The sequence below is a fragment of the Tamandua tetradactyla genome, chromosome 4 (genome assembly GCF_023851605.1).
Source record: "Tamandua tetradactyla isolate mTamTet1 chromosome 4, mTamTet1.pri, whole genome shotgun sequence".
Lineage (NCBI taxonomy): Eukaryota > Metazoa > Chordata > Mammalia > Pilosa > Myrmecophagidae > Tamandua > Tamandua tetradactyla.
This window is the reverse complement of record NC_135330.1, coordinates 65,086,008-65,154,570: the sequence shown is the minus strand read 5'-3', so window position 1 is coordinate 65,154,570 and position 68,563 is coordinate 65,086,008. Positions and strand designations below refer to the sequence as shown.

General features: G+C 39.4%; 1 protein-coding gene, 1 non-coding gene and 1 pseudogene across 2 annotated transcripts; all 3 read right to left on the bottom strand.

Moving 5' to 3' along the window:
- Positions 1 to 27,106: 27,106 nt before the first annotated feature.
- On the bottom strand, positions 27,107 to 33,731 carry LOC143680983 (apolipoprotein R-like). The gene is made up of 4 exons (XM_077157647.1): positions 33,531 to 33,731; positions 29,495 to 29,659; positions 28,031 to 28,206; positions 27,107 to 27,521 (listed from the first exon to the last, which is right to left on the bottom strand). The coding sequence occupies exons 1-4, from the start codon at positions 33,652 to 33,654 to the stop codon at positions 27,348 to 27,350; spliced, it is 639 nt and encodes a 212-aa protein (XP_077013762.1). The 5' UTR covers positions 33,655 to 33,731; the 3' UTR covers positions 27,107 to 27,347.
- A 6,331-nt stretch (positions 33,732 to 40,062) lies between these two features.
- LOC143679025 (large ribosomal subunit protein uL18 pseudogene) lies at positions 40,063 to 40,993 on the bottom strand (annotated as a pseudogene).
- A 17,639-nt stretch (positions 40,994 to 58,632) lies between these two features.
- On the bottom strand, positions 58,633 to 58,739 carry LOC143681788 (U6 spliceosomal RNA). The gene has a single exon (XR_013174847.1). It is a non-coding gene; the product is annotated as a U6 spliceosomal RNA (small nuclear RNA).
- Between the last annotated feature and the right edge of the window lie 9,824 nt (positions 58,740 to 68,563).

Here is a 68,563-nt window from a genome sequence, read left to right as displayed (position 1 = left end):
CTTGATCTTTTGCACTAAGCCTTAACTCATGGAACTTTAAACATTCCTTCATGAAATGATTATCAAGTACTTACTGTGGCCAAAGCCCACAGATGACATGGCATGTGTAGTATAAGGCAGAAGGTAGTTCTGTCCTCCAAGGGTGGTGGTTATAGATACCCAATAGAATCTAAGTGCTATAAATGAATGCAATGAAAAATAATTGGATAGATAGAGGTTGGCAGGTGGAAAAGGAAATGAAGTTGAATGAAAACATAGAAGCACTGATTTCTTTATCTTACACAATGGAAACTCAAGAGAAAAGACTACGGTTGATAGATTATCAAGAAAGACATGACAGAAATTCTTCTCAGGAGGTTTGACCAGCCCCCAAAGAAGAGGTCTGTGATGCATATGGCAATTAAAATAAAACAAACATACAAATAATTAAGTCTTCTTGCTGCCCAGTCATGCTATAAAAAATTCACCATTAGAGAAACCTTACTTATGCAAACAGAATTATCAATTAGTATTTTAGCATCCTATTCTTTAATAAGGATGTAAAACAGGGAAGGTCCAAAAAAAAAAAGCCCTTACCCTATAATTAACACAAGATGCTGTATCTATGAAGAACGAACACATACAGAACAAAAATAAGCCATTGCATCAAGGATCAGTGGACGGTACACTGCAACAGAGAAATGATTTCAAAATTCTGAGAAAATGTGGATTTCTACTTCCAAGCAATCTATCAAGTGCGGGTAGAAAAACAAGATATTTTAAGACATACAAGGACTCAAAATTTTACTTCCCATGCGTCCTTTCTTAGGTAACTTCTGAAGGATCTGTTCCAGCAAAAATGAGGAAATAAACCAAGACAGAGGAAGATTTGGGCTCTAAGTGAAAAAGGGAACAGTCAAGGGAAGACCCAAAATTTGAAAGTTAAAAGAGTTCATTTCAAAAAGAACTAATGGACAGAGGATCGGGGAAGAAAATCTCCAGAACTGGTGGGGTGGGGGTGGGGTATGTGGAATTGCAGCAGCATCTGATGTATCTGAGTACTGGAAATTTTCATTGATAAACTATGACACATCTATTGGTGTATGTAGCAGGAATCAACAACAGGAACATAGAAAATGAACACACAAAAATTGAGATAAGTAATTAATGCCATAAAAATTTAAAAGCTGTTCTTGTAAGGAAATATGTCCATAGATTGCTACTTGGTTTACTAATGACCAGGATTTGTGGTCATAATAATATAAACATTGCCTATTAATTTAACCAAGGGTGGGACTCTAACTGTATTGGTAAGAAGAGTGTTGCCGTAAAGGACCTAAACTCTCTTCTATCTTAATAATAAGTCAACAGATAGTATTTAAAAATAAAAAATAAAAATGAGTAGAATAAGAATATTATTTCAAAATATGGAGCTAGAGACCATAAAAAAGAGCTAAAGGAATTAAAAGTAGCTATTCCTGGGAAATAAAACTAAGAAGTGGAATTGGGTGGGTTGGGGTATTGAGTTTTTTTATTGCAAGGTTTTTGGACTATTTGACTTTAATAATGTGCTTGTATGACTTTAATAAATTATTTTTAAAAATATAGTTGTATGAGTAATAGAGGTTTAAGTACATTATTTAAAGCCATAAAATAAGTAATCCTCAAGGAATAAAAAATGAAATGAGATTGACAGAGAAAGAGAGAGAAAAAGAGAGAGAGGAAATAATTTTTTAACAGGGAATCAAAATACACTGTTTAAAGTTTAAAAATGAAAAAAATAACAAGTATTGGAAAATATGCGGGAAAAATAGGAATACTGGTTCACTGTTGTTGGGAATATAAGATGGTGCAGCTTCTGTGGGAAAAATTTTAGTGATTCCTCAGAAAGTTAAAAATAGAAAAACCAAATGGCCTGGCAATCCCATTTCTAGGTATGTACCCAAAAGAATTGAAAACAAAGACTCGAACAGATATTTGCACACTGATGTTCATAGTGGCTTTATTAACAATTGCTGAAATGTGAAAGAAATGCAAGAGTCCATTAACAAATGAATGGATAAACAAAATATGGTGTATTTGTACAATCGAATAGTATTCAGCTGTAAAAAGGAATGGAATTCTGATACACACGATAATATAAACGAACCTTGTAGACATCATGTTGAGTGAAATGAGCTAGACACAAAAGGACAAATACTGTAGGTTATCACTGATATGAACTAATCAGTACAAGCAAATTCATTGAGTCAGAAACTAGAATACAGGTCTGACCAGGGGCTGAAGTAGGGACAGGGAATAATGCTTAATCGGTACAGGGTTTTGGTTTGTAGTCATGGTAGCACAACATTCTGAATGTAATTAACACCACTCAATTGCATATTTGAATGAGGTCAAAAAGGTAAATTTTAGGTTGTATGTAAGTTACTAGAATAAATTTTTTTTTAAACCCGTAGGTCTGTACAACACAGTGAACCCTAATGTAAACTATGGACTGTAGTAAACAGCATTATTATAATAATGTTTCATCAATTGTAACAAAAGTACTGCCCTAATGCAAAGTGTTAATTGTAGGGAAAACTGTGCACTTGATGAGGGTTCTATGGAAACTCTACACTTTCTGCATGATTTTTCCGTAACCTACAACTTCCCTAATAAAAAAAGTCACATGATATATTTTGCACATTTTCTTCAGAGTATTAAGCTAATAAGCAAAAAAACATTAAAACAGAGTAGGAGGCAGAAAGAAGGAAGAACTCTACTTTTGTTTTTTTATAAACTTCTTCGTAAGGTTTCAATTCTTCTTTTCATATGCTGTATTACTTTCATAGTTATACTTGTGTATCATTAATTTAAAATTAACAAATAAAAAAGATTCTGAAATAGTTCACACTAGTTTGAAAATGTCTCTGCACCACCCCCCACCAGGACCCTGGGGAGGAAACATGGAAAGACTGATAGATTTTTCTATTGTCTATTTACAACTCAATGACTAGATCTGGAGTGGATGACCTGTTGTTTATTTGAGCACATTTACGAACTATTTAATATAAATGCCCTGAGACTAGGGAGAGCAAGAGAACTAAAACGCTATCCTTAATAAATTGAAAGAAGAAATCACAGAAGACCTAAATAGATGGAAGGGCGTACCGTGTTCATGGATTGGAAGACTAAATATAGTTAAGATGTCAATCCTACCTAAATTGATTTACAGATTCAATGCAATACCAATCAAAATCCCAACAACATATTTTTCAGAAATAGAAAAACCAATAAGCAAATTTATCTGGAAGGGCAGGGTACCCCGAATTGCTAAAAACATCTTGAGGAAAAAAAACGAAGCTGGAGGTCTCGCGCTGCCTGACTTTAAGGCATATTATGAAGCCACAGTGGTCAAAACAGCATGGTATTGGCATAAAGATAGATATATCGACCAACGGAATCGAATAGAGTGCTCAGATATAGACCCTCTCATCTATGGACATTTGATCTTTGATAAGGCAGTCAAGCCAACTCACCTGGGACAGAACAGTCTCTTCAATAAATGGTGCCTAGAGAACTGGATATCCATATGCAAAAGAATGAAAGAAGACCCATCTCTCACACCCTATACAAAAGTTAACTCAAAATGGATCAAAGATCTAAACATTAGGTCTAAGACCATAAAACAGTTAGAGGAAAATGTTGGGAGATATCTTATGGATCTTACAACTGGAGGTGGTTTTATGGACCTTAAACCTAAAGCAAGAACACTGAAGAAGGAAATAAATAAATGGGAGCTTCTCAAAATTAAACACTTTTGTGCATCAGAGAACTTCATCAAGAAAGTAGAAAGACAGCCTACACAATGGGAGACAATATTTGGAAATGACATATCAGATAAGGATCTAGTATCCAGAATTTATAAAGAGATTATTCAACTCAACAACAAAAAGACAGCCAACCCAATTACAAAATGGGAAAAGGACTTAAACAGACACCTACCAGAAGAAGAAATACGGATGGCCAAGAGGCACATGAAGAGATGCTCAATGTCCCTGGCCATTAGAGAAATGCAAATCAAAACCACAATGAGATATCATCTCACACCCACCAGAATGGCCATTATCAACAAAACAGAAAATGACAAGTGCTGGAGAGGATGCGGAGAAAGAGGCACACTTATCCACTGTTGGTGGGAATGTCAAAGGGTGCAACCACTGTGGAAGGCAGTTTGGCGGTTCCTCAAAAAGCTGAATATAGAATTGCCATACGACCCAGCAATACCATTGCTAGGTATCTACTCAAAGGACTTAAGGGCAAAGACACAAACGGACATTTGCACACCAATGTTTATAGCAGCGTTATTTACAATTGCAAAGAGATGGAAACAGCCAAAATCTCCATCAACAGAAGAGTGGCTAAACAAACTGTGGTATATACATACGATGGAATATTATGCAGCTTTAAGACAAGATAAACTTGTGAACCATGTAATAACATGGATGGACCTAGAGAATATTATGCTGAGTGAATCCAGCCAAAAACTAAAGGACAAATACTGTATGGTCCCACTGTTGTGAACGGACATTCGAGAATAAACTTGAAATATGTCATTGGTAACAGAGTTCAGCAGGAGTTAGAAACAGGGTAAGACAATGGGTAATTGAAGCTGAAGGGATACAGATTGTGCAACAGGACTAGATACAAAAACTCAAAAATGGACAGCACAATAATACCTAATTGTAAAGTAATCATGTTAAAATACTGAATGAAGCTGCATCTGAGCTATAGGGTTTTTTTTTGTTTTTGTTTGCTTGTTGGTTTGTTTGTTGTTGTTGTTTTTTACTATTACTACTACTTTTATTTCTTTTCTTTATATTAACATTTTATATCTTTTTCTGTTGTGTTGCTAGTTCCTCTAAACTGATGCAAATGTACTAAGAAACAATGATCATGCATCTATGTGATGATGTTAAGAATTACTGAGTGCATATGTAGAATGGTATGATTTCTAAATGTTGTGTTAATTTCTTTTTTTTCTTTCCGTTAATAAAAAAAAAAAATAAATAAATAAATTGAAAGAACTTGGGTTTCTGGGGCAGTGGGGGCAAGAATTGATGAAGCAGAGATAGGAAGAAATGAGAGATAGGAAGAGAGAATGTGTTAGACCAGAAAAGGCTAGAAGCCGGCAAGTTCATGCAGGGAAAGTCGGCCAGAAGTTTTTCCTTGTGGCAGGGGGGAGGCAACAGCCTTTGAAGGTCATAGTCATGTACCATTTGCTGCATAAGACCTTGTGTAGCCAAACACCTACCCTCTGTTCATTCTAAAGTTGCTATGCAACTTTCTCATGTGACTGATAGTTTGAGGAAATCAGAGAAAAGAGTCCATGTTCTGCATGGTAAGTGTGCAGTGGGGACCTCGAGACGAGCCACAGCAGTGAGTGAGAAGGAGATTTCAGAGGAAGCAGAAAATCGGGAGTGGTGACTATCAGATGTGTAAGGTTTCTAAGAATTCCTAGTGACAGAGAGGGGACACGTGGGATGAACACTGAAGAGTTCTTCCCAGACCCCCTCAGTCCCTTTCGCCACTTCTGTGCACCTTCTGTAGGCTTCTGTGCACCTTTGGTGCCAAGGACTGCCCTCGGGCTGCTGAACAGCTCCTCCCACACTCAGCGTGAGCTGGACACGCATGGCACGCATGTCCTCCCAGCGTGGTCCTTCACCATTGACCGATACAGCAGAATGAAAACACAATTCCTTTGCCTTCAGCCTAATTTATCATCCAGCAGGCACCTAGGGGACAGGGCCAAGTCACCCTCTGTAGGACTGCCTGACCCCTCCCTTCTCTGCCCTGCTCACCCTACTCCCTCTCTCCTGGGAACACGTCCTTAGCAAATTACTTGCACATGAATTCTCTTCTCAGGGTCTACTTCTGGGAATCTGATCTAAAGCTATTTTTCTTTAAATATTAAAGAAAAAAAAAGATTAAAATGGATTAGAAGATTTGGGAGTACCCAAAAGGTGGCTACTTGGGTAATGCACAGAAAAGGCTGTCAGAGAGTTTATACCTTCTTATTATTGGGTGGGAAGGATGTCAAATGAAATCAAATACATCTTAAATATAATGTGGAAGGTGAGAAGTGACTCCAGAAAAATACTGATGGTCAAATAAGAAGAGGAAGAAGACATAGAAGAAGCTGTAGCATTTTACCTGAGCATTGAAGGATGAGTAGGGAGTGAAGCTATGGGGGAAAAGATGCTTCAGATAAAGATGACAACACGGGCACAAGTATATATTTTTGAGGACCACAAAAAACCCTGCAATACAGTAAAAGAGAAAAGAAAGTTAATCAGAGCAGCATTAGAAATGATTCATATAGTGCCCTAGTTTTTCATTACACAGGAGTAAAAGTGAAATAAGGACAACCTGATTTTGATAGGCGATTATTTATTTACTTATTTATTTCACTGAATCCAGGAAAGCAGAAGCTGAAGCTTAGCTATAAAGACATAAATCATCAAAAGTTCCACATTATCAGCGGCACTAAGAATATTAACACATTCTCCCAACTGGTATCTCTCCCAATGAATGGTAGTGTTTAAGGAACAGTAGAGCTGCAAAAGGGAGATGTGGACTTAATTCTCTATTTTGGGGATGTGAAACGGGATGAATAGATGTGCTGAGTCCTACCTGGTGTTCCTCTTCAAGTTTTATTCTTGTTCCAGTCTTTTCACCCCAATGGCAGCTTATACAACTCTAGGGCCATTTGCATTTCCTATGGGTTTGGGAGATGCTACATGAGGTGTTTGCCAGCCAGCACCTGTTCACAGCCTCCAGAAACTTCCCATAAGAGATTAAAAGATGTTTTTAGAGAGATTTCTCTCCAAACTGTGAAAGTATATGTGCTAGTTTGAAACTGTTATGTACCCCCAGAAAAGCCATGTTCTTCTAATCCAACCTTGTGTGGGAGACTTACTATGGGTGGGTGGGACCTTTTGATTAGGTTGTTTGCGATGGAGATGTGACCCCCCCAATTCAAGGTGGGTCTTGATCTTTTTACTGGAGTCCTCTGTGAAGAGAATAAAAGGCAGAAAACATACAGAGAGCTCAGAGCCAACACAGAGAGCAGAGAGATGAAATCAAGTGAAGGACACTTGGAAACAGAAAATGCTAAGCTAAAAGATGAAATTCAGAGTTTGTCCCAGAGAAACTAAGAGAGAACCCACAAATGCTTTGAGGGGGGAAATGCAAGAAGGGCCCAGAGGAGCTGAAAGAGCCATTTTTGGAAACCAATTCAGGAGAGAAGGGTCAGCATGTACTGCCTCGTGCTTTCCTGTGTGACAGAAAAACCCCGACACAATTGACCTTTCTTGAGTGAAGGTATCCTCTTGTTGATGCCTTAATTTGGACATTTTCATGGCCTTAGAGCTGTAAATTTGTAACCTAATAAATTCCCTTTTATTAGGTTAATAAACCAATTTCTGATATATTGCATTCCGGCAGCACTAGTCAACTGAAACAGTGTAAGATTCTTTCAGGATGAATCACTGATGACAGCAAATTGGATTATCAAGACCCTTCTGAGACCTGATTGATGAAATCGAAAATATATTTTGTGTTTCATCAAAGTGTTGCCTGAGATTCCAGACCAGCGCGGCTTTCAGACAGCAGGGAATACCTGCTGAGGCAGAGAAGGAACAGTGTTGCAGAGACAGCCAGAGGGCCTCTTCAGGGACAGCTGGAGGAACAGTTCTGATAACTGCTCCAAGATAGACCAAAAGCATAGCACTTACTGTAGAAAACATTGGGCCGGGGGCCAGGTCACAAAGATTTATGGAACCCTCCATCTAAGGCTTGGTCCTCCTTGTTATAAAATGAGACAATCAGAACATGCCTCAACCAGTTCACTACATCACTTCAAAGTTGACAGTTCCTGATTCCTCTAAGTGATTGAAATGACTCAGAAATGAATCCTGACAAAAGTCAGATCCCATTGACATTGATGGGACAGTGCTTTGAGGAGGCAACCATTTTTAGGGTATGATAGGACACCCTGAAGTGTGTACCACTCACTCACTCACACTAGGGCTCCTCTGGGTACCAGGATCTGTTCTCTGAACAAACACTTGGGAAACTGCCCACACTGTAGCCAGAGAGGCACTGGATGATGATGTTTTCATACTCAACATACCGATCCTTATCCACAGACAGCTCTACATTGGTGATTTATGGTTTCAGAAACAGAGCTACAATGGAAACATATTTTTGATCATCCTGTGATTCTCAGAATAAGATCTTATAACACTATAGAACATTGAGCGGTGAGGAATACTGATCATTAATTATATTTGTATGCTGAGGGTTGATTTTGCCTCCATTATTTTACAAAATTAACAATAAAAGAAGAATGCCATTGTATATACTATATGTCAAAGTACACACTAATGCAAACACTGTTATCTCCATTTTTTATGGAGAAAAATGAGATACAGGGATTTTATGTAACTTGTCTAAGGCTACATAGCATTTAGGTAGCATGATTATGATATAAACCTAGGTTTCATGATCCCAGCATCCGAGTTTGCAAAACTAGTGTATCTCAAAGACTTGCTCTTTACCTGAGCCTAAATATGTCATTTCAATCCTCCTTGCCTTACTATTCTCCTGTGTTAAATGGAGACTATAGTGGGAAACTAGATTCTTGAGTTGCTGGTAGCAGAGTGATAAAAACAGGTAGACCTGATATTTTTTGTCCCCTTTATTAGAGAAGTTGTGGGCTTACTGGACAATCATGTAAAAATAAAGGGTTCCCATGCTCTAGGACACCACCAATACATTGCATTGGTGTGGGATATTTGTTACAATTGATGATAACACATTTTTATAATTCTATTATTGACTAAAGTCCATGGTTTAACTCAGCATTCACTGTGCAGTGTGGTTCCATGGATTTTTTTAAACCTTTTTATTCTGTTACCATATGTACAATCTAACATTTCCCCCTTATAATCATTTTCTGTATATATTTCAGTGCTGTTAATTGCATTCACAATGCTGTGCTGCCATCACCATCATTCATTACCAAAACATTTCCATCATTCCAAAGAGGAATCCTGGACATTTTTGGCCTTAACTTCCCATTTCCTGTTCCTACAACATCTGTCCTTTTGTGTTTGGTTTATTTCATTCAACCTGGTGTCTTCAATTTTCATCCAGGTAGTCGCATGTATCAGGATTTAATTCTTTTTAATGGCTGAATAATATTTCATTGTATGTATATACCACATTTTTTTTTTATCCATTCATGGCTTGATGGACTCTTGGATTGCTTGCATCTTTTGACAATTTGTGAATAATGCCACTGTGAATATTGGTGTGCAGATATCTGTTCTAGTTCATGCTTTTAATTCTTTTGGGGTATATATCTAAAAATGGAATTGCCAGGTGTTTTGGTTTGCTAAATCTGCTGGACTATAATATACTAGAAAAGGATTGGCCTTTTTAAGGGGGATTTATTAGGTTACAAATTTACAGGCCATGATAATGTCCAAAGTTAAGGCATCAACAAGATGACACATGGATTCTGAAGAAAGGCTACAAGCATCTAGAACATCTCTGTCAGCTGGAAGGCACGAGGTTGGCATCTGCTGGTCCTTTCTCCTGGTTTGTTGCTTTCAGATTCTGAATCCAGGCTTTCTCTCTGTGTTCTTCAGGCCTTCTCTTAGTATCTCCAGGGCATTTGCATCTCTAGTGTCTGTGGGTCCTCTATTAGCTTCTCCAGGGAAAACTCTGGATTTCATCTCTTAGCTTCTCTTGGCTCTCTCCAGGTTCTAGGTCCTTCAGGTTCTGTGGATTTTTGCTTAGCATCTCCTGGAGAGTTTTTGTCTCCAAGTGTCTTTGTTTTCTATAAAATGTCTCCTTTTTACAGGAGTCCAACAAGCAGATTAAGACTCACCTTGAATGGGCAGGGTAACATTTCTGTGGAATCAACCGAATCAAAAGGTCCCACCCAACAACAGATCTGTCCACACAAGATTGTATTAAAAGAACATGGCTTTTCTAGGGTAGATAACAGTTTCAAGCAAGTCATATGGTAACTCTATACTTAACTTTCTGAGAAACTGCCAAACTGTCTTCCACAGGGGCTGCACCATTTTACATTGCCACCAGAAAAGAACGAATATTCCTATTTCTCCGCATCATCTCCAACATTTGTTATTTTCTGTTTTTTAAATAGTAGTCATTCTAATGAGTGTGAAATGGTATCTCACTGTGGTTTTGATTTGCATTTCCCTGATGGCTAATGATGTTAAGCATCTTTTCATGTAAAAGACATAATTAGCCTAATTGGAAAGAAGTATGTTTTAAGCATTTAGGAGCATCTATTTAAATAAAATAAACTGATTTGAAAATTAAAGATTATTCCTTGCTAAAGCAACCTCACAGGAATTTTTGTATATCAACACTTTGGTATTCTAGATGTAGTAATAGTCTATATTTGAATTAGAAAAATGCATTTAATATTTTAAAATTGTTTATTTTATTAATGCAAAATTCATTTTATCTCTCAAAAATGTTCTGAATTACCACTTTTAACTTTATTTTATTAATAGTTAATTGTGGAATTGTTCTCCCCACCTTGAAGTAAGTATTCCCTTTCTCTTATAACCACTGAACACACCACCCAGGACACAAGGTCACAGCTACAGGGTCAATACCCCAGAGAGCTGCAGTGCTGAGAAAATTATCTGAAGCTTGGAAGCATGATGCAGAGATTCAAAAATGCTATACTGGGGCTTAGCATTCTCAGACACCTTAAATCATGATGAAGAAAAGTTCACTAAATGATAGTTGAGATGGTGTCTGAACCAAAGAACTAATCCTTGGCAAGGTCCCAGCTGTGACACTAAAGGGAATAGGCAGGGAAAGTGACTGAAGACCTTGGCCACAGACTAGCCAAGGTCAAGCTGATAAAGCCCTCTTTATGGGATGGAACTTGATGTGAGATATCTCTGGGATTCTGTATCTATTTACAATTATCACCCTAAGACTTTCTAGGCGTTTGGATGGGGCACATGATGTGTTCCTTCCTGGATATATACATAATTCCTCTTTGAGTAAACAAGAGCAAAAGTCAAGGAACTGCAGTTCATGATAGGAGTTCCGCTCTCCTTAGCACAATGCATGTGGGTGGGCGGGAGTGGGGGGAGGCCCCGCAGGGATTAGAAGTTACAGCATGAGAGAAAGCCATGATTGAGAAGCATTGCTGTCCAGGGAAATGATATCTCTAACCAGGGGTATGAATTGTTGATAAAAGAATTAATTGAAAAAATTCTAGAAAGATAATTTTCCTTCCTTAATGGGAAAAAGATGTTTTTTGCCAGATTTTGTATTTATGCTTACAAGCTGTTAGTGTTTTGGGAGCCAAGTTTCAGATTCTCTAGCAAACAGGTGCTATTCTTAAACCACGTGTATTCAGGGCTGGATGTCCTTTTTCTTGACCTTGTAGCTCAACCACCCTCCCACTCAGAGCAGAATTCGGTTCTTCCCATGTTGGAACTGCTGGAGCCACTGATACTTCTAGAGTGACCACATCCTCTTTCAGATTTTAGCCTTGCTCAGATTGAATGCAGATATTTCATCTGAATATTTTGAGTCTGAAAATATTCAAGAATCCATACAGTCCAAACAACAATTATTCTAACAATACTTAAATGAACACTTCTTTTTCCTAACTCCTAGTTTTTCCGATGTACAAAGACACTAAATGATTGATTCTAGTCTGGAAACTATTCTAGTCTGTGTTTGCATCACAGAAAAGGCTTGCACTGAAAGATAAATGGTGGAGGATGATGAATTAAAAAGAAGGGAAGATGTATATTTGGCTTTCAGAATATCTGAGTGGTACTGGATTTTGAAGGTATAGCCTAGCATTATGTCTCTGAGCACTAAGAGAAAAGTTGTGGTAAGGCACATTTGGATAGATAACCCCAAGACTAAGTTTCTCTTAATAACTGTCTAGGACATTTCATCCAAATCATTTCCAAAATTTAGTCTCCTTAAATGGGACAACTGAAATGACCAACTGGGGAATTCAACCTGCCCACTAACTGTGGGTAGTGGTTCCTCGAAGATACAAATATATTTGTCCTGAGAAGAGACTAGGCTCTGGAGAATGTCCTAACGTGATCTTCACTATCCAGACTAATAACAGCCAAGATGTTTAGTTCTCAAAAATAAATAGGGAGAACTACCAGATATAACAGCGTAACCTTTTCTGTAATGTTGATGAAAGTACAATTAAACTTCAACTTCCTTGAGAGAAAGGAAAGCAAATGAACCCACAAGGGGTGGCTTCCTTTGGAAAGAGGAACCACAATAAAGAGAAGTACCTTAAATGATTTACCCAGAAGGCTTTATTAACCAGCTTTTAAATTTTAAGCACGCACTGTGTACCATAACTTTACATAAATTTTTGTAATTAATTCTCAGAAAACCCTGTGACATGGCTCTTATCTTCTTCATTTCATAGATTAGGAAACAGATTCAGGTAAATTAAGAAAACTGCCCTAAACCTTTTAGGTAATTAATGGCTAAACCAAATTCTGAACCCATGACTAATTCCAAAATCCTAGCTTTTTTCTCATACTGAAATAATTTCCACTTCTTGGCCAATTATGATATCCTGTGCAAATACTGAACCAGCCACTTGGAAGTGAATCCACACCACTGGTGGGCTTTTACCCAGTGGTGCCCACCCCACCCCCCACTCCCCAGATGTGACTGGTGCTGCAGTTAATGGCTTTTAACAGTGACCACCAGAGAATTGCTCTTGGCTAGTAGGAAGCCTCTCACTTTGATATACCTAAGACATTAGATCCCATTTCCTCAGGAACAACCAATGCCTGGTTGTCATTTGGAGCACAAAAGTTCAGACCCCTTACTTCAGGACTGGGCAACACTGTGGTACAATTTATCCTCTAGAGGCCACTATGGATCAGGCCAAGGCTACCCTTAACCTGAGGCCGCATCCTGGCTCAGCTCCTTTCCCTTTTCTATCCTGCGCCTCAATTCCTTAGCTTTTTGGTTTTTACTCCCTGGAAGGCATACCCTCAAAAATTCACAAGCACTTGAATCCCTTCTAGAAAAACTGAACAGAAGACAGTCTGTGCCAGAAGTGGACCTAGGAAGTAGACTCTTAGGACGGGATTCTGAAATTGAATCATCCATCAGCCAGCTGGCAATCAAGACCCCATCACTGGTGAGAGGTGGCGTTTCAATACACACCAGCTTGCTACATCAGCGCAGCTGTTAACATTTTCACCTGTTTAACTCAGATGGACTACAGATGGAAGGAAATACAGTAACTTGTGCAAGATCTCTGACACTTGGGATGTACAAGGAAAATAGCATTTATAAAGATTGTGAATTCATATGACTAAGTACTATCAGTAAAGGCTCAGCTCTTCTTAACTAAAAATGAAGGCTAGGGGCAATCAATCACAATTCAAACCCAAGTGTGAAAGCCAGAGCCTCCCCATCAGTATTTAAAGAAACTCAACTCTACTAACTAAAGGGCTGAACATGCTGAGGACCAGGCTTGGAACCTACTAATAAAAGAACAGATTTTCAAAAAAGGGAGAAATCTCAGCCCCAGAAAATCTACTCCAAAGTCAGTGTCCTTATAGAAGTGTGCTATCTTAAGACTTGGGATGAGGATATCTGGGTAGATGAACTAAGAACTATGAACTGAAGATTCCTCCAAATCCACAGAGGCTACTTCCTCTTGTTTGGAGATAGGCCCCCCTTGCTTAAAGACTATGTAGATGAAGCAGGTGCTTTGTAAGACCATAATTGTCCTCCACAGGATCTACTGTTAGCTCCCTCCATACATCAGACAAAATCTCAGCATAAACTGGCTGGGGAAACACTGGGCTCATTCAAAGAGGAGAATAGTTATTTGTAGGAGCTATAGCACCTAGGTAGCATGTGTCAGCAGGAGCTCGGTGAGTATATCTAGGGGTAGAACCTGAGATTCTGGGGTAGAACCTAGAGCTGGATAAGGGAGAGTTTGTCAGGATGGTGACCCTGGGAATGTTCTGAAAGTCAGTTCTTATATGCTGCTGGGAAGATTTTTGAAGCTTGGGGAGAATGGTGGCCAACATTAAATAAGGTACAGATGCCAGAATTGTCATGACAGATCATGTAGAAAAGGATAGAAGATTGAGCATAACCATGTTAGAATGATTTTTTCTTATCATGGTATGATCTTATAAAATCATCTGATTTTATAAAATCAGATGACCAGCCAGCTACTTACTTCACGAGGACCCTGAAGACGTATCATTTACCAGGGCAATAAGGAAAGAACCAGTGGCTGTTATCAATATCATCGAGAAGTTCATTTGTAGTGGATCCTCTGTAGGCAATATCTTTATGGCAGTAGATATCATTACCCAACTTGGCCACCTGAGTAGCAGTGGGAATGATAGGATCCCAGAATAGCAGGGCCAGAGCTTAGCACACAATCTTGAGAAGCAGAGAGCTGAAAATGCTGTGATGGACAGCAGGGTCAGGACTAGCAAAAGTGCCTAGGATGCAAATGTTAAATAGGCATTAAATCTTAGCGTTGAGGAAGTGCTGCCCCTAATACTTGCATGACCCTAAGAGTGAGTACCTCCTTAAGAGTGAGGCATGTATTTCTTGAAGATGATTGTATAATGATATAGCTTTCACAACATGACTGTGAAAACTTTCTGTCTGATGCTCCTTTTATCTATCTTATCAACAGATGAGTAAAACATATGGAATAAAAATGAATAATAGGGGGAACAAATGTTTAAAATCAATTTAGATTAAAATGCTAGGGATCAATGAAAAGGAAGGGTAAAGGGTATGGTATGCATTAATTTTTTTCTGCTTTCTTTTTATTTCTCTTTTTGAATAGGTGCAAATGTTCCAAGAAATGATCATAATGATGAATATGCAACTATGTGAAGATATTGTGAATTACTGATTACATATGTAGAATGGAATGATCAAAACTTAAGAATGTTTTTGTTTGTTCAGTGTCTTTTTGTATTTAAAAAAATTTTAATTAATTAAAAAAAAAGTGTGAGGTATGTAAGGTACCAAGGTTGGGATGACAGTCAGAGGGGAGAGATTTTGACCTATAGTGATTTATGAAGAGAGCTATATGGTGTTCCTAGGGACAAGGGTCAACCAATTTCAGTATTGCTTGATATATAATCAAAAGAGATCAAGATTGAATGAATAACTGAGGTCAGTCATCCCAAAGCAAAGCCATAATCTTTTGTCCAATTACAATTTTTCTCCCTTTGCAGCTTTCTCGCCAGTTCCTTATGAGGAAAGACCACACAATACCACAGCAAGTGTGTATGATCGTAATTCCCCAGTTCTTCCCCAAAGGACCTTCTGTAATTCACTGAATTATGCACTAGGATCATTTAAAACTTGTTGGATACCTGGGAACCCAAAAGATCATCATGATCCCAGTTAAAATAAAAGCTGTAGGGTCAATTAAAGAAGCTCTGGTTCAAATTCATCTCACAGTTGGTCCACTGGATCTATGGACCCATATGGTGGACTTTTCTTTGGTTTCCAGATTTATAGCAGTTGGCAGAACCCTCACCTGACCTATGGAATGAGAACTGATCAGCTAAAAGGAGCACTGATATAGGAAAATCCCATGAGGAAAAATACATCTAATATACTCTAATGCTGAAACACTGAATGCATTCCATCCAAGATCAAAGTAAAGATATCTACTGTCATCATTCCCATTCAATACTATAACTAGAAATGGTAGTCAGTGCAACAAGTCAAGAAAAAAAAATAGGCATGGAATTTGGAAAGGTAGCAACAAGCAACATAATATCTTTGTAGAAAATTCCAAAAAACTTATTAAACAATTACTGCTAATGATAAAAAAAAGAGAGAATCTAATAAGGCTGCATGGTCAATACACAAAAATCAATTGTATCTTTTATACTAATGATGACCAGCTGGAAATTGAAATTTAAAAACCACTACCACCTCAAGGGCATTACGCTGAGTGAAAAAAATCAATCCGAAAAGATCACATGCAATATTGTGAAATCAAAAGATCACATATATATGATTCCATTCCATTCTCAAAACGACAAAAATGAGAGAGATGGAGATTAGATTAGTGACGGCCATGGCTTTGGGATGATGGCAGAGCAAGGAGTGGGTTTAACTATAAAAGTGTAGCACAAGGGACATCTTTGTGATAATGGCATAGTTCTGTATTTTGATTACTGTGATGGTTACAAAAATCTACACTTGTTAAAATGACATACACATATCTTAAAGTCCATATTCTGACTTTGATTGGTCTACTATAGTTAACTAAGATGTAACCATTGGAGAAAACTAGGTAAAGAGTACGAGGGAACTTCTATACTATTTTTGCAACCTCCTGCAAATCTATAGTTATTTCAAACTAAAAAGTTAAAATAAAAAGGGCACAAGCTCTACATGATTCATAATAGTATGTTATATTGGGAAGATGTGGATTTTGGAATCAGGCAGTGCGCAAACCAGAAATTCAGTTTCTATGAAAATGAAAATAGATGTGCAAACATCTTCCCTCCAGGAAAGAAAAATCCACTATCATTTAAAACAGGATAAAGTACATGGAATGTATAGGAATAACTGAAATAAAATATGTGTAAGATATAGATGCTGAAAATGTTAAAACATTGATTAGTGACAAAAAGAAGAACTAAACAATAGAGTGGTATACCATAAACTTGGATTGAAAAATTCCATATTATTAAGATGACAGTTCTTTCTCAAATTGAGCTATAGATTTAATGCATCCGAACCCAAATTCCAGTAGATGATTTTGTAGAAATTGACAAGCTAATTCTCAAATGTGTGAATTGAGACCAAGGACCTAGAATAACCAAAATTTTGCAAAAAAAGCACAAAGTGCTTGAAAGAATCACACTTCCCAATTTCAGGAGTTAATATAAAGTTACAGTAATCAAGACATTGTATTGTTGGCCTAAGACTAGACATACAGATCAATGGCAAAAAAACAGAGTACAGAAATAAACCAGGGCATGTATAGTTGATTGATGTTCAACAAAGGTGCCAAGCTAACTCAGTTTAGAAAGAGTTGTCTTTTCAACAAATCCTGCCAGAACAATTGCCCATCCTTCTGCAGAAATATGAACCTTGTCTCTTATTTTGTACCATATGTGAAAATTAACTCAGATTGGATCAGAGACATAAATGTAAAAGCAGCCTTGAAGGAATCATTAGCCTAAGAGAGATACTATTTGTTTATTCCTCTATATTCCAAGGTTTAATTCTTTGCAAAAGCATAAATTCTGACTTATGTCTTACTATATCACTTCAGTTTTTATAGAGAGATGATATATTTCTCTTTTTGAAGAACTCTTCAGTTGAGGTTGACAGCATTGTGCTTTACGTCATTCACTGTTCCTTATAAAATAATCCCTGCAATTAATTTTTTTTGTATTTTCATAACAAAAAAATTACCCAGTAGAACCGACATGTTGCTTATTAAAAAATAATGTAAATATTTGATCCACTTAATTACCCATTTAGTTTGACTAAAAACTCCAATCACGATTACTATATAAGTTAAAAAAATTTAGTATAAATGTTATATTTCTTACTTGGTTTTGATTTCCATTATTATATCTTCAAACTTTAAAATATCATTATCAGAAAGTTGATGATTTACTAAAAATTATGACTATTGCTAGATCATAGGAAAATCATATTCCTTTCTGAACCTTCTAAGGTTTCCTCACTACAAAATAGCAGCTCAATCCATTACCTTCTGTCATACATTTTCTCATCTGAGAGTCTCTGGTTCACCAAATTCCTCATCCCTTAGTATCTCATTAAACTCAAAAAAGAAAATGGTTATATATTAATAGTTTGTTTCCCTGTAGCCAGAGAACAATATCTGGCAGAAGAAATTTTGTAATTTATTTTCTCCTTAATGATAACCTTTATCATTAAGTTATCATCTTTGCTCACATTATAATTATTCAACATACCTATGAGGAACACAAATATGAAGTGTTCATACTGGAACAGAAAACATTACACTTAAAACAAGGAGGCGAACAAAACTGCCTATAGCATCTAAGGATTGGCACAATCATTTCAAAAAAGAGGAAAATTATCTCAATGTTGTAAATAATGAAAAAAGAATGTTATGGTGGAAATAAGCTGAAGGATGGAAGGAGAAGCAGAGTTCAATAATAGAAGCATAATTTCACCTGAGCAGCAAAAATTCAAGTGTTATAAATAAATAAGCAGGAGACTGTTGGATCCCCCTCTGGAAAAACTGGAAAGCAATAGAAAAGTCACCAATAAACATTGATATTTTGGGTTCCCTTTGTATTTGTTAAGGCACAGGATAATGTGCCATAATGTAACAGACATATCAAAACACAAACACTCAAACCAGGCAGAAACTTACTCCTCTCCATATACACCAGTCTCAAAGCAGAAGTATGTCCAGGAAGGGTGGCAGTCACTCCCAGTAGGGTCATTGATGGACTAGGCTCATTCCTCTTTGTTGCTCCAACATTCCTGTGTGCTGTTCTCATCAGCCTGGAAGAAGCTGGCACCAGCACCCCTTCAGCATTTCAGTCAACAGCACAGGAACATGGAAGTGGAGAGCAAATGGATTCCATTTTAAGGAAGTGGCCAGGAGGTCGCTCCAAGAAAGCTCTAGATGAGTACCCATGTGCCTGCTGATATTTAAAGGAATAAGCATTGTCCTATTACTTAAATAAGGGAGCATGGATGATGGGAGACAATGACCAGTTTCTACCTCAGATCTCCAAAAGAAAAAAATAGCACAACATCCAATCTCCACTTGTACACTGAACTCAAATCAGCCAACGTGGGCTTCAGCCTTAAAAATGAACACAACCAAGAGTCATCATCAATAGAAGTTTGCAAAGAATAGAATAAAGCTTCCAAAAAAACCTATTATTAATATCCTTTGAAATATGCGGCTCAGCATTGTAGTGTTTTAAAAGTTATAATTTAGTAGTTGAAGACTTTACTGAGTGAGGTTAGGCATCAAGAGGAGGGAGAGGAGGCCAGCAGCCGCTCTTCTTCAAACAGCGAAAAAGCACCAAGTTGCTCCTGTAAATTCCTCTGATAAGAATTTTCTAGGCCTCCTGGGTGCACCTACATTTTAAAGAGTCCCTTCTACTTTCTCAGATCATATTTTTGGTGAAAAATGTTGTCATGGTCAGGTTCGTGTGTCAACTTGGCAAAGTGATGGTACCTGTTTGTCTGTTTGGGCAGGTGCTGGACTGTCGGTTGCGAAGAGGACATTTCATAGAATTAGATCATGATCACGTCAGCTGCATCCACAGCTGGTTCCATTTGTAATCAGCCAAGGGGAGTATCTTCTGCAATGAGTGATGCTTGATCTAATCACTGGAAGCCTTTGAAGGAGGATTCAGGAGACACAGGTTTTCTTCCTACTTTGGCCGGTGAGCCTCTCCTGTGGAGTTTGTCCAGACCCACCATCAGAATCGTCAGCTTCACAGCCTGCCCTGCCGATTTTGGACTCTGCATTCCCATGGTTATGTGAGAGACTCTTATAAATTTTATAATTGCGAATGTTTCCTGTTGATTCTGTTTCTCTAGAGAACCCTAACTAATATAACTTGGTACCAGGAGTGGGTCTTAAGAAACAGAATCTTAAAAATGGGTTTTTATGAGTGATTTTCTACTCTGACTGGACTCAAAGGCACAAGAACTCTGATTCCCATAATCAGAGTGACACTCCCAATCCATGGAGTGAGCTGGCAAAAGAGATAGTCAAAATATCACCATTCAATTATCCTAATTCTTTGCTTGTATGAAGCCAGACTATGGGGTAGGTTTTTGACACCTTTACAGAGTTTTGTAGAAATAAGAGGTATAGAGATGTTGACTGGTTGTTGATAGATATACTGGATATGGTAAGGAGTGAAACAGATGGGGTTAAATCTTCAAACAAGAAGCTTAAGCGCTGTCTGACAGATGTAGAAGTTTCTGTGAGTATCCTGAAAGAAGATCTTATTTCCTGCAGCCATAGACTTGATATCTCTGAAAGTCAGACTCAGAATCTTATTGTTGGAGTAGCAATTTTACGACATAAACTGAAATCTCAATGTTACTTGGTGTTTGCCGTTAAAGTGAGGGCATTGATTGGAAAGGAGTGGGACCCAGAAAAATGGTATGGTCACATATGGATTGATAATGATGTCACGGGTGAGGCTGAAATCCTAAATCATGCTGAGTCTTTTGTAGATAACCCTGTAATCGTCTGTCCTGAGGACCTAGCCACCACCTCCAGCCTGCCTTGAGGAATTGGCCATCCAACCTCCTCCTGAAGGGATTAGCCCTACAGCGATTAATCCTGTTTCACCAGATGAAACTGTAAATGAATGCCCTGAAGCAAATGGCTTGGAAGATTTTTCTAATTCTATTCATGATCCACCCCCACCACCCCTCATTTCTTCCAGACCTATAACTAGACTAGGCCCCTAAAGGTGAGGTACAAAGTATCACACATCAGGAGGTACGTTATACTCCAAAAGAACTGTGCGAGTTTTCCAACTTATATGGACAGAAATCAATGGAATATGTGTGGAAAGGATTTTAAGGGTGTGGGATAATGGTGGAATGAATATAAGGCTAGATCAGGCTGAATTTATTGATATAGTCCCACTAAGCAGAGATTCTGCATCCAATGTTATAGCTCAAGGGGTTAGAAAGGTATTAACAGTTTTTTGGATGGTTGGTTGAAACATGGATCAAAAGGTGGCCCACATTACCTGCAGTTGAAATGTCAGAACTGCCCTGGTATAATGTAGATGACGGGATCCAGAAGCTTCCAGAGATTGGAATATTAGAGCAGATTTATCATGCAAAACTGGCTCTTACACCCCAGGAATGTCTGGAGGACGTACCTTTTACCAGAACATCAAGAAGTAAATTTGTGAGACTAGTGCCATCATCCCTGAAGAGCTCTGTAGTTGCACTTCTCTGTAGGTCAGAAATTATTGTAGGAACTGCTGTCACTGATCTGGAATCCTTAAACACAATGGGGATGGCTGATTCCCAAGTAGGCAGAAGCCAGGTGGCAGCACTTAATTGCCAAAGACAGGGTAGACGTGGCTCTAATAATAGACAGCAAATTCAAGCAGAAGTCAAAATTATATGACTCGTAGAGATTTGTGGCATTGGCTAGTAAATCATGGGGTACCTAGAAATACAATAGATGGGCAGTCTACTAAATTCTTGTTTGAGCTGTATAAACAAAGGAGTTCTAGGTCAAGTAAACAGATGTTTAACCTGAATTACAAAAACACAGAGTCACGGCCCTTTAATCAATTTCCAGACTTCAGACAGTTTATGGACCGAGAGACCCTTGAATGAAGGAGAAGACAAGACCCTTTGGGGGAGAACCCTGTTACACTGCCACAAATGTATACTGTTAATCTTCCTCCAGCCTTCCCCAAGGAAAGCAATGGCCTTTATCCAGGGTAATGGTGCATTGGGGAAAAGGTAATGATCAGATATTTCAGGGATTATTAGTGACATTATTCTGGTTCAGAAGTGACATTAATTTCAGGGACCCAAAACGTCATGCTGGTCCACCAGTCAGAATGTGGGCTTATGGAGGCCAGGTGATCAATGGAGTTTTAGCTCAGGTCCATCTCACAGTGGTTTAGTGGGCCCCCAGACTCATTCTTTAGCTATTTCCCCAGTTCCAGAATGTATAATTGGAATAGACATACTGAGCAACTGGCAGAATCCCCACATTGGCTGTCTAACTTGTGCAGTGAGGGCTATTATGCTGGGAAAGGCCAAGTGGAAGCCACTAGAACTGCCCCTACTTAACAAAATAGTGAATCAGAAACAACACTATATTGCTAGAGGGGTTGCAAAGATTACTGCCACTCTTAAGGACTTGAAGGATTCAGGGGTGGTGATTCCCACCACATCCCCATCCAACTCTCCTATTTGGCCTGTGCAGAAAACAGATGGGTCTTGGAGGATGACAGTGGATTATCATAAGCTCAACCAGGTGGTAACTCCAATTGCAGCTGCTGTTCCAGATGTGGTATCATTGCTTGAGCAAATCATTACAGCTCCTGGTACCTGTTATACAGCTATTGAACTGGCGCATGTTTTTTCTCAATAGCTGTTAGTAAGGACCACCAGAAACAGTTTGCTTTCAGCTGGCAAGGTAAGCTATATACTTTCACTGTCCTAACTCAGGGTATCAATTCTCCAGCCCTATGTCTTAATCTTGTCCATGATGACCTTGATCGTTTCTCTGTCCTACAAGACATCACACTGGTCCATTATATTGATGATATCATGTTGATAGAACCTACGGAGCAAGAAGTAGCAACTACTCTAGACTTACTGGAAAGACATTTGCATATCAGAGGATGGGAGATAAATCCAACAAAAATACAGGGGCCTTCCACCTCAGTGAAATTTCTAGGTGTCCAGTGGTGTGGGACATGTCGAGATATTCCTTCCAAGGTGAAGGGTAAGTTGTTGCATCTGGCCCTTTCTACAACCAAAAAACAGGTACGATACTTAGTTAGTCTCTTTGGATTCTGGTGACAACATATTCCTCATTTGGGAGTGTTACTCCAGCCCATTTATTGAGTGACCAGAAAAGCTGCTAATTTTGAGTGGGGACCTGACCAAGAGGAGGTCCAGGCTGCTGTACAGACTGCTTTGCCACTTGGGCCATATGTTCCAGCAGATCCAATGGTGCTGGGAGTGTCAGTGGCAAATAGAGATGCTGTTTGGAGCCTTTGGCAAGCTCCTATAGGAGAATTGCAACACAGACCCTTAGGATTTTGGAGCAAAGCCTTACCATCTGCTGCAGAAGACTATCTCCTTTTGAGAAACAGCTTTTGGCCTGCTACTGGGCCTTAGTAGAGACTGAACGCTTAACCATGGGCCACCAAGTTACCATGAGACCTGAGTTGCCTATCATGAACTGGGTGTTGTCTGACCCACCAAGCCAAAAAGTTGGGCATGCACAGAAGCACTCTATTGTGAAATGGAAATGGTATATGTGAGATAGGGCCAGAGCAGGTCCTGAAGGCACAAGTAAGTTACATGAAGAAGTGGCCCAAATGCCCATGGTTTCCACTCCTGCCACATTACCTTCTCTTTCCCAGACCACAGCTGTGGCCTCTTGGGGAGTTCCTTACAGTGAATTGACTGAAGAAGAGAAAAGTCAGGCCTGGTTTACAGATCGTTCAGTACGATATACAGGTACCACCTGAAAGTGGACAGCTGCAGCACTACAATCCCTTTCTGGAGTGTCCTTGAAGGGCAGTGGTGAGGGGAAATCCCCCCAGTTGGCAGAACTTCAAGTAGTGCACCTGGTTGTTCATTTTGCTTGGAAGAAAAACTGGCCAGAGGTGGGTTTGTACACTGACTCATGGGCTGTTGCTAATGGTTTGGCTGGGTGGTCAGGGACTTGGAAAGACCATAATTTGAACATTGGCAAAGAGGCCTAGGGAAGAAGTACATGGAGAGATCTTTCTGAGTGAACTAAAAACATGAACATATTTGTGTCCCATGTGAATGCACACCAGAGGGTGAATTCAGCAGAGGAAGGTTTTAGTAATCAAGTGGATAACATGACCTGTTCTGTGGATACTAGCCAGCCTCTTTCTCCAGGAACTCCTGTCATTGCCCAATGGGCTTGTGAACAAAGTGGTCATGGTGGTAGGGATGGAGGTTATGCATGGGCTCAGCAACATGGACTTCCACTCACCAAAGCTGACCTGGCTGCAGTCATTGCTGAGTTCCCAACCTGCCAGCAGCAGAGACCCACACTCAGCCCCCAATATGGCACCATTCCCCAAGGTGACCAGCCAGCTACATGGTGGCAGGTTGACTACATTGGACCAGTCCCTTCATGGAAGGGGCAGTGATTTGTTCTAAGTGGAATAAACACATACTCTGGATATGGGTTTGCTTTCCCTGCATGCAGTGCTTCTGTCAAAACTACCATCCAAACTACCATCAAAACTACCACATCTGTAAACTGTGGGTTTACAGAAGGCCTTATCCATCATCATGGTATTCCACACAGCATTGCTTCTGATCAAGGAACACATTTCACAGCAAATGAAGTGCAGGAATGGGCACATGCTCATGGAATTCTCTGGTCTTACCTTGTTCCCCATCATCCAGAAGCAGCTGGATTGGTAGAATGGTGGAATGGCCTTTTGAAAACTCAATTACAGTGACAACCAGGTGGCAATACCTTGAAGAGCTGGGGTAATGTTCTGCAGGAAGCTGTATATGCTCTGAATCACTGTCTGCTGTATGGTGCTGTTTCTCCCTTAGCCAGGATCCATGGGTCCAGTGACCAAGGGGGTGGAAATGGGAGTGGCACCACTCATTATTACCCCTAGTGATCCATTACAGAAATTTTTGCTTCCTGTGCCTGCAACCCTGAACTCTGCTGGTCTACAGGTTTTAGTCCCAAAAGGGGGAGTGCTTCCACCAGGAGAAATAACAATGATTTCATTGAATTGGAATCTAAGACTGCCACCTGGTCACTTTGAGCTACTCATACCCCTGGATCAACAAGCCAAGAAGGGGATTACATTATTGTCTGGGGTGATTGACCCCGACTATCAGTGGAAAATAGGACTGCAACTACACAATGGAGGTAAAGAAGAGTTTTCCTGGAATATAGGAGACCCCCTACGACATCTTTTCGTACTACCATGACCTGTGATTAAAATCAATGGAAAACTGCAGCAACACAATCCAGGTAGGACTACCAATGGCTCTGAAACTTCAGGAATGAAGGTTTGGGTCACCCCACCAGGCAAAGAACCACGGTCAGCAGAAGCACTTGCTGAGGGTAAAGGGAACATGGAATGGGTAGTGGAAGAAGGTAGTCATAAATATGAACTACGACCATGTGACCAGTTACAGAAACAAGGACTGTAATGCTGTTTTGTTCCATGTTATACTATTTAAATTGTAAGATATCAAGTTTAAGAATGAATATTACCCAAGGACTTTTACCCTATTCTGGAGAGATTTAATGTGTTTCCAGTTATATGCTGGACAGTTGAGTATTGTGAAGTGAAAGAAAAAATGTGTGTTTTAATGTTTTTTATTTAGAAATTAGGTGTGGTTTTAGGTGATACGTATAGCTGCCAAGTCAAGAAAGGGTTGACTGTCATGGTCAGGTTCATGTGTCAACTTGGCCAAGTGGTGGTACCTGTTTGTCTGGTTGGGCAAGTGCTGTCCTCTCTATTGCACTGAGGACATTTCATAGAATTAGATCATGATCACGTCAGCTGCAACCACGGCTGATTCCATTTGTAATCAGCCAAGGGGAGTGTCTTCTGCAATGAGTGATGCTTAATCTAATCCCTGGTAGCCTTTTAAGGAGGATTCGGAAGAGACAGGTTTTCTTCCTGCTTCAGCCAGTGAGTCTCTCCTGTGGAGTTCGTCCAGAACCTCCACTGGAATCATCAGCTTCACAGCCTGCCCTGCAGATTTTGAAGTCTACATTCCCACAATTACGTGAAACACTTTTATAAATTCTATATTTGTGAGTGTTTCTTGTTGATTCTGTTTCTCTAGAAAACCCTAACTAATACAAATGTGGAAAAGATGAAGGCTAAAATGCATGATGCGTTTAAACAATGAGAGCAAGAAGATACATTCCTATTGAGAAAATAACTGAGACAATATTACAGCTCATGCTACATCCTCATGCCCTGAAGCAAAAAGGAGGACCCAATATATGTCATAATGAATCTTTTATTTTCTAGTGAATTTTAGTTGCTGTAGATAGTTTTAGCAAACATTTGATTTCTGAAAATGCAGATAGCAAGAGATACCAGTATAACCCAAAGTCCCTACTGAGTAGGGAGAGAGTGATAGAATGCAACAACATATCAATAGAGAAGGAACTGGAGAAGAGGCCATCTGTGCCCCGTCCATATACCCTGGGCCTGCTCTGAACTTCCTGCTGCTAACCCCATCATGTGGATGGCTCCCAGCAGCTCTCTGACTTGCAATAGTCCTTGTGCTCAGGAGCATAATTGGCCTGCCCACATTGCAGGTCAGATGTGCCTAGGAGTTAATATATCTGGACAATGCTGCCAAAAAAATAATAGATATTGGCAGTAAATACCTCAGGGCCTCATCCTCAGTGGGCACTTGGTGCTGTTTTCCATACTCTCTCAGAGGGTGGCTGACATGATTGAGTCCCTGTTACCAGTAGGGAATGACCTACTCAATAATGTACCCTCTTCTGGCTTCCCTCCTTTCCCTCTGCTCAAGCCCCTGTGTTATAGCTAAAGCTTCAGTGAGATTCTGATACACGCCATTCCCTTCTCAGAATATGTTTGGGAAAATTAAAAGAGGCGCTATTCCTCATATAGTTCTGTATACAAGGAGAGATGATACCTACAGAAGAGCTGAGATATGAATGACAAAGAGGTTTTGGAGGCAGCAAGAGTTGAAGGAAGTAGTGATTGGAAGGACTGAAGTTTCCAAAGAGTAGCCAGAATTATAAAGGTGATAGATATGGAGCTTCACCTCACCTGGGGTATAGTTGTTCATCATTATATTTTAAATACTAAGGCAAATAGTGACCAAGTCAGAGGGAAGAGTTGGGAATGCCCAGGTAGCTAACATAGGGGTTCCAGTTCATCAATCTTTCAGAGTTTATTCTCTATGGGTGGGGTTGAGAAGTCAGATACTAGTAGAAATACCTTTTGTGTAAGACAAAAGTTGAGGTGGTGTTGGGGAGGTCGAGGCAATGTACATGGGAGTTCAGGGGACGGGAAGATGCCATTCAAATGGGTAGAATCACAAGGCTTATGGAGAGTGTTGACATGTAAACTGAGTCCTGAAGAACCTGAGGGATTTGGACATGTGGAGGTGTGAAGAAAAGGCATTCTAGCAGACGATGATGGTGCACATATCTCTGAGGCTTGCAGAGTAATGTGAGATATTAACTCCATGTAGTGGATTTAGTTTGGACTCTCGTTTCACAGAGTCCTAAATAAGCATGAAACAAAAATAGTTTTTGACATACACATTTTTTTAATTGATGAAAGAACTACACTTTACATCCAGAAAAGGAAAAACTGGAGCCCAAGAGGACAGATGATCAATAACTCTGATATCTCAAAAGTACTAATATTAGCAATTTCTCCTAACCAGATATTGATTACTATGGATCATGGTGCAAAGGGAAAGTAAATTTTTCTGTATTTGGGTGAAGGCACCAAGGCACCTTTTTCTCCCACTTTTGAGAAAAATTATGGTGGTGGCGTTAGGATAGATTCCCTTGCCTTGTCTCTCTGTTGTTGCAGTAGTTCAGTCTCCAGAGACAGCTTATACATCTCCAGGGCCAACCTCACATGCCGAGGGTCTGGGAGACACTGCATGAGGTGTTTGCCTGCCACCACCTGTTCACAGCCATCAGGGATTATCTGAAAGAGATGTAAGTGGTGGGAGTGGTTAGGAGGCTTCTCCCCATGTCAGGGCACTGTGACAGTCGAGGAGGTGCAGCACTGACAATGGGGGACTGCAGACCCGGACCAACCCCAGAACTGGACGGTGAGCAGGGACAACCAGAAAATACTGTGGGTCCCACCACAGTCTTCCCCAGAGGGTCTAGACCTGTTCTGAGACAACTTCCCAGAAGGCCTACCTTGGGGACAGCAGCAATTTCTGCTGACCATGCAGAAATAGAGGGAAAGTACGTCCTACAGTCCAGTCTATTTCTATAGTCAGTCCCTTCCCCAAGGGCACAGCTTTTCTTGTTCTAAAGTGAGAGCAGAGTTTTCCGTGTAGAAAGACCTGTAAGTGACCTTCAAGAACTCAGAAATGAATCTTGATAGGTTGGATCACACTGCTGGTGGCTAGGACAGTGCTGTGGGGGAGGCCATCACCTGTCACGTGTGATACTACAGGAACTTGCTCGAATTAAACCACTTACCCACTCACATGTGGGCACTGATGGATACCAGCTTCTGTTCTCTGAGCAAGCGATAGTTGGGGAACCAACCATAGCATAACCAGGGAAGCACTGAACAGTGATAGTTTCAGGTTCAACATAATGAATTTTATCCACAGACAGCTTTCCATGGGCAATCTCTGGTCTCAAACACAGAGCTGTAAAAGAAACACCAATCTAAGCAATGGGCAATTCTAAGAAAAGAGACATGTTAGTTTATGATAATGAGAATGAACTATATTTAGGTGCTGGTAGTTGTTCATTCTTCTTTCATTTGGAGAATAACGATGATATTAACATTGAGATTAGATTTTGGATTAAGCATTTATATTAATATCTCATTAAGTCTAACAACCTAGGTACAAAGTAAGTACCCTTATTATTGTAGTTGTATCCATGAGAAAGTTGAGGCACAGGTTAAGAAAGGTGCCCAAGGTCCTAAACTTTTAAAACCATTATAGGATGTTTTAAAAATTGTGACACCAAAATCTCAGCTATCTAAACAACCATCCCTCACAGTCTCGATCTCTGCAAGATACTAGGAAGGAGATTTTCATTCTTCTGCCTCATTACTCTCTGGTGTTCAATGGAGACAATAGCAGCAAATAAATCCCGGACCTGTTGTTAGCAAAGTGCTGTTAAGGCAGTATTCATGTAAAAATTGGACACAGCTTGGCTCATCCTGTCACCACAACAGGCTGACAGACTAGAGTCCCTGAATCATGGGCAGCAAGTGCCCTGCCTGAGGCTCTGAAGAAATGCTGCCACTTCATCGTGCTTGGAATTAGCAATGAGAAAACCCACATTCATGCTAACACAAGTTTCCATGAAAATTTTCCACAGGCCCACAGGCACTCTCAGAGGAAACACACTGCTTCTAGAGTATTTCTGGAACTACAAACAAAAAAAACCTTGGAATAGGAGCTGCCTTCAAGGGGCTGAATTTTATAACTGAGAGGTGGGAGCGATTTATATTTCTGTATGTCCTTTGTTCCATTTGCATGTGTATGATGTACATATATATTGTTTTAATTTTTGTTGTGGTAACATATACACAACATAAAATTTCTCATTTTAACTAATTATTTGTACAAATCAGTGGTATTAATTATATTCACGTTGTTGTACTACCAACATCATCATCCATTAGCAAAACTTTTTAAAACCCCAAGTAGAAGCTCTGTACCCATTAGGAAATAACTCCCGCCATTCTTCTCTTTCTGGTAACCTGTCATCTACTTTCTATGAGTTTGCATAAACTAGATGTGTCATATAATTAGAATCATGCACTTTTTGCCCCTTTGTCCATGTGCATATGTTAATTATTTAAATAAATTAAAATTAAAATTAAATGTTCACATGCTGACTCGGGCAAAGAAGCAACTCTGCTTGCCTTTCATGACACTCCCACCCTTGGCCATGGGCTGAGAAGTGAGTTGGAGTTACCTTTACATTGAGGAGGTGGAGGTGACCAGATTGAATCATCACAGGAGATTTTTGCCTCTCCAACCATAGTGTATCCTGTATCACATTCATACACGAACTCAGTGCTGAATAATCCTCTAACTTTTTCATAGTGTCCGTGGACAACTTCAGGAGGAAATTTGCAGCCTTGATGGTGAGAGATACAATTGAGAGAGGATGAGCTTGCAGAAAATATAAAATAATAATTCCCAGAATTTGCATGATTTGTTGGAGGCTTCAATTGGTCCTTTCATCTCTCAGCTCACAGGATCCCTTGGCTAAACCCAAGAGTTATGATGCTTTCCTATAATAATCAGGCTGAGTAACTGTAGAAAAGCTTGCATTAAATTAAAAGAACTTGATTTTACTTGATTTTATTGCAAGTTCACTTAACCTTGTACTCTTTAGTTACCATTTTGAAATGAAGACTGGATTCAGCCACCAAGTCACACTGTACTGGAGATAATCATTGCATCTGTGAAAAACTATAAAAGCATTAAATAAATTCACCAATTTTGAGTCACTGCCCCATAATCAAAATTGTCCATCCATCTCCACCAAGAATATACTCACTGCATTTTAAAGTATTTTAAAAGGAGCTTATAGGAAAATAAAATACGACGATTCAGATGTAATGAACATGACATGATGTTGAGTATCTCTCAGGAAGTGAGCCCTCTCAGGGTCCACAAACACTGCACAGGAACATCAAGAAAGTCTTATAAAGTACAGTGGTAATGTAAGATTTCCTCTGACGGCTGAAACCAAGTTATGATAGTTTCAGAATTTTGTATTTAATCGAATAAAAGTTTTTAAACATTTATCAAACTGTCAGTATATAGAAGACCAGCCACTGGCCATTCTCTGGATCCTATAATCTAAAGTATCGCTACTTTCTTCCATGATCCCTCATCTACAGGCAAATTAATCTAGTGATATGTTTGCCAAACAGGCCATACACATTCTCACGTCTGAACCTGCCCCCATGTCATCTCTCCTACTTCCTCAAATGCCATTCTTCCATCTCTGCTAACTAGTCAAGTCCGACTTTCTCTATGAAGCCTTCTAATATTGTCCTACTACAGAGTCATCAATAATTTCTCTGTGCTTCTACACCACTTACTAAGAATAGATTATCTCATCCAGTCATCACTATAGCTCCAAAAGATATATATTACCATCTTCCCTATCTTTTATATAAGAAAACAGGCCCTTAGGGAGGTTAAGTATTTTGGTTAAGTTGAGGCAGTTACAAAGTAGCAGAGACAAAGTTAGTTAGAGCTAAGGTCTGCCTTGCTCAAAAGCCCATATTTCTATGACTTCAGTCTATAACCTTTAGCAATAATTTAACAGCTAACTTATACTATCTATATTTCTGGGTTGTTCTATCTTGAGAGCAGGAAGCATGTCTCTTGTTTGTGTCTTCAGCATCCAGCCTTTGATATTGTAGATCTAAAATAGATGGTTACCCGTGCAGAGGTGAAAGTCACCCTGACAACATGGGAGATGACTCGTAGTGATGAGTCTGGCCTTGGCACCGTGTTCAACAATGCCCCATCCTGATCAAAAGGGGAAAGAACTGTAACAAATAAAGTATCAACAGCTGAGGGAGTTCAAAGAGAATTGAGAGGCTACTCTTAGGCAATCTTAAGCTAGATATTGCTATTTATCATGGTTTGCCAAACCCCAATGAGAAGCATTCCTCCAAACCTTAACGAACTCCTTGGGCTTTATCTGAGATTCTACAAAGGTTCCACACACTATAATGACTTTCCAGAAACCTACAGCTCCAGATGGGCTCCTCGGCCAGGTAAGTCCTAAAACCCAGAGGGGCCAGCCTCTCCAGAACATAAAAATAGTTCCAACCCCCATCTCATATTATCAACAGCCCTTTCCAACGTGAAAAAGCTAGAATGGGCATAACGCAAATACTCCTAAAGATTGGGAGAAAGATTAAAGTAGAAGGTGAAGTTATAGCCAAGAAGATAGGATTTAACAAATGAGTATGACTGCTGAATCATGATATTGATATTTCTTTTCATCTCCAGTGTCTTGGAGCAGCTAGAAAGAAAAATCTAAAATTGTGGAACAGTAACTCATACCAAACTCTGAAGTCTGTTCTATAACTGATCGTTGTGGTGCACTTAAAAATTAATTTCTTTTTTGTATATATGTTATTTTTTACAATGAAAAAATAGATGGTCACCTATGTACAAGTCTAAAGCTCACAAATGGAATTTTCTAGACCACAGATCATATACATCATTGGAAAATGACATTTATGCACTAACACAATAAAAAATTATGTAACTTGATCCCTGAAAGGTTGTTTAACAGACGATGAGGCACATTCTTGCAGTACAGCCAGGAAGATATGGCATAAACACACAAATAGAAAAACCACAGTATCTGTCAGCTTGTGAGAAAGTGTCCAAAGTTAAAGGAAGCCAGCACGAAGGCTGGAAGAAAGGAGTGAGAAAATGAAGGGAATGAGGGTTAAGATAACACTTCCTAGTGGAGACTGTAAGTATATTTTGAGCTTGGATAATACTTGCTTAGATGAATGAGATGTAGGCAGATATTTTATGTTTGCGTGATGGTTTGAGAGGTAGCAGAAAATTGTTATTGAAGGGGAAAAAAGAAACAAGCTCAGAAAGGCAGACTGAGACAAATTGGCAGACTGTATATTTCAGTTTAAGGAATATGGACAAAAGGTAATGTGGATACATGAGGAAATGAAATAGGAGAGGAATCTGAAGGAAGCATTGACAAGTCTCTGTGACCTGATGCATTTAGTGAAACTTCACTGCCTCAGAAAGGAACAGGAGACCCAGAAGGTCAAGGGAATGATATGCAGGGAAGACAATGAGAGTGTTGGGGTGGGAGGGCTTTGGAATAATTACAAATTTAGCTATCTCCATTTCCAAGAGAGCAGAAATATCCAGGGTATGTGAATTCTTTTAACTAAACTTAAAATAGTCATCATTTTGATGTTAAAAGATTTCGAAAGTAAAATACTTTTATGCCCTACTTAGAAAAGCAGTTCTGAAATCAACCTGTGATTTGAGAACGTTCATAAAATCTGAACAGCATGGGTTCATGCTGTGCTCCTAGAAATTAATCTTGACAAATTCTATCATTGCTCTTGCCAGGATTATAAGGTAGCTCTTTAGGACTCTGTGAGGCATCTGCTTGGTGTATAGTCTCTGCATCATCAAAATTAGGAAAACACCCCATATCACATGAATATGCAACATAGTTTCCATAAAAATAAACACACTATTGGAAATGGCTTCTCTTTTCACTCTGGGAAAAATGACCTATTTGAAATGTTCTGATAGATGATAGAGGAGACACATATATAAACAGTTTTTAAAAATTGTTCTTAGGAATCCTTTCTCTTAAAGAAAGAAATTGTATTGACAGCTAAATAAGAAATATTACTTTTTATTTTTACATTTCCATTTATATGCTAAAGCAAGGATTTATTACTCACATCTGCATTTATAACCAGCACTACCCTAGTAGACTCTGCAGTACTCCTAAACACTTTCCGTGCTCATTGGTTAGGGAAAATTGCCTTACAATTTCTTACATTTATATAATGTCTTTAGCTTATACAGTGCCTTAGAAGTTTACCCTGCAAAATTCACTCATTTATAATAACAAAAAAATTATTTCCTAGACAGGAAATTTTTTCCCAATTCATCATTAATACAACAGAAAAATAATTCATAGAAGAGAAGAATTAATTCTTTAGAATTTAGGAATATCCATTTAAATGTAATAAATTAATAAGAAAACTAAACTTTTTTTGCTAGGCTGGCTCCTCTAGGATTTAAAATATTTTGCTTTCAAGTAATAATAGGCTATGTCTGAATGAACTAAAACAGTTTAAACAGTTTGTTAATATAAAATGGCACAGAATTATTGCCATTTGATCACTCTTAACTAAATCTTAATCTGGACTTCTTCTCCACACCTTGTTTTAAACTAACCCCCTTCCCCAATCACTCACCATCCAGACCAGGCAGGCTGAGCAATAGGGCCAGGGTGCCGAAGAGGCTCAGTGCTGAGAATATGCTGTGCAACTTGAGAGACATGGTGCAGCGTCTCAGAGATGCGGCTCTGGGGCTCAGCATTCTCAGACACCCTGAATTAAGCTGAAGTAGAGGCTCTAAGTAACTAGCAAATAGATGCCTAAAGCAAGGAACTAAGTTTTGGCAAGGCGGCAGCTCAACGTCACTAAAGGGGAGGGGCAGTGTCAAGGAGGACACCAAGTACGGGGCAGGGCCCAGGCAGGCGCAATGCAACACAGCTCCAGGTCCTGGGGAGGGCACTATGGGTTTGACAGGGGAGCTGTGTGGGATTCTGAGAGTATTTATAATCGAACCCTTAAGACTTTCTCACTGTTATGAATTCAATCATGTTCACTTATTGTCTGTACATAGACATCATTTCTCTACAAATAATTAAAGAAAAACAAACTAGGAAAATGGTCAAGAACATGTGGCAGGTTCTTTAGGGTTCATAGAAAGCTGCTGAAGCATGTTTTACACCATCTCCCAAACATGTTGGGTTTTCAGTAACTAGAATAAATTGCCAATAAGAGAGAAGGACAAAAAAGATCTCTAAAATTAAAGTCGCATCCTAAACACTCTGAGGCCTAATTCAAATATAGAAGGACACAAGTCTATAACTGTGATAAGGTTTAAGAACACAGACTAAACAACAAGTATTCCTATAATATTTATGTGAGAAACTTTGGGTTCTCTTGATGTATCTATGATAACAAATGACTCATCCTTGGGGCTACACTAGTTTGGAGAGTAAAGGACATTTCTTAGAGTAGTTTTTACAGTACAGTAAAGCGTGCATGGAAAATTTAAGGGTAGAGAATGAGGCCTCATACTTGCAGAAAGAATCTTGACAATTTTAAGAATTTCTGAGTGGTGTTGGGTTACAGTTAAGGACCTCCAGCCTCACACTCTATCTCTGAAAAATAGCACTAAAAGAGAAGTGGTAGAAAGGCATGTTTATCAACCCCCAGACTTGGTTTCTATTAATAACTATTTGGATCTTTCACCCAGACTATTTTGTTTTAGTTTCTGCAAAGGGGACACATTAATTTATGAAGCTGGATTTCATGTTTTGCCCCTTGGATCAGGTGTGGATATTTGTTGCTTGAAAATGTATAGATAGTCATCCATACAGGACAGCAAACACTGGAAAATGTCTGAAAATGACTTTAACCACAGTACCACTCAGCTGAGTTGAAATGAGTATGATAGACATTTAATGACCAAAGTGCTTAGCCCTCAAAAATAAAAAGGACATCTGGCGGAAATAAATGGGTGGCATCTTCTGTAATCACGATGACAGCATAATTAAATTACAGCACTCCTAGACAGAAAGGGAAGCAAATAAACCTACCATATAGTTATTTTGTCATTTAAAGAGGAATTAAAAGAAAATCTGAGTATGTCAGGAAAAAGAAGTAATTTAAATAATTAAATGGAAGAGCATTTTTAAAAACAGCTCCTGTTTTTTCATCATGTGCTAAACTTTTATTTAAATTCTTGCATTTAATATTTTTTTAACTTTGCTGGTAAAGAAACAGATTCAAAGAAACTGCATATACTTCCCAAAGCCTTTTATCTCATCAATCAAATTCTGAACTCAAGTCTGATTCAAATCCCAAGCTCTTTCCACTATGCCAATACTAATTTTCATTTAGTGGATTCAACTACAAAGGTTTGTTGTACAGCACCCGGAACCTGTAACTTAGGAAAGTATATCTAGAATTTTTCTGCTTCTGTTGTTGTAGAGAAGACCCCAGACAGCCTGCTGTATCAGGAACCAAATCCCATACGCCCTACCAAGAATTAGCCCTGTGGCTTAGCCAAAATCTCAGTAATATAGGCTTCAGTCTCCATGGCTGTATAAAGAATTTGGGACTGCAATGGGCTCTATGAGACTTTTCATTTCAGAAATTCTAAGTTTATGTTGTAATGGCAAAAAAAAAAAAAAAAAGTGAAGAAAACAGTAGATATTTATTTTGTTAAATATTGGAAAGGTAGAACAGGAATATGGTTAAGATCTTAAGGGATGAAACTCTGTCCCCACAGCTCAACTCACCAGGAAAGGATCATATAAACACTTATTGAATGAACCAAATACACCAACCAATAAGAACCTGCTATTTGCCATAGGCTGAGTTCCTCCAAAAACAATCCTTGAGGATTTGAAAACAAGTAATTTTGGAGGGAGATAATTCTAGGAAGTATCACTAAGGAGTAGTGACATGAAAAATGAAAGGGAAGGAAAATAATACAAATTGCTTTAGTGAGCAATTTACCTCTGTGGACTACTGAAACTAAGTCCCATAGAGAGCCTCTCGGAGAGAATGTGGAACATGGCTCAGAGATACCTATCTGGGGGACAAGAAAGCTGGCATTTTTCTCCATCAATGCCCATTTTACCATATCCATTCATGGTCAAACCTCATAGTCAACCAGGAATAGAAGAAATGTCCTCCAGTATGGCTAAAAAGCATACACAAAAACCTGTACTTAATGGTGAAAGACTGAAAGCTTTCCTTCTAAGCCTGGGAACAAGGTAAGGATGTCCTCTTTCACCTCTGCTATTTAACTTAGTACCAGAATTTCTAGCTAACACAACAAGAAAAAAAAAAAAAAAAAAAAAAGAAGAGGAAATAAGTAAAAGGCATATGATTGGAAGAGAAGAAATAAAACTTCCCTATTTATAGATAAAATGACTAAGTAGAAAATCACAAGGTATCTATCAAACAAAACAAAACAAACTCCTAAAACTAAAAACTGAGTTCAGCAAGAAAGTTGGATACAAGATCAAAACAAAAAATATCCTTTGCATTTTTATGTATTAACAGACATTTAGAAACTGAAATTTTAAAAATCATGACTTACAACTGCTCCATAGAAAATAAAAACTTAGATATAAAGTTAACAAAATATGTACAGGATCTGCATGCAAAATTGCAAACTGCCAGTGAAATAAATTTTAAAAAATTATAGGAGGCCTAATAAGAGGAGAGACATATTGTGTTCATGGGTTGGAAGACTCAACATTATAAGAATCTCAATTCTTACCAAAAAGTTTTAATGCAACTCCTCTTAAAATCCCAGCAAGTTTTGTTGTAAACATAGACAAGGTTATTCTAAAATTTATGTAGGAAGGTACAGGACCTCGAATGCTAAAACAATTAAAAAAAAAAAAAGTGTTGGAGGAACCACTTTACCCAATATTTAGACTTACCCTATTGCAATGGTAACTCAGACAGTGTGGCATTTGTGAAGGAAAAGACACTTAGACTGGTGTAACAAAATGAAGAACCCAGAAAGAGACCCCTCAGATATGCCCAAATGATTTCTAACAAAGGTAAAGAACTATTGAATGAAGAAAGGATGGACTTTTCCATAAATGGTGCTGGAGTTAATGGGTACGCATAGGCAAAAAAATAATAATAAAAGAAAACTTACAGTTTCACTGTATACAAGAATGAACTTAAAATGGACCACAAATCTAAATTAAAATGTAAAGTTATAGAAGAAGACAGCAGCTTCAAGCTTCAGTGATGCAAGATGGCAGCCACTACGGACTTGAGAATAAAAGTCACTGACAATTTCCGACTTTTGAAGAACTGGAAGAAGACCAGAAAGGAGTAAGAGATGGCACAGTTGGCTGTATTCTGACAGATGACCAAGACATGGCACAAGATAAACAGGGAAGATAATTGGACCTCCAAGAACAATTTATGAAAAATGAATATACAACCATAAAATAGAATGTGGACTTAAATACCCAGAAGCACCCCCATTTGTAAGATTGGTAACAAAAATTGACATGAATGGAATTAAAAGTTCTAATGGAGTGGTGAACTCAAGAGCCATATCAATGCTAGCAAAATGGCAGAATTCCTATAGCATCAAACTTGTCCTCCAAGAGCTTTGGCTTTCAACAACAAAAACCAAATAATCGGGCGGGCCGCGGTGGCTCAGCGGGCAAAGTGCTTGCCTGCTATGCCGGAGGACCTCGGTTCGATTCCTGGCCCCACCCCATGTAACAAAAACGGAGAAACAGAATACAATAAAACAAGAAAATGTTTAAAAATGTTTCCCTTTCCTCCTTCCTTCCTTCCTTCTATCCTTCCTTCCTTCTCTCTGTCTTTCCTTTAAAAAAAAAAAAAAAAAAAAAAAAAAAAAAAAAAAAAAAAAAAACCAAATAATCCAAATAGAAAATGAGCAGATGTAAGAACAGCTATTTCACTGAAGAGGATATAAAAATGACAAGTAAGCACATGAAAATATGTGCAATATCATTAACCTTTAGGGAAATGTAAATTAAAACCACAATGAAATATCATAGCACATCTATCAGATTTGGCTAAAATAGAAAGTAATGACACCACCAAATGCTGGCATGGATGCAAAGACATTGGATCACTCTTGTATTGTTAGGAGGAATGTAAAGTGATACAACCATGCTGAAAAGCAGTTTGTCAGTTTCTTAAAAAATTGAACCTGCAACTATCATATGATCCACTAATTGCACTCATGGGAATTTTATCCCAGAGAAATGAAGACTTATGTTTACACAAAATCAGTACACAAATGTTTATTACAGCTTTATTCATAATAGCCCCCAGGTGAAACAACCCCTAGTGTCTTCAATGTGTGAATGTTTAAACAACCAGGTATATCCATAACATGGACTTTTCTCAGCATAAAAGGGGAACCAACTATTGATGTACACAACAACTTGAATACACATTCCTTATTAGCCAAGGGAGCCAGGCAATAATTCTCTTTGTCAGTGAAATAAATAGGAGAAACCCATGGCTTGATTTGTAACAAGTTTTTAAAAACCCCAAATGTTAGTCCCCAATAGAGAAATGTGTCTATGAACCATGCAAAGGCACAACTTTATTAGCCTCTCCTTTTCAAATGCTATGGCAGATATGTTCACTCTCTCCTGTTTGTCATGTCACTGTGCCCCTGGCTCATATTGACTTGGTGCTCTACTTAGGACAAGGTCAAATTTTATTTTAGTCTGTTTATGGTGGAAAAGCTAGATAAATTTTAGGACTTGTTAGTTGTAAGTCTGCAAATTGCAGTTCTGTCTGCAAGGATCAAATCTAGATGGAAAATATGCTGCCATGCGTCTGGATTGTTCACTTGACTTGACATTTCTTCTTGAATGTGTTCTCACCAGCTTGTTTCAAGCAGACCTGGCTGAGTTTTCAGTACAGCACCTGAGCCAGCATGAGTCTTGTTGACCTAGGCTTCTTTAGGATTCACTTTTGAAGTGGAATGGAAGGGTGGGTAATCCAAAAACCTCAGAAAATCTCCAGATAATTGCTCTTTCCTCCCATCGAATTAATCTTCAAAGTTGATTAAGTTTAGATTGTCTTTAAAATTACTTTGGTTTCCCTGATCATGTAGTGACTAATTTTGGGGCTCAGGGTGGGGTGGGGTGGGATGCATCCTGATAGTATTGAGAGGAGCCAGTTTATGCCAACATTTTTTCACAAACAACCCACAAAGGGTATACATATGGGGGTCATTGATTAGTGGATCATCTTTATGCCTGACACAAAGTAACTCCCTTTTCTCCCTAGATCTCCAGTTCAAGTGATAGGCCTTGGAAATGCTTGTTGAGCCCCTGTTTTCATTTAGGCCATCTGTTCTTCATATCCTTTTTGTGAATTATCCGGGTCCCTAATTTTTCCTATCTTCTTTCTTGTCCACCTTTTGACTGTTTCTTTTACTTTCTGGCACCTGTGCCCCAGACGGTATGGAGCAGGGATTGGAAACTGAACTAGATTTGCAATTTGGTAACAGCTGTGTGTGTGTGTATGTATTTAAAGGTTGAATGAGAGAGTAGGTGGGAATTGAATGCTTCACTAAAATGAGATTCTCCTGGGGTTTCGTTTGTTTTTTCTCTCTTGCTCTTCTGTTGTTATTGATTATTGGGTACAGCCTGCAGGATATTTTTCTGTCCCATTCTCCCTTCAGAACCAGTATGCTTAGCAAGTGGATAGAGAAGCATTTGACTGTAGGGCTCAGAGTCCTCTCTCTAAATTGCTCACTAAAGTATGAGTCACCCCTCTTGTTTACTTTCTTACCTTACTGAATAATCTTAGATTAAAGGAGAAAACTCATTTTCAAAGATCCATGTATTTCCTTCTAAATTTAGAGTTAAACTTAACCCAATGCAGAAAACAAAGGGAATGTAAAACTCCAGGAGAGATTTTTAAAGGTCAAGGGATTAGAATATTCAAGGATGAGGGCTCTGACAAACTGTTTTGACAGCTGACTTCTCCCCATGTTCTTCATGTGGGAAATTTGTGAACAGAGTAATAAATACAAGCCACAGGCCCCTCTTCCCTTTCCAGTATTAACATTTTACCTCTGTGCCCTTAGGATGATGGAAAGTGTTGTTTTAGTGACTATTATGTGAAGAAGCCTTCCTATGTTTTTTCTCTTTTTTTTAGAATGTTGGTGAATTTATTGTCTTCATCTGAAAAATCTTCTTAGAAAATTGCAGTTTGGTTTAGCTCTCAGTAGCCCGCTCCTGAGCTCTGAGGAAACTTGCCTTCTTCTGAGCTACCCAATCTTTCTTTTGGGCAAGAGACATTTTGGGATGGTTCCACCTCTTCTTTTTAACTTCTTTCTTAGGCTTTTTCTCATAGGCTGTGTTCTCTTGAACAGTAGCATGGGCTTTCTTGTACATCTCCTCCATCATGTCTGGAGTTATGATGTTCTTTATGTATTGAGAGAATTGTTTCTTCTAAGCATCTTCATCTTCCTCTGTTAGGTAACGCATTTAATCTGCAGCATTCTGACACATGATGTGCTTCCAATGTACTTCTGTATTGAATTCCTTGCTTTCTGAATCATAACCAGGAAATTGTTTGGTACTGTGAGGAATAGACAAGCCTCCATCCACAGCTCCCTTCAGAGCCCAAAAAGCTTTATTTCTAGTGATAGTTCTGGCAAGCCCTGCACCCAAACAGCAGGTAAAGGCACCAGGTTGACCATCAATACTTTCCACATTTTATGCGTCTCCTGTCACCTCCACTTGGCCTTCATAGATCTTATCCATGCCAAACCTATTGAGAAGCCTATGGGCCAGCAGCAGGCCAGTACAATATGCTGCAGCATAATGTGTCAGGCCAACGTTCACACCATACTTTGGGAGTTCGTGAGCATAAACTGCAGATTATCATATCCCCTTCTATACAGGCATAAGCAATCTGACAAATGATATACCTGTTAGTTACATGAACTATCACCCTGTGTTTGGGTGTGTTGTACTTATTTTTAGCCTGGATTACCCAGCGTTTCCAAGCATAATTATCGGTTTACCCTCTTTTCTTCTAAATTTCATTTGGTATCTCTTCAGATAGGCCTGATTCTTGACAACTTTAACTAACCCCATCCTGCGGAACAGAAACTAGCATCTGTGGCTTGCCACAGACCTGCAGACTGTTATGTTTTTTATTATTTGTATATGGATAGGGAAAAGATCTTGGGAGGAAGACTTGAGGACACTTAGACAGTAGTCCACCCTGACTTCCCATCTTGTCCCCTGTGTCCACTGTTCCCTGTTCGATGTTTATGACTCCACATCTCAGGATAAGACTGGCCTCACAGTTTCTCCACTAGGGGGAGGATATTATACAAGAGTCTGCTGGGACCTCTAAGTGACTGGGCATACTTTCCCAGTGAGGAGGCCTGCAGACTGTCTTTATCTGGTATCCCTGGACTTAGAGGAGCTAGAATTCTAACTTATCACAGAACCATCTGTTCTGGCTTAGAGAGAATACAGGGCTGTGTAAGCTAAAGCAGTCTGGTGTGTGAGTGTGTGTGTGTATGTTTGTGTGTGGTGTCACTCCAGTTGACATCTGGCAGTCATTGTGGGGTCAAGGAAGGGGGAAGCAATTGTCTTTACAGAGAGTAGAGAAAGGATCAAAACTACTTTTAGCTGATTGGTAAATGGTACATTGTAACTCTCTGTTGTGTTCCCCTCCTTTTGCCCTTCTTTTCCTTCTTCTCCTACTTACCCCTCTTGGTTTTCCTGACGAGTAATGCTTTTGTTTTTCCCATGGCTCAGGAAGCCCTGTCTTTGCCTACCTTGCTGGTGACGTTTGTGACAGAACTCACAGACCCGTGGAGGTCTCTCCATTTGAGCTTATTTCAGTGTAGAACTTCCAGATGTGATATAGCTCATGACTGGCAAAAGAAACAGGCACAGAAATATCTCTTAAAACTTAACAGTCAGAATTTATGAGATGAGCAGCTTTTCTTTTGGGACTTTGTTTCTGTTGGAAAACCAGATAGAAGGGCATTGAGAGAGGAGAATGTTTGTTTCCATCCACATTTATTCAACACATGTTCATAGGGTAGGTTTTGGGTGTTTGGCCTTATGCTAAGTGTTGAACATAAGGAAATTTCTGAGATGCACCCCCTGCTCTTTAGATGTCCATTGGTGGTGGTGGTGGTTGGACAGACAGGTAAAAAATAACAATAAGGCATAACTAATCTTCTAATAGATGTCTGCCTGAGGCACAGTGGGGGTACACAGGAGGGAGTGGGCAATTCAGCTGGGGGTAGGTAGCATTGGGAAAGGGCTTCCTTGAAGGAGGAGGGTACACTAGCTACCTTGTTTTTATGTGGAAGATGACCATCAGGCTTCCCCTAGGGAGGTCACCTTGAGCTAGGTTCTTATTGGATTGTCCCTTCCCATTTGGCCCTTTTGAAAACAGGACATTCACTTTTTTCTAGGGATGTTTCCTTGATAGATAGCCCTGAAATAAAGGACAATTTTGGTCCAGATATATTATTGTCCACCAAGACCATTTATTTCTCTTCCTGTGCTTTTAATCTCAGTGAATGGCAGGTCTGCCCAGTCACCCAAACCAAGAACCCCCCTGGATTGGCTCTTCTTTCTCTCTGTAGCTATTATTCACCAACTCCTATTGATTCTTACTCTAGCTGCCCTCCTTGTCTACAGCATCGGTCCAGGCTGTGACACTGCAGCAGTCTTCTAACTCATCTTACTGGCTTTTATCTGTCTACCTTATATTTTAGTCCACTAACTACACTGCAGTTCTGTCCTTCTAAAATGAAAATAGCCTTATGTGTCTCTCTCCTCACCATATTTAAACTCCTTCACTGGTTCCCCTGGGCCTCAGGGTAAAGCTCAAAGCTCTTAACTTATTACTGAGTTCTTAGGGACCTGGTTCCTGATAGCCTCTTTAGCGTTACCTCTGGTCACTCTCTGTATCCTCCTCCCCACTCCCCCGCAAGCCAGGTGCCATTTATTCAGCCATTTAGACTGTCTTGTTCTTCACCGACATGTTTCCATTCTATAATTTCCTGCCTTTGTGGGTACTTTCCTTCTGTGAGAATATCCTTCCTTTCCTTCTTAGGTTCAGCTAACTTCTATTTATCTTTCAGAAATTTTCTCAAGTATTACCTCTTTGGGGAAGCCTTCCTTGATTTCCCAGCCTGAATTAGTCATGTCCAGATTTCTGGACAGTCATGGCCATGGCATCCTGTAGTTTTCTCTGCTAAGAACTTAGCCCACTCTACCATCCATGATTTTTCATTTACTTGTTGGTCTTCCCTACTAGAGAGCCTACTCTCTGAGGCCAGGGACTGTGTCTTTTTTTTTCATCTCTGATACATAGCACTGTGTCTGGTGTGTAGTAGTCATGTTTATAGAATGAACAAATAAATGAATGAATATATTCTTTCTTCTGGTGTCTTAGTTTCCTAGAGCTGCTATAATGAAGTATCACAAACTGGGTGGCTTAAAACAGAAATTTATTCTCTCACAGTTCTGGTGGCCACATTTATAGGATGTCAGCTGGGCCATGCTTCTTCTGAAACCTGTAGGGGAAAATCTGTTCCATGCCTCTCTCTTAGCTTCAAGAACTGACTTGTCAGCAATCTATGGGGCTCTTTCCCTCACCTGTCTCATGGCATTCTCCTCTCTGTCTGTCTGTCTGTGTCTGATTTTCTTTTCTTGTAAGGACACCAGTCATATTAATTAGGCTCTATCCCATTCCAGTTTTGCTTCTTCTTAAATAATAACAAATTTAAAGATCATATTTCTAAATAAGGCTCCATTCATTGGACCAGACATTAGAATTTGAATACACGTTTTTGGAGGTGAACACAATTAATTTCATAACACCTAACTAGACATGATTCCTATAAAAAAGTGTTTAGAATCCAGAAAGAAAAGTATGGTGGTGGAAACTTGGTAAACAAGTTTTTACCTTCCTTCAGGATAGTTAGAGTCTGCTCATCTTGGTGTGATGGGGGATTTCACAGTGCCTGCCCACCTTCACTCACCTTCCCATGCCCTTTACTCAGTCACCTGAGAGTCAGCTCCTTGAAGGGCCACGTTCTGGGTAAGAGAATCAGAGCAAATCTGGGAAATTCTAAGGATCCCCTTTTTCATCCTTTTATGCTGTATCACTTGATGAGCTAGGGCTCTGCACTCCCTGCCAGGCAGGGCTTGGGGTGTCTGCCCCTCCTCCTCACCAGTGCTGGGTTGAATGGGTTGGAGCGATGGTGGTGGAGATCTGATGCAGAGACCTTGGTGATGTTTGCATGCACTACTGTTTTCTAACTGAAAAATATACTTTCTGCTTTTATTGATAAGCTTTGGGGAATTCAATTCCAGCTTTGTTTTGAGCTGAAGGAGTGTCTGATTCTGAAAGAGACTTTAAAAAATTCTAGTCCATGGTTCTATAAAGCAATTCCACTGAGCATGTTCATGAATAGCACATTTGCAGGAGTTGCCAGAGAACCCTGCAGAATCTGTGCTGTCCCCTTCTGTTAACATTAATGAATTCTCCATGGCCAGACCACCACACAGTTCCTTTCAAGCCAATCTCAGCAGTCCGTTTCTCTGCTTAATGGCATTGGGATGGATGAAAGCACCACTACCTTTTACTAAAGCCCTGAAAAATGAATGAGATTTTTAAAAAAGAATGAAAAAAAAAAAGAACTCATTTTCTGTCCTTGCTGTGTTGACAAAAATTAACCCAGATCATGAGCAGCCTGTGTAAAAGACCATTCTTTGCTTAACTCTATTTTCCTTTGAATTCTAAGTCTGTCTTGGAAAGGTGCTCCAGGGCAAAATTTGGCAGATGAGATTTCTGCTACAAGGCTCTGAGTACCTCTAAACTCTAAAGGACAAGAAATAAAATTGTCTAGTCCTACTTCTAGCTGTCATGTAAAAATTGTGCTCTTCTTATTTACCATACAAACCCAGAATCCTTGTCTTTGAACTCCTGAACCCTATACTCTGTTTAGAGAGCCCCGACAGGTTATTATAGGTCTCATGGGGCAATTGCAATTGTCATAACCTTGATGCATATGGGTTGTTGGTTATCAGAATGAATGAGTGCCTTTGGTGGCCTTTAAGAGCAATAAAGATCATGCATCCATCTTGGATTCTGGGGTTAGGGATGAGTGGATGGGAAAAAGATTAGTGTTATACTTTTCCTGGAGGAACTAGTCCAGTGGGCGGAGAAGCCTCAAGGCAGCCTCTCAGCTTTAGCTGACTGCCTAAGCAGATAGCATATTTTAATTTCCATTTTTCAGGTGATAGTTGAGACCCAGAACACTTAACTTGTTGGCGATCACAAAGCAAGCTGGAAGCAGAAATGGGATTTGTATGTAGATTCCTTTACTCCAAGTTTAGTACCAGGCTCTTAGAGTTTCCTGTTCAAAGAGGACCTGTTCACCAACTATACTATTCCCCATTCTGGAGCAGACTAAGATTTTTTGGTGCTTTCTCCCCACCGTACCTGGGGTTTGAATTAATTTATTATTCCATTGACCTTGGAGAATGTAATGCTTGGTGTGGTTATTTGACAAACTTGTCCATTTAAAACCCAGAACCAACTTGATCTCTGCAAGATGGAACAGCGTGGGAATGGGGAACAACTTAAGCTAAGTCAGGAAGTCAGAGAAATGTTTTGATTGCTTGATATTGTTTGGCAGAAAAGCTTTGGGCCAGAGTGACCCAGAGCAATCTGATCCTAGACCCTTTCTAATTGTCTAGGCTCTATATGCCTCAGATTTCCTTTTTGTAAAATGGTACTAATATCTGCCCTATGTACTTAGCACTATAGTTAGGATAATGTGCACTACATGGGAAAAGTAAATTGCGACGTATATCCGATTGAATCAATGTGTGTTTCTGAGTAGGGGGTCTTGATTGTTGGGATGTAGAGTGAATAATAGGAGCTCAGGAGGACCAAGAGGATGTCTGCTTTGGATACTGTAATTTGTGATGTAAATGTCCGTTCTCATTTGGGATGTGGTTGAACCTGCCTTTTCTCTTTTCCATATGCTCCAGGCTGGGGCAAGTTTGCTCGGCTGACCAGAGCACTGACAAGCAGCAGGGGCGTCCTGCAGCAGCTGGCTCCCAGTGTGCAAAAAAGGCGAGAATGTTCACAAACACTCCCGTCTGGCAGAGGTAAGAGCAGGGCACACGCTTACCTTAAGACTCACTTCTTTGGGGTAAATTGGCTGAGAAAATGGTACAAAGCTAGTGTCTCAATCCAGAGCAGACCTTCAGGACCTCTTATCTTATACACTAAGCTGAGCTACACACCAATATATGTGAGTTTGAGTAAGTGACCTAACTCCTTAGAGCTTTGTACTTTATCATTTGAAAAGGGGGTTTGAAACAGCTCAACCAACTTGATGGAGTTTATAGACGTAGATTTACTTTTCTGGGGGGATAAAAATGCCACATACTTGAAGGAATTTTTCCCATGTACGCTTTTGTTATTGGACCAATAAATACGATTTTAAGAAAAGAAGATCTAGGAAACCAAAAAGAAGAACATAAAAATCATCTATAATCTCACCAACCTGATAGCATTGATATAATTTTTGTGTTTATTCCTAACTCTTTTCTTTGCAGATATCCAATTTCCTCAAGCCTGAGTTACACTTTTTTTCACTTGCTAATGTTTATGAAGTTGAGACGCATTTAATAATTCCTGTGTACATTTAATGTGGTTGTGCGGTCTTTTCTTTAATACTTAATATTTCAGAGGCATAATTTTCCATTGTATGTATATATTACAACTTATCTAGCCACCCTTCTGTTGATGGACATCTTGACTGTTTCCATCTTTTGCCAGTTGCAAATATGCTGTGAGAAACGTTGGTGTGCAAATGTCTGTTTGTGTCCTTGCCTCATGTCTTCTGAATACATACCTAGCAATAGCATTGCCGGATCATATGACAATTCTATCCTTAGCTTCCTGAGGAATTGCCAAACTGCCTCCTATAGTGGTTGAACCATTTTACATTCCCACCAACAGTGGCTAAGTGTGCCGCTTTCTCTCCAGCACGTGTCATTTTTTGTTTTATTGATAATGGCCATTCTGGTGGGTATGAGATAATATCTCATTGTGGTTTTGGTTTGCATTTCCCTAATAGCCAGGGAAGTTGAGCACCTTTTCATGTGCCTTTTAAACATTTGTATTTCCTCTTCTGAGAAGTGTGTATTCATGTCTTTTGCCCATTTTGTAATTTGGTTGCTTGTCTTTATGTTGTTGAGTTGAACAATCTCTTTGTATATTCTGGATCCTAGACCCTTATCTGATATGTTGTTTCCAAATATTGTCTCCCATTGTGTAGGCTGCTTTTTTATTTTCATGACAAAGTTCTTTGATGTACAAAAAGTGTTTAATTTTGAGGTAATCCCATTTATGTTTCTTTCTTCAATGTGTGTGCTTTGGGTGTTAAATCTAGGAAACTACCTCCTATTACAAGTTTTATAAGATATTTCCCTACATTTTCTTCTAACAGTTTTATGGTCTTAGATCTAATCTTTAGGCCTTTGATCCATTTTGAGTTAATTTTTGTATAGGGTGTGAGATATGGAACCACTTTAATTCTTTTGCATGTGGATATCCAGTTCTCCAGGCACCATTTACTGAAAAGACTGTTCCGTCCCAGGTGTGTTGGCTTGACTGCCTTATCAGAGATCAATTGTCCATAGATGAGAGGTATATATCTGAACCTATATAGATATATCTATATCTGAACACTCTATGTGATTCCATTGGTCAGTATATCTGTCTTTATGCCAGCACCATGCTGTTTTGACCACTGTAGCTTTGTAATATGCCTTAGAGTCAGGTAGTGTGAGACTTCCCATTTCATTTTTCTTTCTCAGGATATTTTTAACTGTTCAGGGTACCCTGCCTTTCCAGATAAATTTGATTATTGGTTTTTCTATTTCTGCAAAGTAAGTTTTTGTGATTTTAATTGGTATCGCATTGAATCTGTATATCAATTTAGGTAGAGTTGACATCTTGACTATATTTAGTCTTCCAATCCATGAACAACATATGCTCTTCCATTTATTTAGGTCTTCTGTGATTTCTTTTAGCAATTTCTTATAGTTTCCTGTACATAGGTCTTTTGTATCCTTAGTTAAATTTATTCCTAAATATTTTATTCTTTTGGTTGCAATTGTAAATGGAATTTTTTTCTTGATTTCCTCCTCAGATTGCTTATTACCAGCATATAGAAATACTACAGATTTTTGAATGTTGATCTTAAAACCTGCCACTTTGCTCTAGCAGTTTTGCTGTGAATCTTTCAGGGTTTTTGGCATAAAGTATCATATCATCTGCAAATGGTGAGAGTTTTATTTCTTCCTTTCAAATTTTGATGCCGTGTACTTCTTTTTCTTGTCAAATTCCTCCGGATAGAACTTCCAACACAATGTTGAATAGCAATGGTGACAGTGGGCATCCTTGCCTTGTTCCTGATCTTAGGGGGAAAGCTTTCAGTCTTTCCCCACTGAGGATGATGTTAGCTGTGAGTTTTTCAAATATTCCTTCTATTTGTTGATATGGTATATTACATGAATGGATTTTCTTATGTTGAACCATCCTTGCATTCCTGGGATAAATCCTACTTGGTCATGGTGTATAATTCTTTTAATGTTCTACTGGATTCGATTTGCAAGAATTTTGTTGAGGATTTTATATTTATATAATATTTATATAATCTGTATTCATTAGAGAGATTGATCTGTAATTTTCTTTTCTTTTAGTACCTTTGTCTGGCTTTGGTATGAGGGTGATATTGACTTCATAGAATGAGTTAGGTAGCCTTCCCTCCTCTTCAGTTTTTTTGAAGAGTTTGAGCAGGACTGTTACTAATTCTTTCTTGAATGCTTGGTAGAATTCACATGTGAAGCCATCTGGTCCTGGACTTTTCATTTTGGGGAGCTTCTTAATGACTAATTCGATTTCTTTAGTTGTGATTAGTTTGTTGAGGTCATCTGTTTCTTCTCGAGTCAACATTGGTTGTTCATGCCTTTCTAGAAAGTTGTCCATTTCATCTACATTGTCTAGTTTATTAGCATAAAGTTGTTCATAATATCTTCTCATTACCTCCTTTATTTCTGCATGGTCAGTGGTTACGTTTCCTCTTCCATTTCTGATTTTATTTATTTGTATCCTCTCTGTTTTTCTTTTTGTTGCTCTACTAGGTGAGGGTCCATCAATCTTATTGATTTTCTCATAGAACCAACTTCTGGTTTTGTTGATTTTCTTGATTATTTTCATGTTCTCAATTTCATTTATTTCCTCTCTAATCTTTGTTATTTCTTTCCTTTTGCTTGCTCTGGGGCTAGCTTGCTGATTTTTCTCTAGTCCTTCCAAGTGAACAATTAATTCCTTGATTTTTGCTCTTTCTTCTTTTTTTGATATAGGCATTTAGGGCAATAAATTTCCCTCTTAGCTCTGCCTTTGCTGCATCCCATAAATTTAATATGTTGTGTTTTCATTTTCATTTGCTTCAAGATATATACTGAATTCTCTTGTAATTTCTTCCTTGACCACCTGGTTGTTTAAGAGTGTATTGTTGAACCTCCATATGTTTGTAAATTTTCTGGCCCTCTGCCTGTTATTGACTTCAAACTTCATTCCTTTATGATCCAAGAAAGTGCTTTGCATGATTTCAGTCTTTTAAAATTTATTAGGACTTGTTTTGGTCTATCCTTGAGAATGATCCATGAGCACTTGAGAAAAAGGGATATCCTGCTGTGTGGGGTGTAATGTTCTATAGATATCTGTTAAGTATAGTTTATTTATTGTATTATTCAAATTCTCTGTTTCTTTATTGATCCTCTGTCTAGATGTTCCATCCATTGATGAGAGTGGAGAATCTCCAACTATTATGGTAGAGGTGTCTATTTCTTTTTTCAGTGTTTGCCTCATGTATTTTGGAGCACTCTATGTGCCTAAATATTTATAATTATTGTGTCTTCTTGTTGAATTGTTCCTTTTATTAATACATAGTGTCCTTCTTTGTCTCTTTTGATTGTTTTATATTTGAAGTCTAATTTTTTGGATATTAATATAGCTACTCCTGCTCTTTTCTGATTGTTGTTTGCAGGAAATATCTTTTCCTGACCTTTTGCTTTCAACCTGTGTTTGTCCTTAGGTCTAAAATGTGTCTCCTGTAGATGAGCATATAGATCAATCCTGTTTTTTAATCCATTCTGCCAGTCTATGTCTTTGATTGAGGAGTTTAATCCATTAACATTTAGTGTTACTACTGAAAGGGCTGTACTTCTACCATTTTGTGTTTTTGATTTTATATGTCATATCTAACTTTTTTCTCCTTTTATGTTTACTGATAGTCTTCATTTCTACACTCTTCTCCACACCTCTGTCTCCTATCTTTTCCTGTCTTCCTCTAGTGCTCCCATTAGTATTTCTTGCAGACCTGATCACTTGGTCACAAATTCTCTCAGTGATTATTTTGTCTGAAAGTGTTTTAATTTCCCTCACTTTTTTTTGTGTGTGTGTGTCTTTTTTTTTTTTTTTTCACCATCAAAATTGAAGGACGATTTTGCTGGATATAAAATTCTTGGTTGGTAGTTTTTCTCTTTTAGAATCTTAAATATATCATACCACTGTCTTCTTGTCTTTATGTTTCTGCTGAGAAATCTAAACATAGTCTTATTGGGCTTCCCTTGTATGTGATGGATTACTTTTCTCTTGCTGCTTTCAAAGTTCTCTTTCTCTTTGACATCTGACATTCTGATTCGTAAGTGTCTTGGAGTATGTTTATTTGGATCTGTTCTGTTTGGGGTGCGCTGCACTTCTTGAATCTGTAATTTTAAGTCTTTCATAAGAGTTGGGAAATTTTCAGTGATAATTTCCTCCATAATTTTTTCTCCTCCTTTTCCCTTCTCTTCTCCTTCAGGGACACCCACAACATGTATATTCATGCACTTCATGTTGTCATTCAATTCCCTGAGTCCTGCTCGTATTTTTCCATATCTTTTCTTTAGCTTGTTGGATTTCAGATGTCCTGTCCACCATTTCACTAATCCTCTCTTCTGCCTCTTTAAATCTAACATAGTATATTCCCGTTTTTTTTTTTCATCTCTTCTGCTGTGCCTTTCATACCCATTAGTTCTGTGATTTATTCTTTCACAAACTTTTCAAAAACTTTTGATTTCTTCTTTTTTGTTTGCCCATTGCCTTCTTTATATCCTCCCTCAGTTCATTTATTTGATTTTTGATGAGATTTTCAAAGTCTGTTCGAACATCCTGAAGTAGTTGTTTCAACTCCTGCATCTCATTTGAACTGGTGGTTTGTTCCTTTGGACCATATCTTCAATTTTCCCAGTATGATTTGTTAGTTTTTACTAGTGTCTAGGCATTTGATTTCCTTAATTAGTTTATTGTGGAGATTGTTTTCATTCTTTTACCTAGGATTTTCTTACTGGATGGCTTTGTTTTCTATTTGTTCTTTGACATTCAGTTCAGCTTATTCTAGACCTCTAGCATAAGTTTTGTTTAATGGATCAGAATTTTTCAATTCTTGTTTTCTTATTTCTTGATCTGCCTTTATGGAGCCCCTTTTTTTTCTTAGGAGGGTCTACTTAGATATTGTAGACCCCGGTCAGATATTCCCAGGCCAGATTGGCCTCTTCTCAGGAGGAATGAGTCACCTTCATCAGTTTTCCCTGAGGGTGAGAACCAGCAGGTTGAAAGACTTTCCTATGAAGCCTCTAGACTCTGTGTTTTTCCTGTCCTTCCCAGTATGTGGTGCTTTTCTGCCTGTGGGTCTCACCAGCATAAGGTGATGTGGTACCTTTAACTTCAGCGACTCTTCCTGCTGGGGGCATGGTTGAGATAGAAGAGAGGTTGTAGGCTGGCTTTAATTGCTTCAGTTTTTCAGTTCCTGGGGTCTGAATTCCTTGAGGGAGGGATTCCACCTGAGCTGGGCCTCACCCCTGTCCCCAGGAAGGCACAGCCTACAGGGAATTAACTCCTTTCACTTGACCAGGCTCTCTGTCTCTCACGTAAGCTTAATTCTGCCCTTGCCTGGGGCAGTTGGAGCCTGAGAAGCCTTGCAGTTGTATCTAATGAGCTGTTAAGCAGTAGAAACAAAGCAAAAAAAATATCCTTTTCAGAGCAGGACCCCTATTTCTCAGGTTTTTTCATCAAGAGCTTTAGTTGGTATGTTGCTCTATGTATCTCCAGGTCCTATGTATCCCTGCCCCCGTTTTTAGGGTCCAGACCTTTTCACATATTTTGTGCTGTCCGATGGAGAAGCCATAAAATATTGCCAACATGGCTGCCGTGGCTGATGCAGGGCAGCACAAAATGGCTGCCGAAAGTGTTAACCTTAAATCTGACTTCTGCCCTAGCAATAATGGCCACCAATCCCCATCTGACACGTGTCCCTGCATGCTCCCAGTCTATATAAGCCTGTGCACTTCCTCAATAAAGTGGACGCCTTCCACTCACCCCTGAGGGTTGTCTCCTGAGTCATGTGCTGTGTACTGTGTGTCTGTGTGACTGACTCAGTATGGCCACTTACCCCCAGCCATCAGCTAACCAGCCATCAGCTACTCAACAAGTGGCACCCAACGTGGGGTCACCCCTCCCCCTTTGGTGGTTCTCTGTGACAGCCACCCCCATTTCGGCAGTTCTCCGTGATAGCCGCCCCCTTGACGATTCTCCGTGATAGTCGCCACCTTTGGTGGTTCTCAGTGACAGTCACCCCCATCTCGGAAAGTGGCCCCCTCGGCTGTTTCTCTGTGCATACCGCTCCCTCTAAATTCTCCCTATCATGGGCAACACTCCCTCCTCTGATTTCATGCCTCAGTCTTGAGCCATCCACGCCTTATTGGCCGCGAGGCGGGTCAAAATCCCTGAGAAAACCTTACATGAGTACTGGGAAGTCCTTAAGTGATCCAACCCCTGGCTCGAAACTGCCTCGATATGGGACCCAAATACTTGTTCCAAACTCCTTCAGCATGTTCGCGCCACTGAGGAACACGAGGGAAAAATCTTTCCTCTAGGTCTCGTTCCCACTCTCCTTGCGATACATGCATGCCTCATGCGAGCCCCTTCTGAAGTGCTTTCACTTTTGCCTGCCACTCTGGCTTCAACCTCTCCACCCCCCACCTCCGCGCCGGATCCTCTGCCTGCTTCTGAACCCAAGCCTCCCCTTTCTGAACCCGAGCCTCCCCTGCCTCCATATCCTCCCTTATCCCCACCCCCCTGTTGCATCAATTCCCACTAAATCGTTTGCTTAAGATTCATTGCAGGAGTGGCTAAAAGAAGATTAAGCCCTGGAGAAGTTTATTGCGAGCTGAAACACGCACCGCCAAGAACCTCCTGACCTACCCCCCTCGCATACACTCCCACCTCATACACTCCCACATACACTCCCAACTCATGCAACTAATGCCACCGTTGTCTGGGTTTTGGCTTTGTCATAAAGTTGTGTTGCCTGCATCTCCATGGTCTCCATACTAGCCAGCCTAAGCTGCACATCTCAGTCCTCCTGTGTGATGATCAGCAGGCAGCCAATGACGGGTAAGACCTCCTGGGGAGGCAACCTAAGACAGGCGCTGCTGCCCCTCACTTCCAGTGGCTTAGCTGGTAGCCAAAAATGGGTAAGACCTCTGGAGGAGGCAACCTAAGACAGGCACAGTTACCTGGAAAGCTAAAAACCAAAAAGGAGAAATTGATGGAGAAGCCATAAAATATTGCCAACATGGCTGCTGTGGCTGATGCAGGGCAGCACAAAATGGCCTCCAAAAGTGCTAACCTTAAATCTGCCTTCCGCCCTAGCAACAACGGCTACCAATCCCCATCCGACACATGTCCCTGCATGCTCCCAGCCTATATAAGCCTGTGCACTTCCTCAATAAAGGGGACGACTTCCACTCACCCCTGAGGGTTGTCTCCTGAGTTGTGTGCTGTGTGCTGTGTGTCTGTGTGACTGACTCAGTACGGCCACTTACCCCTAGCCATCAGCTAACCAGCCATCAGCTACCCAACAGTCTGATCTCAAAAAACCTCTGGTTTTTTTTGCCCTGTCATCCCTGCCCCTTCTGTGCTGGGGGAAAAATTAGTACCTTTAACTTTTGTTTGGTGTTTATCTGAGCTGGGGGCTCAGTAGTCAGAATTTGTTCATTACTTCCATAGTTGGAGCTTGGTTGAGTTCAGCCCCTGCTGCTAGTAAAGTCTCTTTCCTTCCCCTCCAGGAACCAGCCCGTGGGGTAGGGGTGCCACCCTCAATGGCTTGGGGATTTACAGTTCTGGGTGGGATTGCAGCTGATTCACCTTGTCCAGACTGGTATATGCTGTGTGTCTGGTCACTGATGTGTCCCCAGCAATTGTTCTGTACTGTTCCTGACTATTTATTAGCTGGGCTGGAGGATGAACAAAATTCCACACCTCACTTAGCTGCCAGGAACCTGGCTAGTCAGTTTAAAAAATCTGGTCTCTGGCCATAGCCTATATCTGATATTCTGCTTACTTTCCTCATTATTAGATGCCATTGGTCGAATTAAGATTGAATGAGTTAGGATACCTCAGTCAAATTTCTTCAACGTTCACAGGAACAAGTGGCACAAAGCACATGTGGAATGGGGATAGCAGCTGTTGTTTTCAAAGTGGGCTTTTCTCCCTGTTAGGCTGCTGATATCCTCTAAGCAGTGATCTAGTTAGGAGCAATTTGGCTTTAGACTTCACCATATTCTCCTCGTGGACTAATTCTAGAAAAGGAAGCACTTACTGCATGCAGATTCTGTGCTTCCCATCTTCTCTCCCTCAGTTTTGAAGGACCATTTGGCTGGTTACAGAATTCTTGGTTGAAAGACTTTATCTTTCAGGATTTAAATGTATAATACCACTGCCTTTTTGCCTCCATAGTGCTAGTTGAGAAGTTGAACTCTGTCTTACACAAGTGGTTTCCCTTGTATGTAGTAGGTTGTTTTTCTCTTGCTGCTTTCAGGATTTTCTGCCTCTCTTCAACATTTGACAGACTGATTAATATGTGTCTTGGGGAAGGCCTATTTGAATTTCTTCTGTTTGGAATTTGTTGAGCTTCTTTGACTTGTATATTTATATCCTTTATAAGGGTTGGGAAGTTTTCCCCCATTATATCCTCAACTAATCTTCCCAGCCTTTTCATCTTCTTCTCCTTCTAGGACACTCCTTCTAGGATTCTCATATTTGGGTGCTTTGTTTTGTCCATCGTTTCCCTGCCATCTAATTCAATTTTTTCCATCTTTTTTGCCACTTGCTGTTTTGAGTATTTGAAATCAGTTGTTCTGTTCTCTGGTTCACTTATTCTCTCTTCTGCCTCTTCAAATCTGCTTTTGTGTGTCTCTAGTATGTTTTTTATTTTGTCTACAGCATCTTTCATTTCTTTGATATCACTCTTTTTCTAATTATTCTTTCAAATTCTTCTTTATGCCCTTCTAATGTCTTCTTGATCTCTTTTACATCATTAACCATCCCATTATTTTATTTAGTGAGTTACATGAGCAGTTTTGATTAGTTGTTCCAGTGTCTGTGTCTCCTCTGGTATTTTATATTGGTCATTAGGCTGCACTTTATCTGTCTGCATCATGGTATGCTTGGTGATCTTCTCCTGTCTTTGTGGCATGTAAATATCTTGATTGACTTACTTTGGAAATTGATTTCCTTCAATAGTGTAAAGCCTTATATTTGTGTGATTGATATGGAGCAGGATGCGGGGCATGGGGCAGGGTACAACAGTGTGGTGATGTTTTGCAGCACAGGTATAAGCACAGGTTGGGGATGCTGCTCTGGTGTCTGTAAGTGTGGGCATGCAGTAATGGGGAGCTTGGGGCTGTGCAGGTGCATGGGTCTGGTGGGGTGGCTCTGGTGTGCACTGGTCTAGGGTGCAGGGCCCTTCGTGCACATGCCCAGAGCTCAGGGCAGTGGGTTGGTGTTGTCACTTCATGGGCTGGGGGCAGATGTGGCCTGGCTGAGCAGGTCAGTGCTTGCCCAGAGCTTGGAACAGTACTGTGGGCATGTGCATGCACAGATGTGGAAGGGCTATAAACTAACGTACATGTGTCCAGAGCTCAGGGTGGGTGGGATGGGGTTGTGCAACTGTATGGGTTGGGAGTGGGTGTAGCCTGAGTATGGAGTTAAGTGTCTGCAGCATTTATGCTGGGGCAACTGCCTGCAGGGGGCAGGAATGGGCAGGTAGCACTTGGGAGGGACAGGCTGAGACTGCATTTTTGCAGGAGATCTGGGTTGGGCTGAGGCAGGTGTGTGCATGCTTGGGGTAGGGGTATGGGACAAGTACACACGTGGAGAGGGTTATGGCAGGGCAGGGGTGCTTGGAGTGTGGGGCGGGGGTGGATGGGTGGGCAACTGGGTTCAGGTACGTGGGGTGTAGGGTGAGTTGTAGGTCACCAGACTGTACTGGTGAGGGTAGCACACTCAATGAAGGTGGCTTGACTTACATCCTGGTCCCTGTCTCCCTGTCTCCCCAATTCGTGTGTTCATGAGGGCTCTGGGCTTCTGCATTACGCTGTTTGCACCAGCCAGATGGTCTCCAGTTCTCTGCCTCTCAACTCCTCAGCTTTTGCAACCAGGATCCCCCTTTCAAGGAGGAGTCTTTAATTCCACAGAAGAACACCTTCCACCACCTCACGCTCTGTCTTTATAAGGTGGTAGAGAAAAAAATGAGTATTTAATTTTAAGTTGAAAGTTATCTTTCTAGTTTTTACCTGTTTATTGAGTAATCTTTTTGCATGTTTGCTTTGTTTTCAGTGTCTACCTTTTTCATTTCTAGAAAGTCTATCTGGTTCATTTTGAAATATTTCTATTCATTTAAAATAGTTTCTTATTCATGTCTGCTAGTATCTCTTCCTTTTTCTATTGCTTTAAAAATATAGGCATACTCTAAATCATCTCTCATGGTGTTTAATTTCCTCTTGTGTGAGCTTATCTATTGTTGGAGTTTTTTGGGGTGAGTCCCTTTGGTCTCTAGTTGATGAAACATCTTCAGTGTGGTGGTTTTGAGTTTGCCTGTGGTATGTACCATAAAGTTTCATCTGGTTCAGACTAGTTTTAGCCCTAGGAAAAACTAGGGAACAGTGTGAGGTAATCCAGGCTTTATTACAGTATGTAGCATAGACTTGGGGTTCTGATTTCTCATAGATAACCTTTTTTCTACCCAAATGTCCAGACAGACTGACAGTTTCCCTTTTATGTCTCTGAGATGTGGTAGAGAGGTATTCTGGACCCTGTTTCTCAGCATGGTAGTCCTTCGTCACCCCAGCAAGAGCATGTGGGTTCCCCTGCTGACCCCTATATCATATACTGAATTCTGATAATCCATGGTTCTGAAAACTCCTGGGTTGTTTGGTTTCAGCCCTGTTTTTGAGTTCCTGTTGTGTTTCTTGTACATGAGGTTTTAAGCTTTAAAATTTATTTTTTAATGTTTGTTTTAATCTTTAAACAGTGTTGAAGTGTGTTTGGTATAAATAGACAAGTTTAAATAAATAAAAATAAATAAATAATACTATCCATTCTGCTTAGTCCACTGTACTGACTGTTAGCCTTCTGAGTACTTAGGCTAGTATGAATCTGATAGATTGCTACAAGTGGAATTAGGGAGACAGGGCATTAACATTTAAAACTGGGTAGAAACTGCTGAAGTTCACATGTCAAGGCTGTTCCAGTTTATACTACCTTTTTGATCACATTCTTCCCTCACCATTATCAGTGTTCATTGTTTTCAGTTGTTTTACTCAATTTTAACTTTTTAATCAATTTTAAAAGGAAAAACATCTATTTTTAATAACTTTATGGATTTGGGCTGATAAATATAGAAGAAGCCTTGCTGACATGCATGAGAGTGTTGCTTGCAACCATCCGTCAGTAAGAACTTGCATGAACATGAGGCAGCCTGAACCAGCCACCTAGGAAAACAGCTGGACATATATGCAGAGAACTGGAGTTTCCATGAAGTTCACACCTCGAATGCATGCATAGCCAGGTTTGCTGTCCACATTCTCTGAGAGTGAGTGTGCTGTCGACTGCTGAGGGGAAAGGGATGTGGGTTTGTCCTGGGCTGAGTCTGCACCAGCGTCCTTAGTGTTATGGTCCTACAGGCCAGAATCACTGGTAGAGGCTGCCAGGATTTACATGAACATAGATGTTATTTTTTTTTCCCCCTAGAAGCGGGCTTTATTTTCCCTGAAATTCAGATTTCTTGATCCATTTTTTTGCTTTTTTGGTATTGAATTCATTTGGCTCTTCAGACTAATGGAAAGTGATGATACTCAAATGGTTCCTTTCTGTGTGGACCTTTTGGAAAATGAAGCATCTTTGACAATGGGAATTTCTTCCCTAAGTACTTGGGTTTTGAGCTCATTTTGCCTCTTATAAATTGTCTTTTTAAATATACAGAACTGTCTCAAATGTAATAGGCCATGCCTGTAGGTAGGAGGTTGCTGTTATAGGAGGTTTTTAGATGGTGGTACTTTGAAGTCAGCTTGGAAAGTATGACTTGGACAAATGAGCTTCCCATTGTCTTCCAGCCCCAGGGCCTGTGCCTGAGCCTTGCTGCTTTCTGTTTCACATGAAGGCTAGAGGGTTTCATCTCATCAACTCTTCTTTGTCTGGGGTCATGGGTCTTATGGGAAGATTCTCTGTTTTTTTCTAGAAGAACATTTTGTGTATGTGTTTATTAGATTTTATTTATTTATTTAAAAAAATGGAATGCTTCACGAATTTGCATGTCATCCTTGCGCAGGGGCTATGCTGATCTTCTCTGTATCGTTCTCATTTTAGTATATGTGCTGCTGAAGCAAGCACATTTATTTTAATAAACTTTGTTTACTCAAGGCAGGCAGGGGGGAACTGCAATGTTCAATGATGCCAGGGATCAATTCTATACTTGATTTTGGTGAAAAAGTTATAAATGGTCAATGGAAATAAAGTTTAGTGTAGTTTTTTTTCCTTAGAGACAGGATGATGTAATGGAAAGAAAAGGAGATATGGAGTCAGACTGACCTGAATCCTCCAAAACTCCACCACGTTCCAGTTGTGTGACTGTAAAAATTACTTGCCTTCACTTATCATTTCTCATCCTCATGATAAAAGAATAGTACCTACTCTAGAGGGTTGTTGTGAGGACTTGTGATATTTTAAAAGATAAGTCTGGTCTTATTACTCTCTGCTTTAAAAACCTTTAATGTTTTCTTGGTATTCTTCAGACAAATTTAAAATTTACATCGTGACTTAAAAGACAAAACTCACCTTTCCAGCCAGCCTCAGTCAGCAACTTCCTACTCACCCTTAGCTTCACACTTTTCAAACTCTCTTTCCCTAGGTCTTGGAACATGCCCTTCCATCTGCCTGGAAGAAATTGCTCCAAAACTTGGCTAGCTTAGCTCCTACTCATTCTTCAGGTCTCAAAGTATGTATCACACCTCTTCTTCAAGGTCTTCCCAACTGCCCCTGCCTCAGTCCAGGCTGTTAGGCCTCCTGTTCAGAAGCTCTCCTAACCATGTACAGTTCCCACTTTGAACATTCATAACATTGGGAATACTTTTGCTCAATGTTAACCTCTTCTAGATGTAAGGTTCCCAAAGGAAGGGGCAGTGCCTTTCTTAATTACTCTGTATCTCTACCATTGAACACAATGCTGACACAGTCAGTGCTTGATAAATGTCCACCAAATTAATGAAGGAAAAAGGGAAGCAAGCACCTAGTCTAGTGCCTGACTCTTAGTAGGTCCTCATTAAATGTTGAGTTTCTTTCACATTAATCTCTTCCTCTTCTCATGACAATTGTCTGCCTTCATCATGGATAATGGAAAACTGTTTGTAATTGATTTGATAATGATGGCAATGTTTATGTGATTCAGTCTCAACCACCAATTCTTAACTATCTTGATTTTTAAAAATAGAGCTAAAGATTTCAAAATAAAAGCTAAAAAAAAATACAGCTGAAGTACTTCTCAACCTCATAGGAAGAAAATAGATTTTATTGCTCAATTGCATTTCAATACAGGATTATATTTGTGAAGGTGTCATAATGTTGATACTCAACCATAATATAAATTCCAGAAATGTTAATAATTTTAATTGCTTTTCACTTCTTGTGTCTTATCTATTAAAGAACAAATGCATCATGGAAAAAGTCCTAAAAATAATGCCTGCCTGGTTTATTAAGAAGGATGTTCATGTCATGAGTTAAGCAGCTATTTAGTTCGGGATGTTTGAAGCCCCAAATCAAGCTTTATTTTGTGACTACGTCTCCACTCACAGCCTTGTTAACATCAAGCTCTCCCTTTCCCTCTGAATGTGGTTCTTCTGGTGGGGACTGAGTTTGTCCTCACCTTGCAGTCATAAAGACACAAGTCATTTCTAAATAACTATACTTGGGGAAAGAAACACACATAGAGTATAGCCAGAGTGACTTTCAGTGAAAGGTTTAGAGAACCAGGCTGTCTCTGTACCACCTGGGAGGGTTGTTTGATGCTGGTGTTGGTGTATGTGTTTGATGCTCTCTTTGGCTCCCTAAGAAACCAGCTAAGCCATTCTAGTAAGTGCAGTCATGAGTATCTTAGGACCACTTTCAAAGAGGAAGTTCTCAATGTTTGACTCCAGTTTTTTATGCTGTTACCATCCTGGGAGATGACAGTTGAGAACCCCATGTGATGCTGATTTGCATTTCTCTTACCTTGAATTTTGTGATGGTCTCATAGTAGGCCTCTCTGTGGCCAGACCTGGCTCTTTTGGCCCTTCTTCCACTTTGCTGCCAACTTAATTTAACAGATTATGAATCTTACTTAAAATTCTTACCTTTGCATAAAGGACACATCAAGTCTTGTCCCTCCCCCCTTTATATTCAGCTTCATTTCCCAATATTGACCTCTCTAGATCCCTATCCCCCCAAAAACAAGACAACAGAAACAACAACTGAAAAAATCCCATGCTTCAGCCATACCAGGCTCTTCCCGCACTGAACTTTTACCTGACCTTTTAATCACAAGCCTTTTCATATACTATTTGTCTGCCAAAAATGCCCTTCCTGACTTTTATCTGTCTTTGGCTTATAATTCATATAAGATACTGACACTCACCTGACACTAAATCTTTCATGACAACTTAAGTTATTGAAGGCCAATTCCTCGTATGTGCTCTGAACCTCATCCTTCTCCCATGTGCTGGTTTGAATCTATTGTGTACCCCAGAAAAGCCATGTTCTTTAATCCTCATTCAGTATTGCTCAATGAAATCATTTTTATTGTTTCTATGAAGATATGACTCACCCAATTACGGGTGGTAACCTTAATTAAGGTTTGGGAAAATAGACCCAGAAGGCGAATAATTTGCTCAAAACCAGATTGCAGATGGAAAAACAGAACCTTAAACTCAAGTCCAGTTTGCTAGTCCAAAGTTTCTGTTCTATTGTACACTGACTCTTGATAAACTACACTTTCTATAGGACCTCAATGATTGCAATGTGTCATTCTGTCATCTTACAAAAACATCTCCCACTGTGGACCTTCTCCAGGGCTTTCCCAATTAAATTCCCAAACGAGCCACACTGGTCATAGCCTGTCTCCCCGAAGAGTAACTCCTCCAGTCCCCAAACCATACCTAACTAGATTAAAAAAGAAGCAGCACCAAACTACATTTACCTGAAACTCTTCTTTGTCAAATGAATGTCACTATGCAAAATAATTTTTGCTGAGGCGATGAGAAATTGTATCTTACTCTAAACTCTTAAGTTCTTTTCTCTGTTATGCCTCATTCTTAGCTCATGTTTTTGCCTTGTGAATCACTGAAAAAAGAGAACCAGAGAGAGGTTTCTGCATCTTCCAATGGCCACATATCTACAAATCAGCCTATATCCTCACCCATCTACCTCATTCCCATTTTCCCTTTAAACAGAATTAGACATGTAAGAAATGCAATGAGGAAAATGCCTGGCAAGAATAAAGGGGAAGGAAGCAAGAGTAGGTGCTGAAAGTCTTCAGGCTACCATGAAAGTCTGGTATCTGAGAAAGGAGAAAGGAATGAAGGAGGAATGGGTAAACAAAGTTTCAGACTGCAGTGAAGTTATGAGAAAATCTTAGTCAAGTAAATGGAGAATCTCTGGGCAAATGATACCCATTTGAGAAGTTCTGCATTGGGCAGGAATAGTCTAGCTCAAGACCCTCACTATATTGACTCATTGTTTGGGAACAAGCAGAGGAAGCAGGACCTCAGTGTGAGTACCACAGTGTAAGGAGTACAGCTGGGGGCTGATGGTCATCTCACAGTAGTTTCCCTTGAAGAGAGATCTGAGTGGGGCACATTTTTGGTACCACACCAGGAGAGAGTTGCACTAAGAGAACTAAGCAAGGAGAAGGTGCTGAATCTGTCAAACGCAGCTGAGAGTGTGAGCTCAAACAAGATGGATGAATTCACAGGATTCAACAATACTGAAATTGTTGGTGACCCTGATAACATCTATTCATTAGAGTGGAAATGGATTGGGGTGTGTTGAAGGTTATTGGAAGGGAAAAAGTAGAGACATTGTGTTTACTCTTTAAAAATGTCTGGTTATACAGAATGCCCCAAAATACTTGAGGAATACACTGCAAATACTGAAAAGGGAAATAGACACATCTACCATAATAGTTGGAGACTTCAATTCCCCACTCTCATCAATGGACAGAACATCTAGACAGAGGATCAATAAAGAAACAGAGAATTTGAAGCTTGCATAAGAGGAACCTCCAGAGTAGCTTCTTGACTCTATTTAAAATCTCTTAGCTGTTGATACCATATTTTATTACATTTCTTTCCCCCCTTTTAGTCAGGTAGGCATTGTCAATCTCAAGGTGCCAGGACCAGGTTCATCTCTGGGAGTCATGCCCCACATTACCAGAGAGGTAATACCATTACCCCTGGACATGATATCCTATTTAGAGGGGAGGGTAATGATTTTTATTGCAGAGTTGAACTTGGAGAGAGTGAGCCACATCTGAGCTACAAAAGAGGTTCTCTAGACGTGGCTATTGGGCATGATTATAGGTAGGCTTAATTTCTCCATTACAGAAATAAATTTCCTAAGAGCAAGTCTCAAGATCAAGGGATTGGTCTATTAATTTGGGAGTTCTCAATGTTTGAGAGAGTATCAGGGATTTCCCAGGTGGTAAAGTTTAATAGTTGCATATTTTTTCTGCAGTCCTTCAATGGACTTTGCCATTGCTTTTTAATTCTCTGTCCAACATACAAGGATTGTAAGACTTTGTTCCCAATTGTAGGCTCCATGTGTTTAGATTATTTAACTGAATGGTCCAGTTAAGTTAGATTGTGTGCTATAGAAAATTTAGGTTTTGGGCAAAATAAACCTCTCTCCCTTTGGTCCTGTATATTATGTGAATTTTGAAGTACAGACAATATCATCCTTTACCCTGTATTCCGATTTACCTTAGTCTAAACCAGGTAAATTTTGTTATCTCTAACTGAGGCCTTGATCTGGGTATCTTTTATTTCTTTTCCTTGCCTTATTGCAATGACTAGAACCTCCAGTGCTATGCTGAATAAGAATGATGAGAACTGATATCTTGCCTTGTTTTTGATCTTAGCAGAAAAGTATTTAGTCTTTCACCATTAGGCACAATCTTACCTGTATGTATTTTGTAGACTCTCTTTGTCAAGTTCAGAAAGTTTCTCTCCATTCTTATTTCACTGAGAGTTTTTATCATGAATGAGTGTTGAATTTTGTCAAATGCTTTTTCTGCAGTAATTGATATGACCATGTGATTTTTCTTCTTTTGCCTGTTAATATGGTGGATTATATCAATTGATTTTCAAATATTGAACCCACTTTGTATCTCTGGAATAAACTTCACTTGGTCTTCATGTTTAATTCTTTTTATATATTGTTTTTAGTAGGGATCTTTACATCTGTATTCATGAGGGATATTAGTCTGTAGTTTTCTGTTTTGTACTATCTTTGTCTGGTTTTGGAATCAGAGTAATATTAATTTCACAAAGAATTAGAAAGTGTTTTCTTTGCTTCTGTTTTCTGGAAGAAGTGTAGAATAGGTGTTAACTCTTCAAATTTTGGTACAGTTTTCCAGTGACAGCAGCTGGTCCTGAAGATTTCTTTTTTGGGAGTTTTAAATTATGAATTTAATTTCCTTAATAGTTATGGAGTTATTCAAATTATCTATTTCAGTTTGAATGTATAATGATAGTTTATGTTTTTTGATGTCCATTTCATATAAGTTGTCAAATTTATGTTTGTAGAGTTGTTCATAGCATACCCATATTATCCTTTGATTTCTCTAGTGTTTGTAATGATATTCTGTTTCATTCCTAATGTTTATAATTTGAATCTTCTCTGTTCTTTTTCAGTTTTGCTATGTTTGTCAATTTTATTGATATTTTCAAAGAATCAGCTTATTTCACTGATTTTCTCTATTTTTTTCTGTTTTCTAATTCATTGATTTCTATTCTCATCTTTATTATTTCCTTCCTTCTGCTTGCTTTGAGTACGTTCTGCTCTTTTCTTGTTAAATTCTTGGGATGGGAGCTTAGAGTATTGATTTGATTCTTTTCCTCTTTTAGTCATAAAATTTAAAATTTAGTTATAAATTTTGCTTTCAGTACTGCCTGATTTTCATTCAGTTAAATGCATTTTTAAATTTCTCCTGAGACATCCTCTTTGACCCATGGACTATTTAGATATGTATTGTTTAGTTTCTAAGTGTTTGGAGATTTTCCTGTTCTTTTTTTATTATCAGCTTCTAGTTGATTCCACTATGGTTAGAGAATACACTTTATATGATTTCAATTCTGTTAATTTGTTGAAGTTTGTTTTATGGTTCAGGATATGCTCTATCTTGATAAATATTTTGTGGACACTTGTGAAGAATGTGTTTTCTGCTGTTGTTGAGCAGAGTTTTCTTTGAATTAGACCCTGTTGTTTGATGGTGCTGTTGATTCTCTACCATGACTAGCTTTCTGTGTAGTTGCTTTATCACTTGTTCAAAGGGAATGTGGTGAATTTGTTTCTCCCTTCAGTTCTATCAGTTTTGCTTCACATATTTTGCAGCTCTGTTATTTGGTACATACGTATGAGGATTGCTGTGTCTCATTGGTGGGTTGACTTTTTTTATGGTTATACAATGTACTTCTTTGTCTCTTTTGTTCAGATTAGGGCATTTCTATTGCTTTATCGTCAAGTTCACTTTCCTCTATTTCTTCCATTCTGCTATTGATCCTTTCTATTGAATTTTTATTTTTTATGTTTTTCAGCTCCAGAACTTCCTTTTGATTCTTCATTACGTCTTCTGTTTATTTGCTGAGACTTTCTATTTCTTTAGTGAGACTTTCTCTTTTTCTTCATTTGTTTTAAGCATGTTCATAATTTCTTATAAGGTATTTTTACAATGGCTGCTTTAAAATCATTGCCAGATATTTCTGACATTTCTGTCATCTTGATGTTGGCGTATATTGATTGTCTTTTTTTATTCAATTTGAAATTCTTGTGATTTTTTATTGAAGCCTGGACATTTTAGGTATTATGTTATGAGACATAATTTAGATTTTAGCTAAACCTTTAATTTTAGGTAGCTTCCTTTGACACCACTCTGACTGAGGAAGGGGAGTACCTCCTCATCACTGCCAAGTGAGGGTACAAGTCTAGGTAACCTGTCAGCCTCCATTGACACCAAGGTGTGGCTTCTCATTACTGTTGGGGTGTAGTTACTCATTACTGTTGGGGTGGAGCTCCTCATTAGGTCTCCACTGATGTCTCCCTGGCTGGGAGGGGGATGGGGACCACATTACTTACTGCTGCCCACTTGGTCTCTGCAGATACCTGGGGTGGGGGTGGGTGGCCTCATTGCTTCTGGGCAGTGTTGAAAGTCCTGACTCTCCACTAGGTCTCTTCTGACACTGCCACACCAGGGAGAGGGAGGAGTGCGCCAGTGCTGCTCACATGGCTCCCTACTAGGTTTTCTCTGGCACTGTCCTTAGGAATGGAAAGTAGAGTGTGGGGTGCTTACTTACAGTCTTGAGGGGATAGAAGCCTTGGCTTCCCACTCGGCCTTTGCTGTACTGAGTAAGGGTGGGGTCACATACTTTATCTGTGGTGTTTGACCATAATAGAGCAGTTGTTATCTAAAAGTTTTCTGTCTTGCAAGGATATCCCTTACCCAGTTTTTTGGCTAGGGAGACCAGGTGTTTGTTGGTGCTTTACTTTATCTGAACACATTGGCATTTCCAGATTGCCAGTTTCTTCAGCTCCGCATCTGGGCTATATGTGGCAAAAAGAAAAAAGAAAACCCAGTGAACTCACTCTCATTTCTAGTTAGTTTGCCTTTTTTCTCCCACCTTTCAGAGTCTTCTTATGTTTGTTTTATATATGTATATAATATCCAGGGTTTTTAGTTAGACATAGAAGGAAGAATAGGGAAAGGTACATCTACTCCATCTCCCCAGAAGTGGAAGTCCCAATCCCAGTTGATTTTATTTGCTTTTTTCTTAGAGGTCATGCCCTTTTCCTACCCCTTATCACAGGGCCCAAATGCCAATCACACTTGGTTAAGTTCCTTTTCATAAGGAGAAAATTAAAACTCCAATCGTAGAAGAGCTCTGTGCATTGATGGGAAGGGTAGAAACCTTTTTGTTCCCCAAAGATGCACTCTGGTCACTCTGTGTGGATTTTTAGCTTTCCTTTACCCACCTTCAGCCATAGGAGGGTTTAGAGATGTGCAGCTTATTTTATATTCATTATAAATATATTATATTCATTTTATATTTATTTTATAGTCTTGTGCTTCTAGAAGACAAAAGAAGTAACTTTTTTTTTCTAGAAGGAAGGAGAGGGCATTTAACCCAGATTTATAAGCTTCCCTGATTCTGTTCTTTCCTCTAATGATTTTCACTGATTCACTATCTACAAAAATTCACTCTTCCCCAGACCCACCAGGTCCTGTGGGTTTTGGTCTCTGCTCTTCTCTGAGCCCATCTAGCACATCTCTCTCTGTCACTCATGTACTTCAGCCACACTGGTTGCCTTTCTCTTCCTGAAGATATCAAGATTATTCTACCTCAGAGTTGTTACACCAGTTATGCCTTCTGCGTAGAATAATTTTTTCCACAGAAATTTGAATGGGTGGTTCTGTCTTGCAATTCATGTTTCAATTCAAAGAATCTCCTGCCTCTACTCCTCAAGTTACACTCTATCAGATCACTGTGCCCCCCCTCATATTTAGCTCTTATCATTATTCAAAATTATCTTGATTATTTACTTACTTTGAGAGCAAGAGTCTTGCTGTCTACTTTTATTGCTGTATATGCAATGCCTAGAACAGTTTTTGGCTAGAGCAATGAATATTTATTAAATAAAATTGCTTAACACCCTTTTCCTCAGTTTCTTACTTTCATCATTGTATAATAATTGCTAATAAGACAATGTTTTGTTTAGAATTAAGTGAGATAATAAATGTATGTGAAGAACTTAGTGTTGTGCTTTGCTCACAGTAAGCCAAAGAATAATTTGTTGTTGTTTCATCATGTTTATGTTTTCACTGTTATTTCTACTATAATGTTCTCTTCCATTTTCCCATACTCTTCTGTACCTGTTATAGCACCTAATGGTCTATCAGATGTGTCGTGAGTATTTGTTAGTGACAGATGTTGACTGGTTAGATGCTTGCAATTAAGTTCTAATTTAGAACTGGGTGATCCAGGGAAGATTGGTTTTGCTGATTAGATTCCACCACCACTGGAGGGGAGAGAGAGTCAGGTACATCCCTCAAATCTTAGACCTCATTGTCTAGTCTTTAAAGCTGAATTAAATGTGGGTCAACAGAAGAGTAATTAAATGGGTGGTAACTAGCATGACTAATGTATACAAGGGAAGGAGCATGCTTGCTAGATATCCTCTCCTTGTTGTTCCTGTTTGTTCTTTGGAGGTTCCAAGGCAATGCATGTCAGTGAAGAAGTGTGGAAGACCAAAGGCTTCCCCCCTGTTCACATGGGGTTCAAGAGAACCAAGTAGCTGAGTGGGGTGGGGGAGAGGAAGGCAGTCCACTGGCTCGGGATGATTGGGACTTTAGAAGCAGACATGCATTGCCACTGCACTGGTGAACCTTTCACTCAGAATATGATTGCTGAATGTCTACCAATTGGTGATTCAAATTGTGGGGGATTTCCTGTCATCTGCTGCTAACTTTTGGCTGATTCATAGCTAATTAACTCTTGGCAACAGGTATGCCATTTATCTCCAAGTTTGCTTTTTTTGATAAATGTTGGGAGGAAATGAATTGTTTCTTTGCTAAACAAGTTTGAAGGTGACCAGTGGCTTTCGGTTGTCCATACTCTTCCTTGCCTGGATTTGCTAAGGCATCAGATGCCTATTTGTAGTTTAGAGAACTAGTGGTTATTATTGGATTGCACTGTATTAGATTGTTAGCCCAAGCGCTATATAAGTAACTAAAAGAAGATAAATGCCCTATAAATGTGTTGCAGTCAGGGCATGTCCAAACAGGTATTGTCTGAATGCGTGCCTAACACATGTTGCAGCAGGAAGGGGCCATTGGGCTGTTAAAATGATTTTCTTCTTTGACAAGGCAAGGATGTCATGCCATTGCAAATGTAAATGTCAAATTCTTATCCAGT

Excerpts from the sequence above, each read along its gene's own strand:
- LOC143680983 (XM_077157647.1), bottom strand. The coding sequence starts at position 33,654 with ATGCTGAGCCCCAGAGCCGCATCTCTGAGACGCTGCACCATGTCTCTC. Across the intron at positions 28,207-29,494 it reads TCCACCTCCTCAATGTAAAG|CTCTGTGTTTGAGACCAGAG; the intron begins GTAACTCCAACT and ends TTTCTTTTACAG. Across the intron at positions 27,522-28,030 it reads CAGTGCCCACATGTGAGTGG|ATAATCCCTGATGGCTGTGA; the intron begins GTAAGTGGTTTA and ends CATCTCTTTCAG.